This window comes from Muntiacus reevesi, chromosome 9 (assembly GCF_963930625.1).
Source record: "Muntiacus reevesi chromosome 9, mMunRee1.1, whole genome shotgun sequence".
NCBI classification, from domain to species: domain Eukaryota; kingdom Metazoa; phylum Chordata; class Mammalia; order Artiodactyla; family Cervidae; genus Muntiacus; species Muntiacus reevesi.
In genome coordinates, this window is record NC_089257.1 from 15,545,523 (window position 1) to 15,605,361 (window position 59,839).

The following is a 59,839-nucleotide window of genomic DNA, read 5'->3' on the forward strand; positions in this document are numbered from 1 at the left end:
ATGCTGGAGAGAGGCATAGGCCACAAAGCGAAGACAAGAGAGGAATTTACAACTTTATATACTAACCCCAAAGTTAAATATTGCTAGAAGGCTCTGGAGACTGGAGCTGGGAGGAGGCTGAGGTCTCTGAAAGGATACCACTGCAAGTAAAGACTTAACTTCCTTACCCCCTTCCTTCCTTGCCAGGATCAGAAAGTCAAAGAAGGTGAAGAGGCTAACCAAGCTGATTTACAAAGACAGCGAGGAGGAACTACGTCTGGGCCAATTCTGGACGTCTGAGCTGGGGCGACAGGACCCAGACAACCACCTCAGGAAATGAGTACATGAAAAGGGGAGGTCGTGGAATTATTTAGCCCTCGAACAACGCTGCCCAGACTGGGGGCCGAGGTCGGGGGGTGGGGGGAGGGAGGGACGGAGAGAAATCTCAGAAAAGGAATTTTGACAGTGAGAACGCTAGTGAAGACACAGCACTCCAGGCCCCCTGATGGCCCTTGTTTGATGTCCGTGAAGCCCGAGAGGATTATGCATTAGCAAGCCTTGCGTATCCTGAGACATCAATAAAGTCTGGACTCGGGGCCGGTAGGGGGGCCGGGGTCACGTCCAGGCGACTGGGGTCAGCTTGGGTGCACCACTCTGGCCCAGAACTAGAGTGAGCGGGGATCCGAGAGTTGCCGCTACGATGACACTTTTTTTAAGTTAAGGACTTTCGAGCAGTAGTAACGGGGACAGTGCGTGGGGTGGGCGGGGGGCTCTCTCGAGGGCTAGGAATGTGGGGGCGGCTTGCAGAGGAACTGGGCCAGCGCTGGAGGCGCCGGCGGGTGGGGTCCGGGGACCGGGGGGCGGGGGCCGAGGGCGGGAAGGGGCCGGGCCGGCGCGGGGGGCGGGACCAGGCGCGGTGGCGGCGGCGGGGGCTGCGGCGCTGGGGGCGGGGCGGCAGGGCCCGGGACACCCCTCTCCCGGTCCCCTGGCGGGGCGGCTTCGGCTCGGCCCGCACTGGAGGCAGCAGCAAGCCGGAGGGCGACTGGCGGGGCGCGCCCGCCGCCGTGGACCGGGACGCGGCCCCTGGGGGGGAGCCTCCGCCGACACCCTCCGGCGCGCCGTCCCGCGGGAGCCGGCGGGACCCCCGGGCCGGCAGGGAGCGCCGGCGGCGGCACCATGAGGCGGCCGTGCGGCGCGCTGCTGCTTGGAGCCCTGCTCTGCGCACACGGTAAGCGGCGCCGCGGCGCTCGCGCGCACTCGCCAGCCGGGAAAGTTTGTCCCCGGGCTCCGGCCGCTGCAGGACTCAACCTTCCCGAGAGCGGAACGGCGCGGGCTGGGGCCTGGGAGCCCCTCGCCCTCTCACTCCAAGCAGTTCGCCCGGAGATCGCGTGCCGGGGAAGGGGACCGGGAGCTCTCCACCCCACCCCCCCGCCCCCGACTCCTCCAGCCCGAGATGGGGCAGCGGCGACCGAGGAGCTCCTCGGGCTCGGGTCTGGGCCAGGCTGGGTGGAGGGGGGTGGGGGTCGGGGGGAGTCCCGAGGCGCTCGCCCCCTCCTTCCCTCGCTGCTCTTTGAAGAGCTGGGTGCTTCCCGTTTCGGGTTGACCCACGGCCTCTGTGTCCTTGGTGCGAATGAATGTGTGCGAAGAAAGGGAGGCGGGGAAGGATGGTCGCTAAAGCACAAGTTGTAAATAGTCCTCCTTCCAGGGTCCGGGGTGGAGGGGGTCTCGGGAGGATTGCAAAGGGAGGCTCCAGTGCAATCTGAATACTTGAGCTCAGGGGATTCCTCCCGACTCGGGGAGCAGTTGCGCGGACTCCGGACCACGCTCCCGCCGAGGGTCCTTGGGCACTGCTCGCTCGCAGCATCCCCACTTACTGGTGTTTTGGGTTCCCTCTCCTGGCTGTGACCAACCAGTTTCCTGCCCTGGGTCCTTCCCGGAGGAGGGGGAGGGGGAAAGGGGGGCAGAGGAGGGACAGAGGGAAGAAACTGCTGGAAGTCTCCCGCAGATCCGTCCTGGCTGGGACAGGGGGGCGGGTGTCGCCGAGCCTCACCAGGCAGCCCCCCACCCCACCCCCCGGCCCGCGCGGTGGCCCTCGGGGGAGCTTGGAGGGATGGCAAGAGGACTGCTGCTTCATCTGCTCCTTATTAATAACTTGTTTCGTGCTCGAACGCGACTGTTGTCTGCGTTGACGGCTCCGGTGGAATCTGTTTCTCGGCAGCCGGCTACGACCGTGGGTGCACCCCGAGATTTAGCAGCTGCCTCTAGTTGGTGCCCGAAGATCAAAGAACTTTGATCTTTGAACCCCAACCCTATTCACCCACCTCTGTTCAGCCGAGGTGTGGGGGGTGTGGGGGGGCGGTGGTGGTGGTGGAATCTGAGTCTTCCCATTCTCCCCCACCGCCGCCGGGATGAGGCGCTGGACGGGGTTTAGAGTGATGGGGATTGGAGACCACGGCCTCGTAGCCGATTCTTTCTTTAACCTAAAGGGAGCATGTGTGGAAATAGTGCAGATTTCGGAACTTGCCTGGCAGGGCGTGGAGATGCCTGAGCACTTGTTTTAAAGATTGGTTTACCTCCCAAATCCAAAACAGAGTTCTCTGTCTGTTATTTAGACAACCCGTGGGTTTTCAATGACTTTTTCCATGCCCACACTAACCCCACCGAGCACTCAACTCTTCCTCTCGGAGTGGTAGCCAGGCCGACCCACGTTCCTCTCCGGACTGTCCTCTCCCCCTCCCGGGCTCTCTCCTCGAAGGTTATTTGTAGCCTCTTTGGCGTGTCGGGACAGCGGCCCTACTAGGGTAGGAATGTAGCTGCTCTCCCCACCACATGGGCCCCTTAAAGGGACAGCTATGCTTTTGGGGGCTTTTCCCCTTCGGGCTGCAAGGCGAGGGGAGGGAGCTTTCCTCCCGGCCCCCTGGAGGAAGTTTTGAAAAAGATCAAGGGAAATGGCATGGCACTGAAGGGGAAAAAAAAGGAGGGGGGGGGAGCTAAAACGGATACCAACAAAGCTAGAGCGGAGATTGTCGCCTTCTGCCCTAGGGAAAGGGGAACTGGAAGGGTCCCGGCGGAGACTGGCCAAGAGGATTTTATTGCTCCAGAGCTGTCAAAACTGCACACACTACATCTGCATTGAGAACCGGGGTAGAAAATTGTGTATATTCTGTGCTTCACAGAAGAGGGATAGAGGATTCTTGGTCGCTCTTTGGGTGCTTTTCAAGGACAAGATATTTAATGGAAACTTCAAGGTGTGGGAGGCTCTCTGTGTATGTGCCTAAGGACCCTCAGTGGCACCAGGATCTAAACTTTGCCTAGCCTGCTGCTGAGCCATCCTCTGAGGCTTGGAAGGGACAGATTCATGGCTCACCAGTGAGACTGAGCAGTCACTCAACCAAAAATACCAGGAGGATCCCACACCATGTTCCAGGGGCTCAAGGAGAAGTCAGTGTATCATAGTCAATCAGTGAGACAGATCTGACCTCCACTCGGAATGAATTCAGGACACTAAAATTCAAGGCACTTATTTGGATGCTGCTAGTACTTGGGGCTTTTCCTAGAGCCCGTGGGATTGGCCTGAGCCTGTGAAAACACTCCTAAAGATTTTTGGAAGGAAACTTGATGACTGGTAATAGCCCTGGGTATCTTCCTGTTGAGGGTTGAGGTGAGGCCTCGGACAATTCACTACCATTTGAAGAGTGGCAACCCTATTTGTCTTGGAGATATCTTCCAGGTAAGCTTTGGTACATAGAGGGTTTATTTCTGAGACTGAGTGACAAAGAGTGGTGCTGAGACTGGATTCCTTTCCATCTGATGTTGTCACGGTGCTGGGTTGACCTTGTCCCTGATCTTACTGGACTTGTGAAAGAGGCCTGGCTTGTCACTGATTTTGGATTTCCTCTTCTGGCCCCTGTTGAGTATCAGATGACATCTTTGGGACTGGCACACGGATTTAAGAATGACAGGTGCAAGGGGACTCAGTGAGGCCATGTCTGACACTGAGCACATCGGACTTGCACATCTTCTGGGCCAGCAGAGAACACATGACGTTTTACAGGCCTTTCTCACTCTTTCTATGGGTTGACTGCTAATCTTGATCCCTAAGAAGAAGGAAGATGGGAGAGGCTGGCTATGTTGCTTCTCCTTTGAAGGGAGGATCAGTCCTAGGGGCTTCCAGAACAGGGCGGAATTTTGGAGACTAAGAAGCCGTCTTGTCTTTTTTTGTGTTTGGACACATCTCACAATTTCGTGACAGCTTCATGCCCGTGGCCAACTAGGTCTGTTAGCCTGTTCCAACCACGGTCTCTACATTCCTTGACACAGTTTAGCTGCGAGCTTTGTCACAGTTGCCTGGACATGGGGCACCTGACCCCAGACTGTGTCTGGATTACCATCTTATCTTCAGTTTTGGAAACCTTTCTCCCTTTCTCAGCCTGGTGGGATTCAGTGTCCCAGGAAAGACTTCATGCCGACTGGTTGACTGGCAGAGCCAGGGTTTGGCCCTATAAATAGCTCTGATGAATGCCTGTGCTTGCCACTCTCCTTCCAGCTTCAAGCTGACAGGGTCAGGTTCTTTTTCCCCCAGCACATTCAGGAGCATTCCCTGAACTGGGCTCTGCACCCATTCATTTGTTCATTCATTCCCCGGACACACATTTGTCAAGTGCTAATCTAATCCCTGCATGCACAGCTCCATGATCAAGAAGCTCAGGCTGTTTGAATCTTGACTTCACCACATCTTGGTGATCCTGTATAAAACACTTCATCACTTTGAACTTCAGGCTTCATATCTGTAAGGAAGGGGCTGGAATAGTAGTAATAAATTATCATGCAAGGATCCTGTAAAAATTAAATGAGATAATAGGACGTTCAAACCATTCAGCACAGAGTCCCACAGATAAATGTTAGTTGTTTGCTAGCGTGCTTGCATAAATAGATTAGAGATGGTTTTTGCCTTTGGACTATGGGAATCAGGCAAACAAGTAGTTAAACTTCAGTGTCATGTGCTAAAATGGAGGCTCAGCCCTTCATTCATTTCAGCTGGTTTTTGCTCTCTCTTTCTTTTTTTAAGGTCTTGCCCTTTCTTTCCCGCCTTGAACACATAATGAAACTTAAGCATTTTACTCTCCTATCCACACTTCAGAAAAGAAGTCTGTGGAGCTCTGCTGCGAGTCTAGCAGGCTCACTCTGCCTCAGTTCCCCTGGGTCAGGGCCTGGGAGGCGGGGCTTTCCTCTGAGAGCATCCCCGTGGTCGGGGTTATAGCCAGGCATCTCGCCCTAAGGTTGCTGTGACCCGGGGTGAGAGGTGCTGGCTGAGGTCTCCTGGAGCTGGAACCGTTTAGAATTCCAGGCTCTCCCTCCCACTGGCCTGGGAAAGGACAGGCCCCAGAGCTCATAAGGTAGTAATTGCCCCAATTGGGGGGCCGGGCCGCTGTGGGGCTGCCTTCCTTCACGACTACTGTCTTCAATCCGGAATCCTGTCGGCACGCAGGGAGAATAGATTGGAGCCTCAAGCCCACGACCCAGCCCCCAGCCTCTTCACCCGTCGAGTTTGACCCCTGTGGTCTCTTTGTTTTTTCCATTTAAGTCAGTGCCACTAATGTGATGGTTTGGGGGGCGGGGTGGGGGGGTTGTGGAAAGTTGACCGTAACCAAGAGCAGCCGTTCGAAAGAGCTGATTCTCGAGCTTTCCCGGCGGTCCTTTGACTCCATTTTCTGTCCTGCATTTTTGATTTAGCAAGAAGCAAACATCCTTGGTGCCCTTGGGCACCTTTTACGCCCTTCCGAGCAAACTTCATTCTTTCACGGCACGTAGGCATTCCCATCCTCGCTCACAGCTGAGTGGATCGCCCGCCAGCTGCCCTGACACCCTGCTCCCCTGCTTGTTCAGGTTAGAGTGAGGAGGGGAAGGGCGCTGCCCGAGCCCCAGCTGAAGAAAGCCTCACCGGGGACTTGCTGCAAGCCCAGACACAGCCCACCGGAGCTCCCCCCTCACCTCTGTGCAGAGCCAGGAGGATTGGAGTTGCGAGCAAAGCCGGAAACAAAAGCCTGGGAGCAAACCTCCCATCTGGCGGAGAGGCAGCACAAAGGTGCTGCTGCATAATTTATCACTGGAGGTTTTCTGGGGCTGGGGAACTCCTGGCAGAGCCTTTTGGTGGGGGAGAGGGTCCTCCACCGCCTCTCATCTGGGTGAAGGGCTGGGCAGGTAGAGGGTAGGGACACCTGATTAGCAGTGAAATAAAGACGCTTCGAGAGGTTGGAAGGAGCTGCAGTGATCTTTCCTCGCTGAGTTGCTCCACTTCCTGCCAGGCCTGCAGGGCAGGGGGTAGGGGAAATGCTCCAAATAGTCCCCTCCTTCGCCCCAGCCTGGAGAACTGTCACCATGGCCTGGATGAGGACAAGAGATATTTTCTCTGTTGGGTTGACTACAGCCTGCTGGAAATCAAATACAGATGCTGGGTTCTAATAGCCATACAGCTGGCAAGTAAGAAGGGCTTCCCAGGTGGCTGAATGGTAAGGAATCTGCCTGCCAAGCAGGAGACGTGGGTTCAATCCCTGGATTGGGAAGATCCCTGGGAGAAGGAAATGGCAACCCACTCCAGTATGCTTGCCAGGAAAATCCCGTGGACAGAGGAGCCTGGCAGACTACAGTCCTTGGGGTCGCAAAAGAGTCGGACACGACTTAGCAACTAAACAACAGCAACCAAGCAAATAAGAAAGGGGAGTTTCCTCGTCTTTCCACTCCCCCCCACCCCCCGCCAACCCCGTGGCCAACCCCACACTCACCTGCTGTTTAAACAAGAAATTTCAACCACAGGTTCAGAGAAGCAAAAAAAGTGAAAGTCTTTAAAATATGTCAACCACAGGTTCAGAGAAGCAAAAAAAGTGAAAGGCTTTAAAATATGCCTTCCCCAAGTGAAAATTTCTGCTCCTCTGGGAGTGATCTGTGGTGAGCATTTTTGCACAGCAAGCTGGGACATGTAGTCCAAAAATGACAAATGGACTTCTGGGACAGTTAACACTGGTGAATCTCTTTGCTGTATTGCTGGCATTGTGATAAGTGTTAGCATGTTTTATTACATGGCACTGTGATAATTGTTAGCATGTTTGATCACATTTACTCCTCACCGTATCCTTAGTAGGAAGATTCTGTTAGATTCCTGTCTTACAGACGGGAAAGTAAGTCTTGGGCCATTTGCTGTCACACAGCTAGTGAGTAACTGGCCCAGGATTGAACCCAGAGCCTGAGCTGTTAACCCTCTAATTCACACTGGCTCTTAGAACAGACTCTTTTTACATCTAAGCTATACCAGAAGACCCTGATCAGGACTGGTCTCTATTTTATCTCAGATTGACCTCTCCTCTCTGTTTCCAGTCTTCATCATCTCAGGGAATTCCAATGCATAAAGAATTACCTATTGGGTGCTTTTTTTTTTTTCCGATGGAGGGAGGCTTTAAAAAGTTCCCAGGAGATGTGGTTTGTAGCTCTTTGAAGCCCTGTGTTATCCTGTGGGCCTTGGGTTTTGAGATGTAGGGGGAGGGGAGAGCGATATTCTGAGCAGCCGCTCAGCACAGCCGCATCCAAGCCCTGCTGGATTTGTGGAGTCTTGTTGACTGAGCTCCTGGGCAGGGTGAGGAGACGTCTGAGGACCTGTAGGGAGACATCGCCACATTATTGGGTTGAGAGAGAGCACTCAGATGAAGATGGTGGTGGTAACAGCAACAACAACAAAATAATAGCTGCTGTGATGTACTTTGTATGTGTTATTTCATTTAAACCTCCTATCAACCCTATGAAACAGGTACTACCACTACCCCCATTTCACAGAAAAGGAAACTAACCCATGTCTAAGTTGCTCTGAGATTTAGGTTCTAAATGCTCTTTTCTATGCTTGCCTCCTAGAAATTGGTTGATGAGAGATTAGGTAAGGATAAAGGATGCCGTGTACTTCAAGCTCCCCCAGAGAAGGGCCGTAAAGCAGGACTGTGGTCACAGGACTGTCCCCTGTCGCTTCCTGAGGCCGCTCACACCACCGACTTAACACATGGGAGCAGCGCTGCAGCTTGGCACACAGTCAAGTTCTTAGACCTCTCAAGCCCTGAAATATTAGGGCTTAATCAAGGGGTGGCTGGATAAGACCGTCTGAGTGAGTCAGATTCTGTAAAAGTAATAGTAGGTGCTGTCACTTATTCAGAGCTTAGGCTATGCTAAGGGCTTTTTATGAACTAATTCAATTCTCATAACATCTGTGGGAGGTAGGGGCTCTTATCCCAGTTTTCTAGAAATTAAATAACATGCCCAGGTCCAATGGCCAGTAATTAGCTTAGTTTTGTTCCCATGTTCTTGACACTATGCTCTTCTGCCTCAAAACTTTGGAAGCTGACCTTTAAAGAATTCTTTTCTGTGTTTGAAACTAGCAAGAGAGGACTGAACTTGTTGGGACCGATAGTCATGTGTCTCATGGTGTCACTTTTGAGAGGGCCCTCTAGGAGAAGAGTTTATCAGATAGATTTTCAAACCAGGTAAGGTTGGCCTCTAGGGATCGAGAGACAGAGATAAGGAAAGTTATGGCATGTCAGTAACTCAGCCTGATAACACAGTGAATGAAAGGAGCTCTTGTTGGAGAAAGGAGTGAACTTAAACTTTACCTGGATACAAGTAGGTAGCCACCTTAAAAAGAAGATTCTTGTTTTCTTGAGTATGGGGTAAGTCGGAAATAACTGCTTTTATTTCTCATATTGTGGGCTTCCTTTTTCCCTCTGACTTCAGCTCTCACAGGATTCTCAAGAAATTTGTCATTTTTTCATTTTACAAACTTAGATGATCCACGCTACATGCAAGCATTGAGCGACGCACGGAATACAGATACAAAACTCTTTATCATATGATTCTACCTGCCAAGAGACTTCTGGTCCCTCAGCGGGCTAAGTGCTGCCGTGAAAGGAGACCCCAAGGGCCGCTGGGCACGGAGCAGAGACTTTCAGTTAAGTCAGGCTTCACGGACCCAGGTGGGGCAGCACGTCCTGGCCTCCTGCTGTCAACCATTTTCCGTGCTTGGTATTGGTTCCAGAGCTTTTTTGTGCAAGCTCTGTCCTCTCAAACCATGGCTGTATAGAAACCCGGGTCTCTCCTGACTCCAGGTATCTCTTGGGTGAGATCAGATCCATTTTCATGCGGCTTTTGGCTGCTACCCCTTTCAATTATACCAGTTTTGTCTTGCTGCATGGGCCTCCCTTTCAGTGGGAGATACTTATTGAATAACCTGCCCAAGGATTGGTCCCTTGATTGGCCTGGATGTAGATTAGGGTCATTTCAAACGACTTAACCTCATTAAATAAGGTTGTATCTTCATCATTGCTGCCAGTTGATAGAAAAGAAGACAGCATTGGAGAAAGGAACAGTGTTATAAGAAAAACATTCCTGGTGGCCCAGTGGCTAAGTCCTGTGTTCCCAAGGCAGGGGGCCTGGGTTTGATCCCTGGTAAGGGACCTAGATCCCGCATGTTGCAGCTAAAGAACCCGCATGCCGCAACAAAGATTGAAGGTCCCAAATGCTGCAACTAAGACCTGGTACAGCCAAACAAACAAATAAATATTTCTGAAAAAAATAAAAGTGTCCTTCACTCATATAAGTGATGATCTCTCTCTTCCCCATTGTAATCACTTCCATGCGGCGAGAGCTGTCATATACCTATACTCACAGGACACCCTTTAAGCCCTCTCATTTCTGGTTCAACTTGAAAAAGCTGCTCTGCAGCTGTGTATAGTCACTGGACACCTTGGGCCTCCGAGTGACAGGTGTGGTCCCTCCTGAGCTGAGCATTCTGTGAAGTGGTGAGGAGCAGCGCCTCTCTAACTTGAGCGTGCCTCAGGGAGAAGCTTTACTGAAAGTCCGGATTCTGAGACCATAGTAACAGAAGAATATTGGTCTAGGGATCAGAATGGGTCTGCCATCCTGGCTCTCCTACTTAACCTATGACCTTGGCCAAAGCAGATGACCTTACCCTTTAAAATGGTACAGCTGTAATGATTAAATGAGAACACAACTGTCTGTGCAAAAGGAGCTTGCAAAGTGCTAAGGGAAACTGCAGAACTTAGTCATTTGTTGTGTGAAGTCCTGTCCTTTTCCAGACCAACACCAACACTGAGGCGCTCATTTAAAGGACTAGGGTTCCATACTCTGCTTGCTTCTAAGGTCCATACTTGACCTTAGAGCAAGGGAAATGGGCCTTTAGCCTTGGCAGTAGCCAAAAGGAGAGGTCACTGCTTGAAATCCATAAAGTCACTGTGCGTTTGCTGAATGAGAATGCAGAAAGAAGGACCCGGAAGTCCCAGTGTTACCAATTCCCTTTTTGGATCTCAGAGGTTTGGAAACTCTCATAATAGCAATACCACGTATTGGGAGGCAGTATCAGGAGGGGATTAAGGGCAGAGGGTCTGGAATTGACCTGCCTTGCTCCAGCCCTTAGTATCTGTATGACTTATCAGCAGACTTCTCCTCCCTGGATCTCAGAGTCCTCTCCTGTAAAATGGTGATAATAATCACAGACACCTCCCAGGACTGTTGAGAGCCTTCAGTGATGTAGCGTGAGAAAAGTATTTTAGAAAAGTATTTAGAGACCACATGGTAAATATTCAGTGAGTGGTGGCTGTATTTTTATAAAGCTTTTGCTGTGTGCTGGCCCTGTGCTAAGAAGTCTACATGGATTTTTAAAGTTTAGAGCATTTTTTTAAAAAGCATTTATTTATATATTCGGCTGCACCGGACCTTAGTTGTGGCCCGTGGGCTCTTTAGTTGTGGCAGTGGGATCTAGTTTCCTGACCAGGGATCAAACCCAGGCTCCTGGCACTGGGACTGCAGATTCTGACCCACTGGACCCCCAGGGAAGTCCCAGATTATTTCATTTAACCTTTACAAAAGCCTTTGCAGTAAAGCTATTGTTATTCCCATTTTATGGATGAGGAAACAGACTCTGGCATGCACTAACTCTCTCAAAGTTGTAGAGTTAGCGGTACAACCAGGACTTGAACTCCAGCCTCTCTAACTCTGGAATCTATGTTCTCTAACATGTTCCACGGTATCTGGTAGTGTAAGCAGGTGGATGTCTCTTTTTTCCTGAAGAAAGCAGTGAGAAAGTGGTAGGTAACATGGCTGAGATTCGAATTAACCTCCTAGGAAGGCCCTATGAGCACATTAACATGTATCCTAAAAGCTGGATTATCGGATGATCAGGGATAGTGAACACTTTGGGAAGAGGTCTTTTCCTTGTTGAACGGCATTAAATCGAAGGTCCCATCCCCTTTACGGCCGAAGTAGACTTGCAGCGTGGCTGGGAAATAGTGTTCAAGGCCAGAAGCCCAGGGGAGTGCTCTAACTGAACACTTCTTGAAATGAAGACCGCGTCTTGCCACCCGCAGTCACTTGTTTCCTTTCTTCACTCACCATTCTTTTAGTTAAAAAGGGTTAAAAGCTGTCCTTTATGATCCCAGCCAGGACTCGAGTGAAAAGGCAGAATTCCACCTCCCAGAATCCCAGAGGGGCAACAGTTGTCCAGAAGAGCTGAGTCTTGGAGGATAATGTGTCTGTTTACTGTATGAACACCCAAGCCAAGACTTTGCCTGTCGCCGGCTGCCTGACCTTCACATGCCGACGTTCAGATGTTGCTCTGACAGGCAGGAAGTCCTGCCTTTTCAACAACCAACTTGATGCCCACCGGATGGAATGCTTTGTTTCGAAGTCTGCAGGGGGAACTCAGGACTTCTGCTATCACTCAGCCAAAGGGGGTTGGGGAGGCTTAAAAAAAAAAAAAATCCCCTGAAGGCTCTTCTTTACATACTGAATTCCCCTTTTTAAAAAAAAACAATTTATTTATTTATTTATTATTTTTGGCTGTGTGGGGGCTTTTCTCTAATAGTTGTGAGCGGGGGCTACTCTTCCTTGCGATGCGTGGGCCTCTTACCACGCTGGCTTCTCTTGCAGGGCACATGTTCTAGGCGCGTGGTCTCAGTGATTCTGCCACACAGGCCCAGCTGCTCCGCCTCATGGGAGAATCTTCCTGGACCAGGGATCGAACCCGTTCCCCTGCATTGGCAGGCAAATTCTTAACCACTAGCCTGGATTTCTTTTGACTTGCGGGTAGCCTAAGATGCTGCTGTGCTTGATCCTGGTACTCAGGTTCTTAGCATCAAGGCCTTTTAGGAAAAAAAAAGCTATCCCCCAAATCCTCATGTCCCCGCACCTCCAGCCTGCACTTCTGGAGCATCCTTGGCATGCCCAGGCATGGATCAGCCTCTCCACATTCATCCTCTCATACAAGTCTGTGGCTTTTTTATACACCAGGCTAAGGGGGCTGTGGTACTTAACACAAGATAGTGCAACTGGTCAGGGGGACCCAGCTCTGTCCGCTGCAGGTCCAGAGCTTTTTCCTCCTCCCCTCTCTCCCGTGTCTTCTCCTGTCCATTCTGGTCATCCCCTTACCCTGATCACCTCCGTGGTGTGGCCCTGCTCCCTGCTCTGTGGGGTTAGCAGTATTTCTCAACCTCCCGTTGACATTTTAGGCTGGATAACTTCTTTGTTTGGGGGCACCTGTCTTGTACATTGTGGAATATTTAGCAGCATCTGTGGCCTTTATTCTCTGAATTCTATCCGCGTCACCAGTTACAACCAAGAATGTCATCACACATTGCCAAATGCCCCCCAGGGAGAAAAAACATCCTTCACTGGGAACCACTGTGGCAGCCTATTCTTCCTCTTCACCATTCCTCCCCGCGAAGGGGGTCAGTGTCTTGGTGAGCCCCATGGCACGGAGTCCTCTGGAATACTCAGTTATTGCTCTTTCATCCCAGCCGGAGTCCCCGAAAGCAGTGCTTATAGCTGTGATGAGCTGATCACACTTAGAAAAGTTTCTCAGGCTCTCGTCCCCAGGGTCTGAGTGAAAAAAAACAAACCCAAAACCCATTCCTTCTCAGTGCTCTCAGAACAGGCCAGAGAGGAGGGGACTGGGGCTTCGGTGCTTGCCTGGGAAGAATCCTCCATCCTTTACTTGCAGGGAGACCTGGAGAGACAGGCGTGCTGGCCTTGGAGTAGAGATGCAGCTTCTCTCAGATGGATTCTTCTGGCTTCTGCAGGAAATCCTGCATTTTTTCTAGGGCAGCCAATTCCCTTAGCATGTGGAAGGCGAGGGCAAGGCCTCCGCTGAAGGTGGGGTGAGAGCTATGGTCCTTCACTCCAGAAACATACCTTTTGCCAGAGGTTCACAGATCACAAAGGCCGGCTGTTCCCCCCCCCCCCGCATCCGTCTGCAGGTTAGGGACCCCTACTTTCTGCTTATACTTGTCCTGGGGGGTGGACGTGGAGAGGGAGGGGTCTAGGGAACAGCTGTCGTTTGCTTTTGGTGGGAACAGCAATCCACCCTTTCATTCTGAACCCTGAACCCTAAAGCTGGCCCGAGGAATATAATGTGAAGTGAGGATGGATGTCAAGGAGATGAGCCAAGAGAGGGACGCTGGGCCCGGGAAATAGGAAAGGAAGCAGGGTGGCATTTGGGAGCTGACTCCTTCCCCATTCCAGCCCAGCCCGAGGGCAGCGCCCAGCGGAGGGGAGGACAAGGAGAAGAAAGCAAGTGGGGGAGATGAGCAAGGGAGAGTGGCCCCGTCCTTCCCAGCTGCAGCAGCCCAGCGGGTTAGATGAATGCTGGGGGGGCGGGGAAGAGTGACCCTGGCAGAGCCCTTTGTTCCAGCTGAGGCTGGAGCGGGGGCACCGAGCCATTCACACGCCATCCCAGGGCACCCTGCTGGGCATGCTGGGGAGGGGGCGCAGCGGCCGGTCATGGGACTTGGCCAGGCAGATAGCTGGATGCTCAATAGGGAAGCCCAGCTGCGTGCTGCGGAGGCTGGGGGCGGGGCGGCCCCTGCCATCCTTCCTCCAGGCCGCCGCCGGGCCCACAGACAGGAAGGCCCCACCACCACCCCGCAGTCGCTCTGCCCCAAGGCAGCCTGGTCCCCCCCATCCCCCACCCCGTCCCCCCTTCTCCTGGTCGCCCTTCTTAGAGGTGCGCTCTGACTGTAGGACTCCCAGAAGTGTCTGCTGCTTCCTGCTCCCCGGTGTGACTTCTTATCCCCAGAAGGGGCTCCAGCATTTTAACTCAGCGTCCCCCTCCTGAATAGAGGCGAGAGCATCCATAACGCCGCCTGGTTTTGGAGGGAAGGGCCTGGAAGCCTTTGTGCATCGTCCTCCTCTCCCTGGCTCCCTTTCCTCGGGACCACTAGCCCTGCAACTGGTGTCATTGTCTCTGGTCCTTTGCGGGTGTGCAGAAAACCCTGTCATAGAGGGGAGACCTGGGCCGTCTGTGAGCCCAAAGTCAGAGGGTATCTTCTGGACCATTTGTGCCTAGAGGAGGGGGAAGGCACCATGACGTCATCCACATCTCTCTGCAGTCGTCTCTCTGACCTCCTAGGTAACAGTGCCCCTAGACTTGGCGCCTCTACCTTGCCCCCCAACCCCGGAATGGATTTTGGAGGGCTGGGAGCTGAGCCCTCACTGGTTCCTCTTCTCTCTGCCCAGGACTGGCCAGCAGCCCCGAGTGTGCCTGTGGTCGGAGCCACTTCACGTGTGCGGTGAGCGCCCTCGGAGAGTGTACCTGCATCCCTGCGCAGTGGCAGTGTGATGGAGACAATGACTGTGGGGACCACAGCGATGAGGACGGATGTAGTAAGAACTCCTCCCCCCTGCCCCGGGCTCCTGGGAGGGTGACAGATATGCACAGGTGGGAGGTTTCTTCACAGTGTGTATGACTTTAACCCTCCTGTATTTCCCATATTTCCACACATATAGTCATTATACGGTAGCTCAGCTGGTAAAGAATCCGCCTGCAATGCAGGAGACCCCAGTTCGATTCCTGGGTTGGGAAGATCCCCTAGAGAAGGGATAGTTTACCCACTTCAGTATTCTTGGGCTTCCCTTGTGGCTCAGATGGTAAAGAACCCGTGTGCAATGTGGGAAACCTGGGTTCGATCCCTGGGTTCTTGGGAAGATCCCCTGGAGGAGGGCATGGCAACCCACTCCAGTATTCTTGCCTGGAGAATCCCCATGGACAAAGGAGCCTGGCCGACAGTCCATGGGGTCGCAAAGAGTCGGACATGACTAAACGCACCCACCATAGCTACTAAACCAGACTTTGAAACAAGCGTAGGAAAAAAACAGCCTAGAATAGATCTCTGTGTTTGTGTGCATGTGTATTTGTGTTGCATATTTCTACATTTTTAAATGTGCACGCTATACGTGGATGAAGTGTATTTGTTTCTTACGTTGGTATTCTGTGTAATCACACCTTTTTAAATAACGTAAACTTGGTGAGAAATTTTGCATTCTTGTTAAGTCTCCCATTTCCCCTAGTACAATAACATACACAACAGGCTAGGGTGTCCTGGATACATGACTTGGATATGTAGCAATATGGCTCCTGAGCCAGTTACTTTTCTGGGTTCCAGGGTGTGGCCCCCACCTCTGCAGCACCTACATCTGAGGGAGGCTAATTAGTCTCGTAAGAGTGAAGCTACAGCCTGGACCTTATTACCCCTAACCAGTTTAGCTAATTGCGATGATGGTAAATGGCTCACTTTTATGGAGCACTTTCATATGCATTATCTCAAAAGACCTCTCTGAGTCAATTATAATTATCCCCATTGTACAGTTGGAAGAACCCAGAGCTAAGAGAGGGTATCTGGCTTGTGTGATAAAAGTAATGAGTTCTAGAACTTGACATCGAGCCCAGGCGTGTCAGTCATCATTTAAATAGGAGCAAACGGGGGAAATACATTTGTTTCTCTTCATGTTTTCCTTCACTGCTTTGCTGGTAGTTCCTCGGACTCTTCTGTCCTGTGAACCCCTGACCACCGCTCCCCGAGGAAGCTCTCTCTTCTTGGCTGCTGTTTCTGCCTGCTTCTCTGTTAGTGGGGCCCGGGGGTAGTTGGAGTAGCCAGTGAGGAGGGACCGTAATTCAGACAGGGCCAGAGGGAAGGATGGGGCCTGCCTCTGAGTAAGTGCCCCGGACTGACCCCTGCTTCCCTCCCCTTCCCGGGGTCAGAGCTGCCCACCTGCTCCCCTCTCGACTTTCACTGTGACAACGGCAAGTGTATCCGCCGCTCCTGGGTGTGCGATGGGGACAACGACTGTGAGGATGACTCGGACGAGCAGGACTGTCGTGAGTGCTGGGCGGGGCTGGGCGGCTTCCATTGGGCTTGGCGGGGAAAGGCGTTTCAATCAGAAAATGAGGCCCCAATTTTTCACCATTGAGGATAATGTTTGCTGTGGGTTTGTCACATATAGCTTTTACTATGTTGAGGTGTGCTCCTTCTATTCCTGCTTTCTGGAGGGTTTTTATCATAAATGGATGTTGAATTTTGTCAAAGGCTTTCTCTGCATCTATTGAGATAATCATATGGTTTTTATCTTTCAATTTGTTAATGTGGTGTATTACATACACGCATAGCTGATTCATGTCAATGTATGGCAAAACCACTACAATACTGTAACGTAACTAGCCTCCAATTAAATAAATTAAAAATAAATAAATAAATAAAAAGAAAACGAGGCCCCAGCCCATGGTCTTTGGCGCTTGTCCTTCCACCTCCTCTCTCAGCTTATCTAAGCCCCCCCCCCGGGGGTAGGGGACAGCCAGCTCCCCGGCTCCCTAGGGCAGTGTCGGAGCTGCTCCGCTCCACCAGTCCGGGCGCTGGCCCCCCTCCCCGGCCGGCAGCAGCTGACCGCTCTGTGCCCACAGCCCCCCGGGAGTGTGAGGAGGACGAGTTCCCCTGCCAGAACGGCTACTGCATCCGCAGCCTGTGGCATTGCGATGGTGACAATGATTGTGGCGACAACAGCGATGAGCAGTGTGGTGAGCGGTGCTCCCGGGGGGCGGCCGGGGGCGAGCAGGGAGGCTGGTGGATGGCCTGGCCTTGGCAGGGGCAAGAGCCTCAGGGGCCCTAGCACTGCCCAATCCTTGAACTGCCTGGGGTGTCTGGAGCAGCTGGAGGAGAGCAGGACGGGGAGACGGGGCTGACACCCCAGGGACCATAGAACGGGAGCCTGAGGCCAGTCTCTCTGGGGCCTCTTCTTTCCCCTCAGGAGTCTATGCTGACCCTGCGGAGTCTTCCAGGGCCTGAGTCAGACTCCCAGGGGGGCAGCGAGGGTGGGAGTCAGGGAGGATGCCAGGAGGGTTCCCGGTGGGGCTCCTGCAGGATTGCTCTCCCATCGTGCCCCCCCCCCCCGCCCCGCCCCCAGACATGCGGAAGTGCTCGGACAAGGAGTTCCGCTGCAGCGATGGAAGCTGCATTGCTGAGCACTGGTACTGCGACGGAGACACGGACTGCAAAGACGGCTCTGACGAGGAGAGCTGTCGTGAGTGGCCCCAGGACGCAGGCTGCCGGGCTGGGCTGGGGGCAGAGGGCGCCGATCGGTGGGCTGAGGGCCAGGCCGAGGAGTGAAAGGACAGCGAGGGCCGGCCGGGAGGGTGGGTTCTTAAGCAACAGCTCCTCCTGGGCGGGGCCGGGAGGGAACAAGTGCCCCAGGTGAGAAGGGAGGCCTCCCTTTGGTCCTCTGGCATATGGCCGTGTATCAGGGCCATGCCCAAGGAAACTCGGCTTCTGTGTCTGAGTGCCTGGCCCCTTGGAGGAGTCCGGGCCCCTCTCCTCTGAGGGGGCCTGAGTGCGTGCCCCTCCCCGCCTTGCCCTCCTTGCAGCCTCAGCAGTGCCAGCACCCCCCTGCAACCTGGAGGAGTTCCAGTGTGCCTACGGCCGCTGTATCCTCGACATCTACCACTGCGATGGCGATGATGACTGCGGAGACTGGTCTGACGAGTCTGACTGCTGTGAGCACTCTGGCCAGCGGGGTGGAGGAGGGGAGGCCAGGCTGGGAGGAGCTCCTGGGGGAGGCGGGGGTGAGGCCCAGGTGCCAGCTGGGGCAGAAGCTCAGGAGAGGAGCTTCTAGAGCCCCTGGTTCCCTACGGGGTCAACATGGAGGAGCCGGGGCGCCGGGGCTGTGACTTCCTGGTCCACCGTGGGACACTGCGTGTGCGGACTGGCTAAAGACAGAAGCCTGGCATGTCTCCCCAGCCTCCCACCAGCCCTGCCGCTCTGGCGAGTTTATGTGTGACAGCGGCCTGTGCATCAATGCGGGCTGGCGCTGTGATGGCGACGCGGACTGTGATGACCAGTCTGATGAGCGCAACTGCAGTGAGTGGGGGGCAGTGCCAAGCTCTGGGCCGGAAGCAGAGAGAGGCCACCTCTGATAAAGCTCCAGGATAGTTAAGACAGGTCCACCATGTACAGTTGTGTAGGTTGGGCACTGCACAAAGGTACTAGGTCCAAAGAATGCCAGTCCCACAATAGACTTATATAATTCTCTAGATTTATATAGTCATCATGGCAGTTTTCCAGCAGATGGCAGTAAAATGTCAAGGAAAAGATACCTTCTGATTCCCACAGAGATGCCATAGAGACCAACTGTGACACTGGGGTCAAGAAGAGTGTCAAAGGGATTTCACGGCGGTCCAGTAGTTCAGATTTAGCTTCAAAGACAGGGGGTGCCGGTTTGATCCCTGTTCAGGGAGTTAAGATCCCTCTTGCCTCCTGGCCAAGAAATCCAAAAGTGTAACAGAAACAACATTGTAACAATTCAATATAGACTTTAAAAATGGTCCAAAAAAGAAAAATGGTTCACATAAAAAAAAAAAATTATGAAAAAAAAGAAAAGTGGCGTGGGTGCTGGCGTGAAGTGCAGCCTAGGGTGGCAGGGTGGGGCTTCGGGCTGAAGCGGGGTCAACCTTTCATCAGCCTGTGCTTTGCCCAGCCACCTCGGTGTGTACGGCAGAACAGTTCCGCTGCCGGTCAGGCCGCTGCGTCCGTCTGTCCTGGCGCTGCGATGGGGAGGACGACTGTGCGGACAACAGCGATGAAGAGAACTGTGAGAACACAGGTAGAGTGTCCCTGGAGAGCCCCAGGCCCCTTAACCCGTAGTTAGGCTGGAGGAAGGAGGTGGAAAGAGGGCGTTACTGCCGCCTCTCCAGTTGGGCCAGCGTGGTGCTTTCATCAGGTCTTGCCCGTGGCCTGGATTTTTCCTGCTCGTCTCGGTTACCAGTGTCAAATCAGGTGCATCTGTTGACCCGCAGCCTCACGGCCTGGAACACAGCATCAGGGCCGGGAGTTTCAATGGCCTCTCACATTCTTACTCACATGCAGCCCGTGCTCTGTTGCTCTGGCCTCACAAGCAAGGACTGGTCTCCAGCTGACAGCCCTACGCCCCCTCCCCTAGCCGCACAGGTGCCGGACACATGCGTGGGCTCCCTCACTCTGCCCCGCGTCCCGTCTCACCATGGCACTGTGCTGTCCTGGGGAGAACACGCACGCACACAGCCCAGTCTGAGCTGTTTCCTGCCCTGGGCCCCGACCCTCCGACCTTGAGTCTCCTCTGTCTCCAGCTCGCCCTAGACAATGACAGGCTCCCATCTTTTTTTGGTTGACCCAAGCCCCGTCAACCCTGCCCGACGCTGACCTGGCTCTCCTTCCCTCCCCATCTTCCCCTCTAGGAAGCCCCCAGTGTGCCTCGGACCAGTTCCTGTGTTGGAACGGGCGCTGCATCGGGCAGAGGAAGCTGTGTAACGGGGTCAACGACTGTGGGGACAACAGCGATGAGAGCCCACAGCAGAACTGCCGTGAGTGTCCCCACCCCGCTCCCCGGGTGTGCCCGCCCATGGTTTGTGGCCGCGCCCCACCCATCTGCTTCAAGAGAGTCCTCCCCAGGGACGCGTGCAGCCCTGGGAGCTGTTCTTCGTGGCCCAGGTGGAATGCCAAGTTGGCCGTCTGGGGGAGGATTCCGGGCTCAACTCCCATCTCTGGCTTGGCTGGCACAGGGCCCCGGACGGGTGAGGAGAACTGCAATGTTAACAACGGCGGCTGCGCCCAGAAGTGCCAGATGGCGCGGGGGGCCGTGCAGTGTACCTGCCACACGGGCTACCGGCTCACCGAGGACGGGCGCACCTGCCAGGGTGAGCTGGGGCCCCCCAGGCGGGAGCAGGGCCGGGGGGCTGGGTTAACCGGGGGTCAGGCCTCTGAGAGACGTGACCGTGTGTCCTCATCTCAATAGCCCCGGGAGCTGGGGATTGTTGTCCGTCTCGTTTCGAAGGCGGCGGGGGGGGGGGGGGTAGGGGTGGGGGTGGGGAATGAAAGCTCAGAGAGGTTATCACTTACTGAAGGTCGGAGAGCCGATGAATAGCAGAGTTGGGATCCCAGCCCAGCTCAAAGCCCTTAACCACTTGCTCTGTAGTCTTCCCGCTGGACCTGGGAAGTAGGAGGGTGTGTGGGCAGGAAAGAGCTAGTCAGCTTGGGAGCTGGGGCTGGAGGATGGTAGAACTGAGATCTCCTGCCCTTGCTCCGTCGTCATAGATGTGAACGAATGTGCCGAGGAGGGGTACTGCAGCCAGGGCTGCACCAACAGCGAGGGGGCTTTCCAGTGCTGGTGCGAAGCAGGCTACGAACTCCGGCCTGACCGGCGCAGCTGCAAGGCTCTGGGTAAGGCGGGGCGGGGCTTGGCATTTGGCTGGGTGGGCAGAGAGCTGAGCAGGGCAGCCAGGGGCTCTGGTGCTTGGAGATTGGTAGAGAGTTAGAGCGATGGTTCTTTTTTTTGCCTTTTAATTTTATATTGGGGTGTAGCCAATTAATGAGTTTGAGCAAACTCTGGGAGATGGTGAAGAACAGGGAAGCCTGGCGTGCTGCAGTCCATGGGTTCACAAAGAGTCAGACACGACTGAACGGCTGAACAACAAAATCGTCAATTAACAATGTTGTGATAGTTTCAGGTGCACAACAAAGGGACTCAGCCATACATGTACATGTATCCATTCCCCCCCAAACTCCCTCCCATCCAGGCTGCCACGTAATATTGAGCAGAGTTCCTCCTGCTATATAGCAGGTCCTTGTTGGTTATCCATTTTAAATATAGCAGCATGTACATATTCATCCCAAACTCCCTAACTATTCCCTCCCTATATCCTTCCTCCCTGGGGACCATAAGCTCCTTCCAGAGAGATGTTTCTCCATCGCAATAAAATGGAGCTGTGAGTTGAATCCTGGGCCCCAAGAATGGGATGAGATGTACGCTTTGCAGACTGCCAGTCTTCTCGTAGTGATGGATGCTGACGGCTTGGGACGTGCTCTAGTGGCCAGGGGGCCCCTTGGAGCTGGGGTGGGGGTGCATGCTGATGGCTGCCAGGGGGCAGCTCTGGAGCCCAGCGGGGGCCCCATTTCTATGCCACGTCCCAGGGCCGGAGCCTGTGCTACTGTTCGCCAATCGCATCGACATCCGGCAGGTGCTGCCGCACCGCTCCGAGTACACGCTGCTGCTCAACAACCTGGAGAACGCCATCGCCCTGGACTTCCACCACCGGCGCGAGCTTGTCTTCTGGTCCGACGTCACCCTGGACCGGATCCTCCGTGCCAACCTCAACGGCAGCAACGTGGAGGAGGTTGTGTCTACAGGGCTGGAGAGCCCAGGTAAGGAACAAGGCCCCGTGGGGAGGGGCAGGGCCGCACCACGTGCAAAACCACCAAGGAAGGAACACGTTAGTGCCCACAAACTTTAGGCAGCAGAACATCTCACGGTGAAACCTTGCATGGAACTCTAATGCAGACAATGTTCATTAGTCTACATTCATTTTATAGGCTCAGATTTGTAATATTTGCTCGGTATTGAGCTCGATCATTGAGAATACTGAGACAATTTCGTTGAATGGAACCATTTGAAACCAGAGATCTGTGGAAGACGGGTGCTAATTCTCTATCAGCCTGGCATCCCATCTAATTCTGACTTTCATTTTGATTACTTCGTATTAGGAATATTCTGATGGACCCAGATAGATAGCATCCAAATGTTTGCAGATTAGAAAACAGTAGCTCACTCTGCCATCTCAGGCCATCTGCGAAGCGGGTTAGAATTCGGTGTTGATTAAGCACTTTTGACTCGGGTGCTTATGGAACTGGTGATGTTCCTCTGTAAAACCCTGAGGCACAAATTACAAACCCCGGGGCCAGCGGGGGTCAGGGAGCTAGGATTCCGGAAGTGGAGTATGATTGGCTGAGAGGAGGAAATGCGCGACCTCGGACAGTTACTTGAGTTCTCTTTGCCTCAGTTTCTTCATCCTCATGGGGATTATTATAGCACCTAACTCACACAGTTGTTGTGACGATTTAAGGTAAAACGTGTGTTTGTAAAATGGTGAGAAGAGTGCCTGGCCCAAGAAACATCTTCGTGCGAGAGTTGCCGTTGTTTCTGTAGCACAGAGGGGCCGTGGCTGAAGCCCTGACACTCTTTCCATGGCCTCTTTCCACCAGGGGGCCTGGCTGTGGATTGGGTCCATGACAAACTCTACTGGACCGACTCGGGGACCTCAAGGATTGAGGTGGCCAACCTGGACGGGGCCCACCGGAAGGTGCTGCTTTGGCAGAACCTGGAGAAGCCCAGGGCCATCGCCTTGCACCCCATGGAGGGGTGAGCGAGCTGGGACTCCAGCTGCCACAATCCTCTTACAACCTCTAGGGACAGTTCCTCCGCCACCTGGGCCAGACTTTACTGGGGGGCGGAGGGACCTCATAGTGTGATGTTAATAGCCTTGGCTCTGCACCCAGACGCACCTGGGTTTCCAGCTCTTCGGTAACTGACTGTATGGCCTTGGGCTAGTTCATCTCTCTAGGCTTCCATTTTACTCGTTTCTAAACTGGTGATAAAAATATACCTACCTCACAGCTGTGTGGAGATGAAATGATGTGATGCATTTTAAATGGCTTGACACACATCATATAAGTGGTAGCTGTTTCGTATTTTTGTTATTAGTTTATAGGGTTGAGCTAATTAATAAAAATCAATCATTTTATTATTAGAAGAAAGTAGAAGAAAGGTCTTTAGCAGGGGAAGTTCTTTGCCTCTGGCTTTTAAAAATTAAGTGCAATCAATTGAGAGGGGTGTCTTCTAAGATCCTACAGTTATAGATTAGCTCTTTTAGAAACTGTGTGTGTGTGTGGTGTATGGCGTGTGTGTGTGTGTGCGTGTGTGAAAATTACAAAAGGCAGTGGTAGAGACTGTGAGCAAGAAGAAAATGCTTGTCCTAAGTAGTATCCCACTAGTATTTTTTTCAGTTTCACAAGGTCAGGATTTTTATCTGTTTTGTTCACTGCCATGCTCTCAATGCCAAAAGATAGATATGCTCATCTCACAGCAGATACTCCAAAATTTTTTTGTTAAATGAATACGTTCTTTGTCTAGAGACATTTAAATTCAAGCATTGAGGGACTTCCCTGGTGTTCTGTGGTTAAGATTCAGTACTTCCAATGCAGAGGGCATAGGTTGGATCCCTGGTCAGGGAACTAAGAACCCACATGCCACGCGATGTGGCCAAAAAAATTTTTTTAATAATAATAAAGAATTCAAACATTGAAAAACTCTCTGTAAACCCAGGAGAATGTATTTCCTACCAGTTGGAGTTCCCTGGGTGAAATCGATAAGAGCCCTGCCTGACGCTGGGTACCTTACCTGCCCTCTACTGCATGCCTCTCAATGTCCTTTTCTCTCTTCCCAGGACCATTTACTGGACAGATTGGGGCAACACCCCCCGCATCGAGGCCTCCAGCATGGATGGCTCTGGCCGCCGCATCATCGCTGATACCCATCTCTTCTGGCCCAACGGCCTCACCATCGATTATGCCGGGCGCCGTATGTACTGGGTGGACGCTAAGCACCACGTCATTGAGAGGGCCAATCTGGACGGGAGTCACCGCAAGGCTGTCATTAGCCAGGGTGAGGCCCTTCCTTCACTCTCCTTCATCTCTCGTCCTGCTTACCCTGTCCCAGCCCCCAGAAGCCTTTGGCAGAGGGTGAGATTTGTACTGTTGCCAGGCCTGGGCCCAGGGGCCGGCCGGACAGGCCATGTGTAGACTGAGGTCCTCCTGGACTTTCCCCAGGCCTCCCGCATCCCTTCGCCATCACGGTGTTTGAAGACAGCTTGTACTGGACAGACTGGCACACCAAGAGCATCAATAGTGCCAACAAATTTACTGGCAAGAACCAGGAGATCATTCGCAACAAACTCCACTTCCCCATGGACATCCACACCCTGCACCCCCAGCGCCAGCCTGCAGGTAAAAAAATCAATGCCCGCCTGGTGAGCCCCCAGTGCTTCTGAGAACCTTCCTTGCACCTGTCAACAGTTGCCAGGGTTTCCATCAAGGAAATTTAAGGTTGGCGCTGGTGTCGACTCATTCCGCCCTCTGCTGGACTTGTAGGGTACAACATGGAGACTTAGGAAAGACTCATTCTGCTTTGCTATCCCCATTGAATTCATGCAAACTTTTCCTGTGTATCAGGCATTCACTCTGCTCTTAGGTGGGGGCAGATATACAAGATAAGAAGACATAGTTTTTTCCTTCAGGAAGATCATGCCTTTGTTTGCTAAACCCCCACTCACTAGCCTTGGGACCCCTTCTGCCAACCTTTGGCCTTACCTGACCCTCTCGTTCTGGGCTTTTTGAGCAGGGAAAAACCGCTGTGGGGACAACAATGGAGGCTGCACCCACCTGTGTCTGCCCAGTGGCCAGAACTACACCTGTGCCTGCCCCACCGGCTTCCGCAAGATCAGCAGCCACGCCTGTGCCCAGAGTAAGTGGGTCTGGGGCCCCCGCCTCAGTGGACCTGCCTTGTGAGGGTGGGTGGAGCAAACAAAGGGGGAGGAGTTTGGGAATTGCCTGGTTCAGGGAGGAGCCAGCTCCGCAGGTAGCCCCTGGAGAGGAAGAAGGTCAGGAGCTGAGGGCTCCGCGGTCAGAGCTGAGGGCCGAGGGCCCAGGGCTCATCCCTGAAGGTGCAGGGACACTACAGAGTCAAGCATGAAGCCCTACACACAGGCCTGTGGGTCGTTTCGCCCAGGGTGCTCTGTCTCTAGGCAGCAAGAGGGTTCCAGACCCTTCTACACAGCAAGGGAATGGTTTCCTAGCTCTTTACCTTTGGAGTTTCCCTGGTGGCTCAGACAGTGAAGTGTCTGCCTGCAGTGCCGGAGACCCGGGTTTGATCACTGGGTTGGGAAGACCCCCTGGAGAAGTAAACAGCAACCCACTCCAGTATTCTTGCCTGGAAAATTCTATGGACGGAGGAGCCTGGTGGGCTGTAGTCCATTGGGTCTCCAAGAGTTGGACCCGACTGGGCAGCTTCACTTTTACCTTTAGCATCACCCTAAAGACTGTCTCAGCCCCTAAACCAGAGAGTAAGATAAACACATCTGATGATGCTCTGTATACAGAGGCCCAGGATAAATAAGTGTCCAGTAAGTGAAAGCGTTCCCTGGGGGCTCCCTGAACTGCTCCTTTGGCTTTCTTTGAGCTCCTGAAGGTGTATTGCCTTGAGAGGGTGGCCTTGTCTAGCTCAGAGGCGCAGGTGACTTTTTTTCCTGAGAATAGTCCAGAGAGGAGTGATCCAGATGGGTGGCACCCCCAGCCAGGGGCTGGGGAGATGCCTCACACATCACGACTCTTCTGTTCCTGCTGTGTGCCCGCCGCCCCACTTCTCTCTGGCAAAAATAAAATTTCTCTCAGGACCTCGGTCCTTTCCAGAGAGTGGAATCAGGGAAACTATTCCAGGGAACAGAGGGGGAGTCATTCAGCACACTTTGACTGAGAACCTTGTTTCCTTGCATCCTCCTGTGCCCAGCTCTTCCCATGTGGTCTTGATGAGATGCAAGGAACTTCCCCTGAAAGAAGTTCAGTTGATAAAGTGACGCAGGAAGTGCCTTTCAAAGCAGAATAGTAACTGGGAAATATTCAGACAGACCAGAATAGGGGCAGGGGATGGAGAAGAGCTGGGAAAATGCTGAATGGGAATGTGGCCAGAACTCCACTTTTGCAGTCAGACCTGAGTTCAAGTCCCCCTGCTCCGGTGCTTGGTAGCTGTGGGACCCTGGGCCGGTTTCTGGGCCCCTGTTAGCCGCTGGGTCGTTGATCCAGACAATGAGAATAAGAATAGCGTGAACCACAAAAGACTGTTAGGAGGGTAAAGGAGACAAGGGAAGAAAAACAGGAAGCTCAGTGCCTGGCAAGGAGTAGGGTGCAACAGTCATTTTTGGCCCAAATCACAAAGAGCGTAGAGGAAGGGGTCTTAGACCATGGAGTGGAGCAGAAGTCCTGAAGCAGACGTAGAAGGCAGAGAGGTGGGGTGGGGGCTTGACAGGGATCTAGCCCAGCCCACTAGGTGAGGCTGAGCAAAGTCAGAGCAGAGGAGAGTTGAGATGCAGCTGACAGACACTTAAACAGGATGCCCATCTGGGCCCTGGTGGCGTCTATTCCATTGGCTCCTCAAGTCTGATGATGCCAGCACAGGCTGCCCAGTGCTCAGAGGGGGTCTGAGGTGTGAAGCATAGGGGACAAAGGGCAGCAGACCCCAGGAAGTGTGGCTGAACCAGATGTCCCGCAGGCGAGCGTCTGTGTCTGTCACTGTTACTGGATTTAGAGCATTAAAAGAAGACCCCTTTCGGCCTTTGATCAGGTCTTGACAAGTTCCTGCTTTTTGCCCGAAGGATGGACATCCGTCGGATCAGCTTCGACACGGAGGACCTGTCCGACGATGTCATCCCGCTGGCTGACGTGCGCAGCGCTGTGGCCCTTGACTGGGACTCCCGGGATGACCGCGTGTACTGGACAGACGTCAGCACTGACACCATCAGCAGGGCCAAGTGGGATGGAACAGGGCAGGAGGTAGGGCCGGACGCGGGGCGCGGGCCCGCGGGGAGGGCAGGGCGGGTGGTGCGGGATTCACCCTCTCCCAGGAAGGGCCTCCCAGACCTTTGCCAGCCCGCCAGTTGCTGGCGTTTGGGCCCCAGAGCCGGGGCGCAAGTCCAGCTGGTGATACAGTCTTGCTTCCTGCCTAGGTGGTGGTGGATACCAGTTTGGAGAGCCCGGCAGGCCTGGCCATTGACTGGGTCACCAACAAGCTCTACTGGACAGATGCAGGTATATAGACAGATGCATGTGTGGCCTGACACTCTGGGATCTTCTTATTTAAAACCCTGGCCTCAGCTCGAAAGGACCTGGTGCCCCTCCTAGACCATTTCCGTCTTGACCTGAAGTTCCTTGGTCGGTCAGGAGTGGTTGGGCTGCTGCAGAACTAAAGTTAGAATCTCACATCTGAGGGTTTGGCATTTGCCATTCAAGTGGCGGCTACTTCGGCTGTGCAGCTGATGCTTGAGAATGTTTTGAGGCGTTTCAGACAAGATACCTACACCCTGTGGTTTTCCTTCCATCACTATCTTGGTGAAAGAAGCATTTTCTATTAGGCAGGTAAGTGTGGGAGGCAGAGGGAGTGCCTTAAATGAGAGCTACTCAAAGTGGTGGTCCCTGGACCAGCAGCGTCAGCATCACCTTGGAACTTGTTAGAAATGCAGATTCCTGAGCCCCACCCCAGACCTGCTCAATAAGAATCTTTGGGGCTTAGGAATCTGTATTTTCACAAGCTCTTCTGGTTCTTAGACACAGTAAAGTTTGAGAAGCATGGCCTTAAATTATAGAATAGAATGAGTTACTTGGGTTGAAGAAGCCTTAATCTTCCAAGAAAGGGAGCTAATCAGTTCCTTGAATTTCTTCTTGAAATTCAGGTCCCTCCATATTCATTGCTTTTATCACAAAGTATTTCTTGAGGATTTATGGCACACCAAGCTCTCTGCTGGGCATGGAAGGTAAGAGGGTGAATGACCCAGACGAGAGTTGATATCTTTGCCCGCACCTACTTCTTGGCAGGGACAGACCGGATTGAAGTGGCCAACACGGACGGCAGCATGAGGACAGTTCTCATCTGGGAGAACCTTGATCGTCCCCGGGACATTGTGGTGGAGCCCATGGGCGGGTGAGCACCTGCCCCTTGGAACAAGCTCCCCCCACCCCCAGATCTGAGGACTGGAGTGGAGTCTGCAGGGATACGTATGGTGGTGGTGGTGGTTTTTGTTTGACAACATGCTGTGCCTGTAACTTGGTTTTTTTACTTGGCTATATATCTTGGATATCCTCCCATTTGATCAGTAGATTTTTTTTTTTTCTTGATGGTTATATAGAACTCTGTTAAGTTGACGTACCATAATTCTTTAACCCATCCAGTCAAGGAAACACTTAAGACCCTTGCTGGTTTTTGGTAGTGATATAAGATGTAAGACCTTCAGAGACAGCTCTGAACCCAGGAGGGAGCTGGAAACTGAGGCAAGAGGCTGGGGCAGCCACTGCATGTAGAAACCCTCGAGCCCTGGGAACCCTGAATCCCCACTGGGTAGTAACTAGAAGGCTTGTAAGACTTCCCTTCCCTTGCCCAGGTACATGTATTGGACGGACTGGGGTGCAAGTCCCAAGATTGAGCGAGCTGGCATGGATGCCTCAGGCCGGCGGGTCATCATCTCTTCCAATCTGACCTGGCCTAATGGATTAGCCATCGACTATGGGTCCCAGCGGCTCTACTGGGCTGATGCCGGCATGAAGACGATTGAGTTTGCCGGACTCGATGGCAGCAAGAGGAAGGTAAGCGTGGCACGGAGGCATCCTCCCACAGCCCTGACTTCCTCCCCGACAGGGCTTCCTGGCTGGGTGCTGACGGGACCCGGGGAGGCCTAAGGGAGATCCAGTGTGGGGTGAATGCTATTTCTCTGAGACTGTGGCTGCACTCCCGAGCCTGGGGTCCCTGCTCCTTGAACTGGGGACCGTGTGGCTTGTGGGCTGGGGTATAAGTACTTTCCTAATAACCATCACCATGAATGCTAATTTATCACCAGTAGCATACTGGGCCCATGACCTCTCTCTCTCTTTCTCTCTTTGTTAATTTTGGTATAATTTTCAACTTAACAAACTGCAGGAATAGTCAAAAGAACCAATAACTGACATTTTGCCACATGGTTATACCATTCTTATTCTCTCTACACATGCACACACACACATTATTTTTCCAAACCATCTGAGATTCCATTGGAGACATCCTGCCCTGAACCCCAGATAGTCCAATGTGTATTTCCTAAGAACAAGAACTCAGTCTTACATAATCACAGTTCAGTGATCAATATCAGGAAATTTAATGTTGATACAATATTACTGTCTAATCCGCGGCCTGTGTTCAGTGTCACCACCAATTGCCCCAATAATGTCCTTTATAACTTTGTTTTCTTTTTCAGTCTAGGGTCCAGCTCCACATTACAGTTGTTTTTAGTCATGATGTCTCTTTAATCTGGAACATTTCCTCAGCTTTTCTTTATCTTTCTTGATCTTTGCATCTTTAAAGAGTAAATGCCAGTTATTCTGTAGAATGTCCCTCAATTTGTCTGACGTATCTTTATGATCAGATTCAGATTATACATCTGGGGCAGGAATACCACATTAAGTCCTGTCCTGAGTTCTCAGTATGTCTTATTAGTAGCCACAGATGTCAGCTCATCTCATCATTGCAATACCAATTTTTTCTTCTAAGATTTTTTTTTAATGTGGACAATTTTAAAAGTCTTTATTGAATTTGTTGCCGTATTGCTTCTGTTTTATGTTTTGGTTTTTTGGCCATGAGGCATGTGGGATCTTAGTTCCCTGGCCAGGGATGGAACCCATGCCCTCTGCATTGGAAGGTAAAGTCTTAACCACTGAACCACCAGGGAAGTCACCAGCTTTAATTGTGTGGTAAATTGTGTGGTAAAGATGGTGTCCCCTGTGAAGTTGCTGTTTCTCGTTTTGTAATTAGTAAGTCACTTGTACAGAGATTCTTCGAGATTATGTAAATAATACATGATCTCTTAGAATCATCACACAACCCTTGGAGCCAGGTGCTGTCACGATGCTATCGCAGATTGGCAGACCAAGGCTTGAGAGATTTTATAACCAGCTCTAACCCAAGGTCAGCAGGTGGTACTGGCAGAGTGCGCCCTTGACGCCTGCTCTGTACTGTCAGACCTGATTGGGGTCATGACGTAAGCGCGGGGACCCTGGCAGGTCCTGATCGGAAGCCAGCTGCCCCACCCGTTTGGACTGACCCTCTATGGGGAGCGCATCTACTGGACCGACTGGCAGACCAAGAGTATCCAGAGTGCCGACCGGCTGACGGGGCTGGACCGGGAGACCCTGCAGGAGAACCTGGAGAACCTGATGGACATCCACGTCTTCCACCGCCGGCGGCCCCCAGGTGACCAGCCCTTGGCCCACACTGGCTTCTCCTTGGCTTCCCTCGGCCACGGCCCTTCTCATTGACCCCCTCCTCCCCACCCAGTGTCCACGCCGTGCGCGACGGAGAACGGCGGCTGCAGCCACCTGTGTCTTCGGTCCCCAGACCCAAGCGGCTTCAGCTGTACCTGCCCCACAGGCATTAACGTGATGCCTGATGGCAAGACCTGCTCACCAGGTGGGTCTAGGCATCACAGACCTGGCTAGAGCCTCTCTGGGAAGGGGCAGTGACTCTCTTCCTTCCTCGCAAGTGGATTCCAGTGTGGCCTGAGGAACCTAAGCTTCTAGAGGCTTAGGGGCAAGACAAAGCTTTCTTTTTTTTAAAAAAAGAAGAGATGCAGGGGAACAGGCAGGCAGGATGAGAAGCAGGGTCCAACTAGGTTTCATGGCATCTTCATGCACATTAGAAAAAGATGCTTCTTTCTCAGACACTTAATTTTTCTCTGTTGGGAAACTGTCATAATATACTGATTCGGTTAGAATAAATCACTTTAGTTCCATCTACCCCAAATTGGTATAATAAATACTAGAACATGTGATAAACTACAAGGTAATGGTACCTCCTTTGGAAATGGCACTTGGGTGCATAGGCACGATCAGCACAACCTTCTTGATAACCTGAACTGAAAGGTCTCAGAAGCAGGAGCTGGCTGCCCAAGTGTTGGAAGCTGATGTTTCTCCCTAGGAGATGCTACACGGTAGGCTACATTTGAACCCTAACTTCCTAGGGAACTTGAGTGAGAAAGGAGCTCTGAATTGTCCCAGGCTGCGGACAAAGCCCTCTTTCACTTAGCATGAAGTTTTTTAAACTTCAAAGAGATTCACTTTTGCGATACTAATAAAGAACTGTGTCTATGAATCAGACCCAACGCTAAGGGTTTTTCTGTACTGATCTTTTATCCCTACAGCACCCCCTGTTATTGCCCCCATTTTACAGATGATGAAACTGAGGCTTAAACAATTTAAATAATGTGCTCAGGATCACACAACTAGAAACTAATGGAGACGGAAAGCTTGAACTTCAGCTTGCCTTGCTCCAGATCCTCTCATGGCTGTGCTAGGATGACTGTCCTCTTTCCTTCTCTCCGCACCTGGGCAGGCATGAACAGTTTCCTCATCTTCGCCAGGAGGATAGACATCCGCATGGTCTCCTTGGACATCCCTTATTTTGCCGACGTGGTGGTACCCATCAACATCACCATGAAGAACACCATTGCCATTGGAGTGGATCCCCAGGAAGGTCTGCGTGGTCCTCCCTGCTCTCCTGGCCCCCATAGCAACGGATGCCTCTCTTTGCTGCCGCCTTTGCCTCCTGCTGAGAGCCTAGGGGCATCCCGTTCGCTCTGGCACAACCCCTGCCCATCTCTGTAGCACTTTCTCTTTCATTATGAGGGCATGGGGTTGGGGGCCACATTCTTCATCTCTGCCAAGGGCTATCCTGTTATAATATTTCTGTATTCCCCTTGATTTCCTCTCCTTGGGGATGGAGGGCTCTCTGACGTGCCCAGGCGTCTCAGAACACGAGTCAGCGGTGTGTGTTCCTTTGGAGGCGGGGAGGGATGAAGGTCTGGGCTGAGCCATGCCTTCCTTTTCCAGGAAAAGTGTACTGGTCCGACAGCACGCTGCACAGGATCAGCCGTGCCCGTCTGGATGGCTCGCAGCAGGAGGACCTCATCACCACAGGTGGGCCTGGCTGCCAGCCTTGGGCCCGCCTGTCTGCCTGCAGAGCTGGGGAGAGAGCCCGTCTGTCTTAAGGCAGGAGCCAGTGTGCCCTGTTGACTTCCCACAGGTCTGCAGACCACAGACGGGCTCGCGGTGGATGCCATCGGCCGGAAGGTGTACTGGACAGACACGGGAACCAACCGGATCGAAGTGGGCAACCTGGACGGGTCCATGCGGAAGGTGCTGGTGTGGCAGAACCTTGACAGCCCGCGCGCCATCGTACTGTACCACGAGATGGGGTGAGAGCGGCTCCGGGGCCCCAGGCGGCAGGATGAGCACGCCCGCCTCGCAGGAGCACAGGGTCTGACCTCCCGGGGGCGCTTCCTCTCCCTTGTGATGTCCCTCAGGGTGGCAGTGTAGCGTAGAGGTTCAAAGTATGAACCCTGGAATCAGAAATCCAGAATTCAAACTTTTTCACCATTTATTAGCTGCGTCTGTCACTTTGGGTTCAATGTTTAACCTCCCTGGTCCTCCAATGGTGACCCACTCCAACCTTCCTTCTTGCCTGGAGAATCCCACGATCAGAGGAGTCTGGCTTCTGCAGCCCATAGGGTCCCAAAGAGTCGGACACGACAGATGCAACTTAGCACACGTGCCTGGTCCTCAGATTCCTTACCTGTAGAATGGAGGTGATAATGAAAATGCATGCCTTGTGGACCTTGTGAGAATTAAGTGAGATAATGCTGCGAAGTACTTAAATTTTTTTTTTATTTTAGTTTTTTAAATATTTTAATTATTTTAAAAAAATATTTATTTGGCTGTGCAGGGTCTTAATTGTGGCATGTGGGGTCTAGTTCCCTGAGCAGGGATTGAAGCTAGACCCCCTTGCATTGGGAACACTGAGTCTTAGCCACTGACCACCGGGGAAGTCCTGGAAGTATTGTATTTCTAATCATGAAAAGCATAACATTAAATTTACCATCTTAACCGTCTTCAAGTGTACAGTTCAGTAGTGTTAATACGTTCACATTATTGCGAAACTGGTCTCTGGAACTTTGTCGTCTGGCAAATATGAAACCCTGTAAAGGCCTGTCTGTGCATGTAAATATTTTTCATAGTGTCTGGCGTATTGTGAGGCCTCCCAGGGTATGGGAACTGTGGGAGTAACCAGCTATTACCGTTTCTTGCCCAGGTTCATGTACTGGACGGACTGGGGGGAGCATGCCAAGCTGGAGCGGTCGGGAATGGACGGCTCCGACCGCGCCGTGCTCATCAACAGCAACCTCGGGTGGCCCAACGGACTGACTGTGGACAAGGCCAGCTCCCAGCTGCTCTGGGCTGATGCCCACACCGAGGTGGGGTCCCGCTCCTGCTCCTTTGCAGAGCCTGAGAGTCTAGGAGGGCCGTGGAGTCTCCGCTGAGGGCTCCCGGCCTCCCAACAGCTCCGGTACCCTGTGCTTCCTCCGCAGCGAATCGAGGCTGCGGATCTGAACGGGGCCAATCGGCACACGCTGGTGTCACCTGTCCAGCACCCGTATGGCCTCACCCTGCTCGGCGCCTACATCTACTGGACTGACTGGCAGACCCGTAGCATCCACCGTGCCGACAAGGGGACTGGCAGCAACGTCATCCTGGTGAGGTCCAACCTGCCAGGCCTCATGGACATCCAGGCTGTGGATCGGGCACAGCCCCTGGGTGAGAAGACCCCTAGGGCTGTGAGCCACAGGCCTCTGACTTTCTGGGGCCGTCTCAGCATCAGAGATCTATCCAGAGCAGAGAGATGCCTTTACAACCAGAGGGACAGGGACCTGCCTAAGCCCCTCCTCCAGGATCAGGCTGCGTTTCCTTCTGGGTACAGTGGGTACTGCGTACGCCCACGGCAGGGTGCTGTGCCCTTTAAAGGGCTCCCGGAGATACCCCTGCTCCTTCCAGCTCATCCCTGCCGGGCACCAAATCCTGTCATGCAGAACAGTAGACCGTCAGGCACAAGAAATCCCGTGCCTTGGTTAAGATTCAGACCGTATTCCAGGCTGGGTGTCAAAACTCGCACCTTTCTTTCTTTCGTCACCAGGTGTGAACAAGTGCGGACCCAAGAACGGTGGCTGTTCTCACCTGTGCCTGCCCCGGCCCTCGGGCTTTTCCTGTGCCTGCCCCACCGGCATCCAGCTGAAGGGAGATGGGAAGACCTGTGATCCCTCTCCTGAGACGTACCTGCTCTTCTCCAGCCGCGGCTCCATCCGGCGTATCTCCCTGGACACCAGCGACCACACAGATGTGCACGTACCAGTCCCCGAGCTCAACAATGTCATCTCCCTGGACTACGACAGCGTGGATGGCAAGGTCTATTACACGGATGTGTTCCTGGATGTTATCAGGTATGAGTGTCCCCGAAAACCTCCAGAGGACACAGACCTGCTTCCCATCTCTGATGGCTGAGGTCATGGTCTGGGTTCACCTCTAAACGGATTGAATGATTTGGCAACTTGGATAGTGATTTCTGACCTGAATTTGTTCGCTTTGCAGTGTTTTCCCAGAAGAGTTTCAAACTTTTTTGTTTGTTTGCTTGTTTTGTTTGTTTGTTTGAAGGTTCTGATGTGCTTTGCCAGGCTTCCCAGGTGGTGCACTGATAAAAGAATCCGCCTGCCAGTGCAGGAGACTCAAGAGACCTGGGTCTGATCCCTGGGTTGAGAAGGTCCCCTGGAGGAGGAAATGGCAATCCACTCCAGTAGGCTTGCCTGGAAAATCCCATGGACAGAGGAGCCTGGCGGGCTACAGTCCACAGGGTCGTACAGAGCTGGACACGACTGAGCACACACACATGACCCATCTTGTGTTTCATGAATTCATATTTTTGGTCGCACCATGCAGCTTGCAGGATTCCCCGACCAGGGATCAAACCCATGCTCCCTGCAGTGGAAACAGTGTCTTACCCACTGAACCACCAGGGAATTTCCCTATTTAGAGAGGACTAGGGTCGGACACGACTGAAGCGACTTAGCAGCAGCAGCAGCAGAAGTCCAGTATGTAAAACAGACAGATAAAGTCAGGCTAGGGACCTGGAGCCTTCTACCCCGACTACTGGACCCTACAGGAGTACCACGAATCCTCTGAGACTCAGTAATTAGTTGACCACATCGCCAAACTGAGTGTATTGTAATACAGAAATACCAGCCAAATGCAAGGTGTGTGGTGGTTTGCGAGGTTGTGCTTGTTTTTGTTTTTAAAATATTTTTTGTTTTATTTAAGTTTTTATTCTTTCAATTTTTCTCCCCAACACAGTCAAGGAACGTGGTACCCTGCATTCATGTACATTCACGTACCGTTAGAGGGGTTTACCATGGCAGAGATTCTCATGAGGAAGAACAGGAGCGTTCCCTTTTTTCTCCCTGAGAGGTGTATTAGACTCTTGTCCTGAGAGCTGGTGGGCATGTGGAGTTTAGAGAAGGCCCCCATGTGTTGGTGACACACCCCCTCCCCCATCCTGAGTTCCCTACTATAGGTCAGATTATTATAAAAAATGCACAGGTAGATTTTAAAAAATCTTCCCTTTCTTCTAATCACTACCTAGCAATCCTTGTCTCCTCCTGAAGGTGTATGGGGCTTATTAACCTGTCTTCTGGCAAGACGTGGGCCCAAATGCCACCTACTTAGAGCAGGAAACACTCTGTCCTCCCAATACCTTATTCATTAGGTCTGCAAGTATTTTGAATACCTACTGTGCTAGATGCTGAGGAATGTACTTATAAATGGGCTTCCCAGGTGGCGCTAGTGGTAAAGAACCCGCCTGCCAACACAGGTTAGACTTAAGAGACGTGGGTTTGCTCCCTGGGTCAGGAAGATCCCTTGGAGGAGGGCATGGCGACCCACTCCAGTATTCTTGCCTGGAGAATCCCAAGGACAGAGGAGCTTGGCAGGCTACAATCCACAGGGTGGCAGAGAGTCAGACACAACTGAAGCTCCTTAGCATGCACACATGCATGCATGTACTTATAAATACTTGGTCCCTGCCCCTACGGAACTTCCAGTGTAGTGGAAATCCAACTCTGGTACTGTGGATTAAAGGGGTATCAGCCTGTTGCTGATCTGATCAGTCATCTAACCCTGGGCTGTTCCTCAAGGCGAGCAGATCTGAACGGCAGCAACATGGAGACAGTGATCGGGCGTGGGCTGAAGACCACTGACGGCCTGGCAGTGGACTGGGTGGCCCGGAATCTGTATTGGACAGATACGGGCCGCAACACCATCGAAGCATCGAGGCTGGACGGTTCCTGCCGCAGAGTGCTGATCAACAACAGCCTGGATGAGCCTCGGGCCATCGCTGTTTTCCCCAGGAAGGGGTAAGTTTTGGCCAGCAGGAAAGAGACCCAGGGGAGAAGGGCCTGGGGAGGAGGCACTTGAATATGCCTCGATATTAATGGTATTCTCTCGACCTCTGGGTGCCGTCTTCCCATGCCTTGCTAATGGCACCATCGTGTTCCAGGTACCTCTTCTGGACAGACTGGGGCCACATTGCCAAGATCGAACGGGCGAACTTGGATGGCTCTGAGCGGAAGGTCCTCATCAACACAGACCTGGGTTGGCCCAATGGACTTACCCTGGACTATGATACCCGCAGGTGGGAATCCTATCCCAGACAGCATCCTGGAAATCGGGTGGGCAGAGGAGAGGAAGACCGAGATTGAAGTAGTGAAAACAAAAAAGTAGAAAGCTCCTTGGTGGGTGGGGAAGAGCAAGCAGTGAGAAGGATGAGGTAACATATTCTCGGGGCAGAGTCGCTGAACCCAGCACTCAACCCTCAGGTGGGCTTTGTTTATCTGGTTTACGTGTTTTTATTTTTTAATTTATTTTGTTGTTGTTGTTCAGTTGCTAAGTCGTATCTGACTCTTTGCAACCCTATGGATTGCAGCATGCCAGGCTTCCCTGTCCTTCACTATCTCCCAGAGTTTACTCAAACCCATGTCCATTGAGTTGATGATGCCATCCAAACGTCTCTTCCTCTGTCGTCCCCTTCTCCTCCTGCCCTCAATCTTTCCCAGAATTAGAGTCTTTTCCCCTGATGCAGCTGCTCTCATCAGGTGGCCAAAGTACTGGAGCTTTAGCATCAGTCCTTCCAATGAATATTCAGGACTGATTTCCTTTAGGATGGACTGGTTGGATCTCCATGCAGTCCAAGGGACTCTCAAGAGTCTTCTCCAACACCAGTTTGAAAAAGCATCACTTCAGTGCTCAGCTTTCTTTATAGTCCAACTCTCACATCCATACGTGACTACTGGAAAAACCATAGCTTTGACTAGATGGACCTTTTTCAGCCAAGTGATGTCTCTGTAGGAGTCAAAGGGTGATCGAGTTGCTGAAGATGAGATGGGGGGCTGGCTTCCCTGAAGTCACTTGATTTCTACCCCTCTCCAGAACCGCCCTGGCCTCCCCACTTATGAGTCACCATCCAAATTCCACTCCTCAGCTTAGGGACTCCCAGTGACCCCCCTCATCAAGTCACCACGACTGCTCACAGCACCCACCAGCTCCGCTCAGGAGGGGACAGCCAGCTCCCCGAGGGCAGGGCTGGGCTCCTTGGCTCATGTCGTCAGCGGCCACCTTTTCTCCTTCACAGGATCTACTGGGTGGATGCCCACCTGGATCGGATTGAGAGCGCTGACCTCAGCGGGAAGCTCCGACAGGTGCTGGTCAGCCACGTGTCGCACCCCTTTGCTCTCACCCAGGTACTGACTCGGAGAACGGGCCTCACCCTCCTTGATGGGGGGTACTTCCTTGGGGCTCTGTGTCTGCCCCAGATGCCGCTGAACAGGTGCGCGACGGAAGCCCATTTTAGGAGTGATTCTTGTACACAGAAGCCTTGCCACCCTGCGCCCTGCTGCTCCCACTCGCCCACATTCTAGCATTCAGAGGGGTGGCTCTCCCACAGCTGCGCGCGGAGTCAGCCGTGGGACCTGAGTGAATGAACATTCCTGGGCATCGGATGTAAAGGACCTGCCTCCTGAGGGTCGGGCTGGGAATATTCATTTTTAACAAGTTCCTTAGTTGATCCCAGTGCCGTGGTCCCAGCACGCAAACTCAGGCAGCTCACTTAACAGCCAGAAAGTGGAGTGGCTAAGAGCCAGCGTTTTGAGGCAACGAGCCAGTCAGTAAGTTTATTGGGTGAGTGCCTCCAACAAGCCAGCTCTGTGGGTTCAAGTTCTGCCTGGGTCATGAATTGACTGGGCAATTTGCATAAGATACTGAACTCTCTAAGCTTCACTTACTTATAAAAGAAACGAGTTTAATAATAGTGTCCTCCTGAAGTCATATCTGACTCTTCGTGACCCCATGGACTGTAGCCTGCCAGGCTTTTCTGTCCATGGAATTCTCCAGGTAAGAATCCTAGAGTGGGTAGCCATTCCCTTCTCCAGGGAATCTTCTCAACCCAGAGATGGAACCTGGGTCTCCCGCGTTGCAGGCAGATTCTTTACAATCTGAGCCACCAGGGAAGCCCGAAATATACACAAAGCATTAACACAGTGCCTGCCACTCGGGGTGTGTTATTTGTGATCATTTTAGTTAGTATTGGCTGACATTATTTTTTAAGAGTTCTAACCTTGTAAAACAACGCAAGGAAGGAAAAAGGTATACCAAGGCAGGGGCCAAAACAGGGATGCTCAATTATTCAAAAACCTTTGTCCTTTTTTTGACAAAACATCCACTTTATCTGCATTCTGCATTATATCCTTCCAGCCAAAAGATTTTCTCTGACTTTACTTAATGATAGGCTTTCCCCCCCTCATACTCCACATGTAAAACTACAGGATTAGTCTGAGTTTAGTTTCCTAGTCTACAAGTTTCCCTGGGGTTTCTGATGCATACCCTAGGGATGGGAGGGGAACCGCCTACACTGCACTTCCTCCCCTGGTTGAGAATCTCAAGATCACTGAATTAGAAGGCCGCTGCCTGCAGAGGTAACCAGGGAACTCGGGCCGGGGCTGTGAGTGAAGGACCCCCCACCTCCAGAATTTACTCCTGTTTGCTAGGTATAGGAACTCAGTTATTCACTGAGCCACTCACTGAGCCCCCTGATTGAGGACAACGTGTTAGTTTTGGAAACTGAGAGATGAACAAAGCACATTCTTGTCCTTGAAGGACTTGATCTGGCAGGACAGATAGATATGTAAAACAATGACCACGGGTAGAAGTGAGAGCTCAGAACAGCATGGAGAGAAGGGTGACTTCTCTGTGGACTGGGGGCGATCTTCTGGGTAATGTCATATGTGGGGATGCATACGAGTTGACCTGGATATATGAAGAAGAGGACAGCAGGGCAGCGGGAACGAACGGGCTGAGGCACGGAAGCTGTTGTGGGGTCTGCCTATTAATAGTTACCCTTTTGGGGTCTCCCTGTTGAGTAGCAGGACAGGTGGATCTACTGGACAGACTGGCAGACCAAGTCCATCCAGCGTGTGGACAAGTACTCGGGCCGGAACAAGGAGACGGTGTTGGCGAATGTGGAGGGACTCATGGATATCATCGTGGTCTCCCCTCAGCGGCAGACAGGTGGGCTCCCGGTCCGGAGGCTGCTTCCGTACCACTGGTGGGGTTCGCTGGTCACCCTAAGGGCTGTTAATAACCGAGATGGTCAGAGCCACCGGAGAGCCGCGGGCTCGCACCTGAAGCTCTTAGGTCTTTTTGGCCCCCAGTTGTTATGCCCCTCCTTCCTGCCCCACTGTCCCTGGGAGTCAGGGAGCCCTGAATTTTCTCCATATGGAGAAGCATCAAACTGGGAGACTTGATTCTACCCCAGGCCAGACCTTCATCTGCTTTGCTCCCAGGGACCAACGCCTGTGGCGTGAACAACGGCGGCTGCACCCACCTCTGCTTTGCCAGAACCTCGGACTTTGTGTGTGCCTGTCCTGATGAGCCCGACGGCCGGCCCTGCTCCCTCGGTGAGTTAGACTGATGGGCGCCCCCCAGAACAGCGGAGCCCTTGCAAGGGCCGGGGATCAGCAGCTTTTTCCATCTGGGTGAGACTGTCCCTCAGGGGATCTTACAGCAGCGGGACTAGGAGCGATGAGCTTGAGGTTTGGAATGGCACAGGGCCGGGTTTGCCTGGCTTCTGGTGTGTACGTGTGTATGTATCTATGTATGTAGCTGTGCTGGGTCTTCCTGGCGTCACGTGGGGCCTTCTCTAGTTGCGGCGCACTGGCTGCTTGTTGTGGAATGTGGGCTTCGGGCTCTAGAGCCCGTGGGCTTAGTAGTTACCGTGCCCCGGCTTTCTCTAGTTGGGGCACATGGGCTCAGTTGTCCTGCCGCATGTAGGATCTTAGTTTCCCAACCAGGCCTCAAACCCACATCCCCTGCAATGGAAGGCAGGTTCTTAGCCACTGGACCACCAGGGAAGTCCCTGGCTTCTGGCATTTACTAGAATGGAAATCAGCTCTCCTGAGTCCCTGATCCCTGCTGTGACCTGAGCATGACTTTCTTCCTGTCCTTTGTGGGCCAGCTAGCCCATCCAGAGCTGTTACTATTGGAAACCAAATCCTTTTTATTAAGAAGGACACCTAACAGGGGTGCCTAGGATGAGGGCAGCTAAAAGGTTGCTCTATCAGGTTCTCTTGGAGCACAAGTAGATATTTGGGGCTCCAGTGGTCCACTCCAGCCCTTGTTTTCTCTCCAGTACCTGGCCTGGTGCCCCCAGCTCCCAGAGCTACCAGTATAAGTGAAAGAAGCCCTGTGCTACCCAACACATTACCGACTACCCTGCGTTCTTCTACCACCCGGACCCGTACATCTCTGGAGGAGGTGGAAGGGAGGTAAGTGCATTTAGTATGGGACTGAGGGCTCTTTGATCCAAATTTCATCCCCTGCCAGCAGACCACCATAGTCCCAGCTTGATAATTCTGACAGATGGGAAATGGATTACATCATTATCCACTAGTCCCTGCTGTTTGGGACTGGAGATGATATTTAGTCTTGTAGATTGTTGCAAGTGATTTTTTTTTATAGCTCTGGAAGCAAGAAGCTTTAAGAGCAGCTTTAGAGAGAAATCATTCAGGAAGAGTTTCCACCTGGCATTCCTCCTTCTTCCTTTCTGTGATTTCTGCTCTGGCAGAACAGGTTTAGCACATGGGCTTATCCTTCATTTTGCTTAGAAGTCACCAAGTCATAGTGGTTTCTGGGTTGGGGCTTTGTAATTTGAGACATTCCCGGGTATATGATGGCCTTAGCTTATAATGACCTGTAACATTAAAATAGGCATGTATCTGCACACACGCACACACACACACACACCCCATTATGAAATAAGCAAGCATAACCATGAACAGTTCTCAAATTAAGCATAAAACACTGTATTTCATTAAGTGAAAGTGCTGTCAATTTAAAATGCATCCTGATTTGAGAGATTAAACTGAAAAAATAACCAACAGCAATTGTGATATGCCATTAATTGTAAGACATAGCCCTATTTTAGAGATGTAAGAATATAGGGGAAAAAATGCTTATCTTAAAATTGATGAAATATGTTATATTCAACTTAGAGAAAGTCTAATAAATATGTTTTTTATTTATGCTTAGTAAAAAAATAATCTGGAAATATAAATAGGAGTAAAGATGAAAGAAATACCCATACACTCATATATAATTACCTTTAGTGGTTTTTTTTTGTTATATATGTATATTGCAAAATGATTACCACAATAGGTCTAGTTAGTTAACATCCATTACCACACATATCCAATTTTTTTTCTTATAACGATAACTTTTAAAATCTACTCTTTCAGCAGTCCTACTGCTAGGCATATACCCCGAGGAAACCAAAATTGAAAAAGTCACATGTACCCCAGTGTCCACTGAAGCACTATTACAATAGCTAGGAAATGGAAGCAAGCTGGATGTCCATCTACAAATGAATGGATAAAGAAGCTGTGGTACATATACACAATGGAATATTACTCAGGCATAAAAAGGAACACAGTTGAGTCAGTTCTAATGAGGTGGGTGAACCTGTACAGCCTATTATACAGAGTGAAGTAAGTCAGAAAGCGGAAAGCAAATGTCATATATCAATGGATATATGTGGCATGTAGAAAGCTGGTGCTAATGCCCCTTTGTGCAGGGCAGCAGTGGAGATGCGGACATAGAGAACAGAACAACGGACATGGGGTGGGTGGGGGGAAGGAGAGGGTGGGACAAACGGAGGGAGTAAGACGGAAACATATACACCCCATGTGTAAGACAGACAGCCAGTGAGAATCTGCTGCGTGACTCAGGACGCCCAGACCCGGGCTCTGTAAGAACCGAGAGGGGTGCGGTGGGGAGGCCAGAGGGTGGGAGGCTCAGGAGTGGGGGACATAGGTATACCTACGGCTGACTCGTGTTGGTGTTTGGCAGACCAACACAATACTGTAAAGCAATTATCCTTCAATTAAAAATAAGTAAATTCAATAAAAAAAATTTTAAGCTACTCTCTTAGCAACTTTCAAATATACAGTATTGTTAACTGTAGTCACTATGATGTACATTGCACCCCCAGGACTTATAACTGGAAGTCTGTGCCTTTTGACCATCTTCACTTATTTTATCTACCCCCAACCCCCCATCTCTGGCAACTACCAATCTGTATGATATTAATTGTATCTATTAATTTTTTTCCAGAGTCCACATATAAGTGATATCTCTGTCTGACTTATTTCACTTAGCATAATGCCCTTAAGGTCCATCCATGTTATTGCAAATGGCAGAATGTCACCCCTTTTTAATGGCTGAATAATGTTCCATTGTGTCCCTATACAAACATTTTCTTTATCCATTCATCCACTGATGGACATTTTGGTGGTTTCCATGTCTTGGCTATTATAAATAATGCTACATTGAATGTGGGGTGCAGACACCTTTTCAGATATTTATTTCATTTCCTATTTTTCCTATTTTGATGTGTATCTTCTCAGGCATTTTTCTATTAGGTCATTTTTCCTGTAAAGTATTTTTAATATCAATTGTAGCTTGAAAGGTAATTAATACGTGATTTCAATTCTGAAAACAGAAACATAGTAATAATCCCCAATGAGAACTCTAGACTCTTGTCCCTGAAATTAGATCAAGTTTATTCTATGTGCCCCATTTTCTCTTTTTTAAATTTACTTTTAATTGGAGGATAATTGCTTTCCAATGTTGTGTTGGCCTGTTTTCTCTTGTTAGAAGAGTTTATATAGAAATGTTATATGATATAAACATATATAAACACGTACCTTTCTCACTAACTTTTAAGCACTAAAAATCGTTATTAATCTGGTTTTATTTGGGTTTATTTAGAGAGCTTTTGAACCGACTCAGATATTTTCTTCCTCTCAGAGTTCTATTTGAAGACTCAGTACACCTTGGTTTCAAATGCTTTTGCAAAAGCAGCTTTTCTCTAACCTTTCAAGTGTCAGTCGCTCAGTCATGTTTGATTCTTTGTGACCCCATGGTCTGTAGCCTGCTGGGCTTCCCCGTCCATGAAATTTTCCAGGCAGGAGTACTGGTGTGGGTTGCCATTTCCCTCTCAGGGGGCTCTAACCTTTTAGGACATACCTTTAATTGCCAGCTCAGAATGTGCCCCAAAGGAGTTACCTTCTCAGCATTTCAAGTTAGCTATCTAAGCCCTCTCTCTGGATGTTTTGCATATTCCCATGTGAAAGAATGAAGGAGAGAAAAACAATATATATATTTTTTCAGGTCTTTCTAGACCTTGTGATTATCTTTACCCAATGAGAGGTTTGCTTGACTGGTAGCTTCTTCCCACTCATCCTGGTAGTTTAATAAAGCCTACTATTTGATGTCTTTAGTGTTCTTTCAGCAGACTTCCAGTTCACTCCCAGACCTGCTTCTTCTTTTTAAAGAATCCTATTTAAGGAGTACATATTTTGGGAATTCCCTGGCAGTCCAGTCAGTTGTGACTGTTTCACTGCCACGTGGATGCTAAGTCGCTTCAGTCGAGCCCGACTCTGTGCGACACTGTGGACTGCAGCCTGCCAGGCTCCTCTGTCCATGGGGTCTTCCAGGCAAGAATACTGGAGCGGGTTGCCATTTACTTCTCCAGGGGATCTTTCCGACCCAGGGATTGAACCCGGGTCTCTTACATCTACCTGCACTGGCAGGCAGGTTCTTTACCGCTAGTGCCGCCTGGGAAGCCCCTTCACTGCCAAGGGCCTGGCTTTAATCCCTGGTCGGGGATTCTGAGATCCTATAAGCCTCGCAGCCAAAAAACAACAAAAGACTATATATTTTAAAACATGTAAACGTGATATAGCATCTTTTAAAAAATAATTTATATTTATTTACTGGCCGTGCTGGGTCTTCGTTGCTGCATGGGCTTTTCTCTAGCTGTGGTGAATGGGGGCCACTCTCCAGCTGAGGTGCGTGGGCTTCTCATTACGGTAGCTTTTGTCACGGAGCATGGGCTCTGCTGCATGTGGAACCCTCCTGGACAAGGGATCAAACCCATATCTCCTGCATTGGCAGGCGGGTTCTTTACCTCTGAGCTACCAGGGAAGCGCAGGGTGTTTTTTTTAACAACTTGTTATTTTATATTGGGGTATGCCATGACCGATTCAATGGACAGGAGTTTGAGCAAGCTCGGGGAGATGGTGAAGGACAGGGAAGCCTGGTGTGCTGCAGTCCATGGAGTCACACACAGCTGAACAACAACAACAAATAGCTGATTAACGGTGTTGTGATAGTTTAAGGTGCACAGCAGAGGGACTCAGCCATACATGTACATGTATCCACTCTCCCCCAGATGCTCCTCCCATCCAGGCTGCCACAGAACATTGAGCAGAGTTCCATGTAGCATCTTGAAGACTCAGCTGATTTTTCTCTATTTCCTGGTCCTGCCCGCTCCTTGCTTCTAACCTCTCCTGTCTGGTACAGTCTCCTGTCTAAAAGCCCTGATCCCAGGCCTTTTGCCTGGTCCTCCCAGGACTTTCCCCTTCTCCTGGTGGAAGGCAAGATCGTTGTTGAATACAGGTAGCGTTCACATTCGGTTCTCTCTGCCCCACAGATGCTCTGAAAGGGATGCCCAGCTGGGCCTCTGTGCGCATTCCAATGAGGCCGTGCCTGCTGCCCCAGGTAAGCCCCCAGTGTCCATCTGTTTTGAAAAACAAAAGCTAAGAAATTGAAGTCTCCGTTGAGATCTTGAGGAACCTTCACGGGGACTCTGGGGTTGATGAACCCTTTCCTTAGACTAAATTCATAGAAAGAACAACCATAAATCGCTGCCACTTCTAGAGTGCTTTCTGTATGCCAGGCATTTATTTATTAAGCCATATTTGTGTGTGCATGGGCTTCCCTGGTGGCTTGGCGGTAAAGAACCTGCCTGACGATGCAGGAGCTGCAAGTTTGACCCCTGGGTCAGAAAGACCCCCTGGAGAAGGAAATGGCAACCCACTCCAGTATGCTTGCCTGGGAAATCCCAGAGACAGAGGAGCCTGGTGGGCTATAGTCCATGGGGTTGCAAACAGTCGGACGTGACTTAGTGACTAAACGACAAATGTGTGCACGTGTGTATGCATATGTATTTGTATATACACGCTCACTTTCAATCTCCAGATGTAATGCATTTATTATTTGATATTATATATTTATTGTTAAATATAAATAATAAATGAGGAATTTATTATTTACATTTAACTGATGAGAAAACTTGGGCTTAGAAGTTAAGCATCTTGCCGTAAGTCACACAGCTAGTAAGTGGTAGAACCGGGGTTAGAGATGCTGACAGAGTGGTAGATTTCTCCTCAGCCCCCTCTGCCCACCCCCTGTGGCCCACTCCCTGAGAAGGAGGCCTGTAATTGTCCTCAGATGGTGTGGGAGGCAAAAAGGAGCCGTCCATCCTCCCACCCCTCACACCAGCTGGAAGAGCATCCCTGGTCCCCACCTAGCATCCCTCTGCTCTTCCCAGGGGAAGGACTTCACGCCAGCTACGTCATCGGTGGACTCCTCAGCATCCTGCTGATTCTGGTGGTGATTGCGGCTTTGATACTGTACAGGTAACCTCAGTCCTACTGCAGGGGCCGCATGTTGGCTGAGGAGCCCCATTAGCACGTTTGGGACCTCCTTGAAGCTGACCACTTACTGATTCAGCTTCTGACCAGCCTCGTTTCAAAGCTGGGTCCCTGGGCAGAGCAGCAGAAGGGAAGGGCAGACACCTGACTGTGTACCCTTCTTCCCCAGGCACATCACAGGTCATTTCCTCATTTCATAACCCCAGCAACCCTCGGGATTTTCCTTATGGACTAGGATACTGAGGACAGGGGATGTCACCCAAGATCACAGAGTAAGAGGCAGAGCTGGCACTGATCTAGCATCTTTGCTTTTTGCCACCATCCCACACTGCCTCAAACCATTGAAGCTGGAAGTGATTTTCTCTTCACGCAAACACAGCCCTTTATGACAATGTTGGGTGATGTGTCATTGCTCAGTAGGAATCCTCCTAGGAATCCTAAATTTCAAGTTAGAATATGTTTTTATCACTCTCTCTCTATATATTTTCCCCTAAATGCTTTAAAGGCAACTCAGGGCAAAAACGTCTTTCTGCTAATAACAACAGTTACAAGAGTAATAGGCTTCCCTTATAGCTCAGTCGGTAAAGAATCTGCCTATAGTGCCGGAAACCCGGCTTCGAGCCCTGGGTTGGGAAGATTCCCCTGGAGAAGGAAATGGCAGCCCCCTCCAGTATACTTGCCTAGAGAATCCCACAGATAGTGGAGCCTGGCGGGCTACAGTCCATGGGGTCGCAAGAGTCAGACACGACTTAGCGACTAAACCACCTCTACCACAACAGTAATAATAGTAACAGCTACCATTTAATGAATATGTCTCAATGCCACAACCACCTTATAATACAGGTATTATTGTTCCTCACTTTACAGATGAGGATCTGAGGTTCAGAAAGTTTAGATTATGTCCACCAACATCCCTAACAGCTACTAAGTAACAGAAGTGGGATTGAAACATAGGTCTGTCTTAACACTAAAGCTTGGCATATTCGCTTTCTATTGCTGTACATCATTAACCACAAACTTAACCACTTAAAAGTGACAACCAGTGATCACCTCACAGTTTCTGTGGGTCAGAAATCTGGGTGCAGCTTAGCTGGTGCCTCTGCCTCAGGCTGTCTCACGAGGCAGCAATCCAGGCGTCAGCCAGGGTTCTAGTCTTATCTTGAGACTTGACTGGAAGAGGAAGGGCAAGGATTCCCTTCTGAGCACAGGATATAATTTCTTGCAGACTGTGGGCTGGAGGCCTCTCTCGTCCGTTCCTTGCCTTGTGGGCCTTTGCATAGAACAACTTGCAACATGGCAGCCTGCATCCCTCAGAACAGAAGTAGGAGAGAGAGAGGGAGGGAGGGCAAGCCGAGAGCGAAGCCAGTTTCCTTGTCAGGAGTTTCCTTGTAACCGAATCTAGTATCCCGCACTTTTTTACGTTCTGTTCACCAGAAGCAAGTCAGCAGGCTCAGCTCACGGGGCAGGGATTCAGAAGGTGTGAGAACCAGGAGACGGGGTCTACTGTGAGGCTGCCTGCCGCATGTGGGTGACAGCTTCCCCAGATATCCTCCCCATACAGATCTGAACTAATTACTCATCCCTTTTCCTTCCAAAGACACAAAAAGTCCAAGTTAACTGATCCTGCAATGGGGAACCTGACCTACAGCAACCCCTCCTACCGAACTTCCACTCAGGAAGTGAAGATTGAAGCGACCCCCAAACCGGCCATGTACAATCAACTGTGCTATAAGAAAGAGGTAAACGTGAAGTCTTGTATCTGAGAGTTTGTTTCTGGAGGGGCCGGGGGATTACGCCCAGTTGCCTGAGCAGGAAGGCCTCAGGGAGGGATGCTGGGTGGGCCTGGCATCTTGGGAGCGACAGTGAACAGAAGAATGGAGTGTGATTTGGGTTTCTGGAGAGGTCAGCAGCTTGTGAGGGACCAGCTTGAGGGGCCCTGGTGAGAGCAAGGTTAGAAAGCATATCCCAGGGACGTCCCTGGTGGTCCAGTGGTTGAGACCTCACCTTCCAACACAGGGGGTGTGGGTTTGATCCCTGGGCAGGGAACTAAGATCCCACATGCTTTGGGGTCAAAAACCTAAACCATAGAAACGGAAGCAATACTGTAACAAATTCAATTTAAAAAATAAAAAGAAAGAAAGAAAGCAGATCCCAGGAGGTTTAGGTCTGAAAGCATGTGGGTATGTACCTCCCTGCCCAAACATGTTTTCCCAGGCTCAGATGTTCCTTCCCTTCTAGAGTTGTCATTCCCCAGCAGTGAGGCTGTGCCCCTTTAAAGTGACCCCAAACTCCTAGAACTCCTGGACTCCCCCTTTCTAACCTCTGATCCAAGCTGTCGGCACCCAAGCTGTAGTTGGGAACGGCTGGTGTTTTGCTATTCTTTTATCACAGAATCTAAAGGAATTTCTCTAGAATTCTGAAAGTTTATGTGCTTTTGTTCTTTTAACTCTTTTGTTGTGAAAAATTATTTGCTGAATGTTTAGGCATGAAAAATAGTCCCTCGCCAGTTTCAATGAGGGACTATAACTGAGGACTTTTGATTTTCCTAGTCTGATATGACTTGTTTTTTTCCTAAAATCCTGCAGTCCTTCATTAGAAATTATCCTGTATGGGACCATAAGAGGTTCTCTTGGCCTGTCTAGCACAGTCAAAACCAGCCCTCACACCGACAGGGCTCCTCTGCATAACTAATATGCTGTACATAATAAGCATGTGATTTCAGGATCCACGAATTCCCCTATTAATAAACCTTCTACTACAAGCCAAAACAGAACCTGTAGGGATAGCTTGCAGCTTCAGGGATGACAGACCCCCTTCTCTATTAATATCTCCGAGAGCAAGACTCTTGAAGCTTCTTGGGCTCCTGGCGTGTCTGATGCCCCCAGAAAGGAACCCCAATGAGGGCCCTAGGTTAGACATTAAAGTCATGTGACCCTTCCTCCTGTTGTATGCTTTTTCCTCAGCAGCTCTTTCACCCCTCTGATAGTCTTTCACCCTTTCTCTTCTGATTTCCTCTTCATTTCAGGTACCTCTTGCTGTGTGTCTGTAGAGGGAGTGGTATCCCCCATTGCTAGTGCAATGTCAGCCACTTTTCCTGACTCACCCCCGTGCCTCTGTGATGAGGACGCAGTGCTCTGCATCTTATCTGACACTAATCCGGCGTGGAGCGTGTGCTTGGAGACTGGGCATGTGTGTGCGTGCCTGTGGGCTTGTGTGGTGTGTCTCTCTCTGCTTGACTGAGGGAGCTGTGACTCCCAGAGGGCAGGGACAATGTTGTGTAACCGTCAAAGCATCCTGCTTATTGTAGGGGCTCAATAAATATCTGTGGAATTGAATTGTTACTAAAATAAAGCAGCAGTTGCAGGGCTCTTGGCAGGAACACTATCCCAGGGACAGAACCCAAGCCATGGCCCATTTTTCTCTCTAGGCAGTGGTGGCATGTTGGTTCGTATCTCCCAGAAACCAAGAGTAAGGCTATCCTTTGAGGAATCCAAAAAGGGAGAAGCCTGAGCAGAACTTAAGGCTTCCTTGGAACGATCCCTGGTTGCTTGAGAATGGCCCCAAGACTCATGGGAGCAGAGTCAGAATAACCTCACACAAAAGCTTGTAGGTTACAGGACCCCAGTGGATTGACACTTAGAACCCAAATGAGAGGGTTTTCTGGAGCCTTTCTGCCTTAACTTCTGAAACTTTTCTTAAGAACATTAGAAAGAAGAGAATTAAGACTAAAACAGAACATGGAGCTATGTTCAATATCTTGTAATAAACTTTAGTGGAAAAGAATCTGAAAAGAATTTTAACTGAATCCCTTTGTTGTACACCAGAAACCAACACAACATTGTAAATCAACTCTACTTTAAAAACAAAAAAAGAATAAAATAGCACAAAAGTGGTTTAAAATCTTGAATAAATGAACATTTAACAGCCTCGGTCAATTGCTTCTGATCAGGTATCTTAGCATGCTGTCCCATTAATAAACCACATTAGCGATGTGACAATAGCTAACATGATTTAGTGCATGTTATGTGTTAGCTTTTATGTGTTAGGCACCTACTAATTGCATTTCATGGATCACCTCTTTTGACGCTCACAGCCATTGGTTATGAGGTATGAATACTGTTGCTCTAAAGAGGTGAGCCTGAGGTTGGGAGATGTTCAGTGATTCGCCCAGGTGACGCAGCCAGTGCGTGGCTCATGCAAGGCCGGGAAGTCACGGTTCTCCCGCCTCCCCATATGATAAATGGTAATGATCGTCAAAGCTGCTCCTTTCCTTTTAGGCTCAGCCTTATACATTGGCTCTGACTAAATGTCCCCGTTTGTGAGATCCTTGCACTCTTCACACCCACTCCTACTCCATCCACCCACTTCAGAGGGAGCTGATCAACTGACTGTGTCTCTCCGCTCTCCACCCCAGGGTGGACCTGACCATAACTACACCAAGGAGAAGGTCAAGATTGTAGAGGGCATCTGCCTCCTGTCTGGCGACGATGCCGAGTGGGATGACCTCAAGCAACTGCGCAGCTCCCGGGGGGGCCTTCTTCGGGATCACGTGTGCATGAAGACAGACACCGTGTCCATCCAGGCCAGCTCTGGCTCCCTGGACGACATGGAGACGGAGCAGCTGCTGCAGGAAGAGCAGTCCGAGTGCAGCAGCGTCCACACCGCAGCCACTCCTGAAAGACGGGGCTCCCTGCCTGACACAGGCTGGAGACACGAACGCAAGCTCTCCTCGGAGAGCCAGGTCTAAATGCCCACATTCCCCTCCCTGCCTCTTCCTTCTCCTTGGTGGACTCCCGGTCCTCGTGCTCGCTTGTACGGCAGGCCCCTTTCCTCTGTGCTGGTCCTGCTCCTCCTCCTCCCACCCCCATTAACTGCTCCCTGGGCCCTCTGCGCGAGCTGTTTCCATCCAAGTTCGTACCTACCTGTGCACCAGAAATGATGGGGCATCCTCAGAATTTAGACCTGGACTGTACCACGAACCTCACCTCCTGCGATCCATCCTGAGCCCCCCCCACCCCCACCCCGCTGCCCCGAAACCAGGTCTGGTAACGATTCCTCATCATTACAGAGCTCCACCTCCATCCCCTGGTACCCTCACTGCCTGCCCCGCCAGAGCTGATGACCCAGGACGGCACTCCCCCCATCAGAGCTGGCCTGACCGCTTCTCCAGGAGAACTTGCTGAATGGGGGCTGGAATCGGGGGCTGGGGTCATGTCCAGAGAGAGAGATGAAGGATAGAGGCTAAGAGGAGGAGGAGGAGTCAGCCCAGCTGGCATGGGCATCTGGGGAACCTCCAGCCTCGAGGGTGTTGGCAACATGAAAAAGCTTTCAAGGGTGATCGGGCCGGGTGACCTGTCCATTGCCGGCGGTGAATATTATTCTTGCCCTGAGAGTTGTTTTTCCAGCTGCAGGCATTGAAGAAATCTATCTGGGTCTGGCTCAAGCTGTTCTTCCTTCTGCCAGAATGCCTGGAGCCTCTTCTACCTTCAGATGACTGAGGGTGGGGGTGGGGGTGGGGGGGGTCCCTATCACAGGGCTGCTGGATAATACGAATCCCCTCCTGCTGCCTCCAGACTGTGAGCCGGTGGCTTGAGTAAGTGTGGGGGCCCTCAGCACGGGGTCTCTGCCATGTCTGAGAAGTGCTTCTTAGGCCAAACATAGCACATCTCCTGAACTTTTAACGTCCTGCCACTCTCTTTCCTCCTTATTCTCTGGGATTCTGAGTGAAGAGATCCTGGAGCAGCTTCTCAAAGGAGGGCCGTTATGGTCAACAAATGGCTGGGAAGAGCGATCAGGTCAGAGACTCGAGGCCCCCAGGGCCTAAAGTGAAGTGTCCATGAGGCTGAGCCTCCTGCGTTCTCTCAGGTGCTCGGGGATCTAAGCGAGTGGACAGGAGCCTGCAGCTGGGGGTGCCGAAGTTCCCACTCCAAGTCCTCCCAGCTAGGTGACTCCCTTCCCTGCTGAGATGCCGTCACTGGGTTCATGCTTATTCACAGAAGAGGCACACGTCACACAAATGGCGGAACTGAGACTTCTTACTGTCCTAAACTTCTACCTAGCTCTTCTGGGTTTTGTTTTTTTCAGTGCCTAATGTGCTTATTCTGATCTAGCCTTGTGGGCACCTGTGGCCAAGAGGCCTAAATAAAGATGCAAAGTGTGTGTGTCAGGGGGGCAAGGAGTAGAAAGGTAGAGAGAAACACCGAGGAGGCCCTTTCAGCCCAGGGCACATCCAGACCTCTTTCACCCAGGGATGAGAAGCCACAACAGGAGCTGAGGATGGATGGGGGTGCCTCGAGGGTGAGTTTCCAAATTTGAAACATGTCCTGGGGCTCCTGGCATTGAGAAATCAGCCGCCAAACATGTGAGTGAAAAGGGAAGACCAGAGCTAACCCTTTCCTGTCGGCTCTGAGATCGCTTGATACAGGTGCCAGGCTCTTAGCCCTGCTCTCAATAGCCAGCCCCAGGTCTGGACCCTCAAAGGACAGCCAGGCCAGGCCAAGCAGGATTTCCCAGAACACAAAGTAGGAAAAGAAAGGTCCCCCTCCTGGGAGGAAAGGGGGATATTTCACATTTGACGGGGCAGTAAAAGGAGGGGCACTTTGGGTCCTTGGATTTGCGGCTTGGGGATGGGGAGAGAAAGTAGCCAAACCGTATCTTCTCACATGGAAAGGGGGAAGGATCTTATTGCACTTGGGCTGTTCAGAATGTAGAAAGGACATATTTGAAGAAATATCTATTTGAGCACTGATTTACTATGTAAAAAGCAAAATCTCTCTGTCCTAAACTAATGGAAGTGATTCTCCCACGCTCACGTGTAATGGTTTTAACGTTACTCACTGGAGAGATTGGACTTTCTGGAGTTATTTAACCACTATGTTCAGTATTTTAGGACTTTATGATAATTTAATATAAATTTAGCTTTTCTTAATCACCTTGCCTGGCTTGGAGTCATGACTAGTAACTGCACCTGCTCTGTCTCTTGACTGAAACATGCTGTGGAGACCTGCTTGCAGACATCACCACTAAGCCCTCTGGGGATGTGCAGAGCGATAAAAGGTGGGAGGTTCCTGGCTGGAGGTTCAGCTCATCTTGAGGAGACAGGTTAAGACCAGAGTTCATTGACTTCTGAAATCCTGATGCCCTCTAGAGCAGGGTGGCTGGTAGGTTTCACTGTGAGTGCCAACTCTGGTCGGTCATGGCTGCCCGAGGTTCTATCCAGACCCAATGGAAAAAAGTGTCCTGATGGTTAGCGGAGCCTTCTTTGAGCACCGAAAGGAAGCGTCATGGCATGTATGGCCGTGACATACATTCTATTTCTGTCCTAGGTCTAAGACGACTTTGGTATCACAGAACTTGAATTCACCCCGTAGGGATGGTCACTGGCAAGACTGTTTGATGTCTTAAAAGAAAAGCACTGGGATGGGGACAAGGAGGGCTAATTCCGGTCCCAGGTCTACCACTAGCTCTGTTTGATCTTGGTTGTGTTTCACAGTTACTCTGAGAATGGGTCAAATGAACTAAAATTCCTTTTGTTTTTAAGAAGCTGTCTACTCATAGCCCATCCATTACATCTCGAGGCTAGAACAAGGCACTGGGGAATCCCATTTCAGTCTCTGGACATAATACCTTTCAATGAAGATTGGGAATCATGCAAGTCTTAATGTCAGATACAGAATTTGATGTCAGGGGTCAATAGTTGATTTTCTAAGCCACAAACCATTTATAGACTATTGTTCCCATTCATTCATCCATTTATTCATCTGCAAAGGGCTGGACACTGCCCAAGCATGACCAAGAAAGACAATATCACAGAGCTTAGAGTCCACCAATACCACCCCACCCCCTCAAAAAAGAAAAAGGAAGCAAGAAGGACCGAATCCTTTTGTATACAAGTGATGAGATCTGAGTATAAATTGTCATGTATATTTCTTCTAACTTTGGTGAGGGATTGGTGTGCTAGAACAAAAACAAGTAGAATAGCTCAAGGACAACCATCCACTATTCTGTTTTAGGGAAGAAAAAAAAAATCACAGCAGAGAGGAAAGGAGGACATTTGAAGAAATGAAATCCAGTCTAAGGCACAAGCCTATATACCTGTAGGAAGTGCCCCTTTCCAGAGCCTCAGAATTATAGGCCAAGGCTATGAACAGTGACCACTAGAGCTGGGAAGTCAGGAAGAACTTTTCAAATGGGGAGAAAAAAATGAATGCATTGAACACACACCATTTGCCTGGAAAACTGGATGTGTTTCTGGAAGAAGAAAATTTGGTGGATGCATTTTGCTAACCTGTGATTGTCCTGCTGCCTCAGCAGGAGGTGGCAGAGGAGAATGGGGTTGGCCTGATGGCCCAGGTCTTGACAAGAATTTGACCAGTGGCAAGTTAAGAATTCTGTAACAGCGTCAGGGACTAGCACCCTGTTTTCATGTATGCTCACTCTTAGCTTCCTGATCAGTAAAATGAAAAGGTTGAACTAGATGATTGCTGAGGTCCTTTCTGGCCTGAGACTTATATTTATGTTCCTTCCAGGAAATCTTGGGGCTGAAACAAGAGTTGAGAATTCCTTGTCTGGTTTTCTGGATATAAAATCTAGAACTGCTAAGTAGGGAGATAATGAGTCAAATTCTAACCAACTGGACACATTTTTGCCAACTATTAATAGTTATGTTCAAAATACAGTCACTGCCTTTCTTTCTATATTATTTGAGCAAACTGTGCAACCGAAGATGAATCAGTTCAGTTCAGTCGCTCAGTCCTGTCTGACTCTTTGCAACCCCACAAACTGCAGCACGCCAGGCCTCCCTGTCCATCACCAACTCCCGGAGTCCACCCAAACCCATGTCCATCGAGTCGGTGATGCCATCCAACCATCTCATCCTCTGTCGGCACCTTTTCCTTACTGGGTGTTACTTTTGTGCCAGGCACCGCTGTCACCTCTGGGATTAGAGCGAACAAAACCGACCAAGTCTCATGGAGCGAATCTGCTAAGATCAGTGGAGGAGGAGGGTGTGGCATGAAGACAGACAATAAACAAGCCAATGGATTCCCTTCAGGGCTTGACAAGCATTCTCTAGAGGAAAAAAGGGCAGGGTGATCCGACAGCGTGACCAGCTGGGGAGGGGAACATGAATGACAAGAGGAAATATTTGAGGTTGTTATATGAGGCCTCAGCCATGCAGGTGTTTGGGACAGGATATTTAGGCAAAGGAAGAGGAAACAGCACAGCACGTGCAAAGGTCCTGGGGTGGGAATGTTTAAGGTATTTTTGAGGGTTCAGTTCAGTCGCTCAGTCATGTCTGACTCTTTGCAAACCCACGAACTGCAGCACACCAGGCCTCCCTGTCCATCACCAACTCCCGGAGTCCACCCAGACCCATGTCCATCGAGTTGGTGATGCCATCCAGCCATCTCATCCTCTGTCGTCCCCTTCTCCTCCTGCCCTCAATCTTTCCCAGCATCAGGGTCTTTTCCAATGAGTCAGCTCTTCACATCAGGTGGCCAAAGTACTGGAGTTTCAGCTTCAACATCAGTCCTTTCAATGAACACCCAGGACTGATCTCCTTTAGGATGGACTGGTTGGATCTCCTTGCAGTCCAAGGGACTCTCAAGAGTCTTCTCCAACACCACAGTTCGAAAGCATCAATTCTTTGGCGCTCAGCTTTCTTTATAGTCCAATTCTCGCATCCATACATGGCCACTGGAAAAACCATAGCCTTGATTAGACAGACCTTTGTTGGCAAAGTAATGTCTCTGCTTTTTAATGTGCTGTCTAGGTTGGTCATAACTTTCCTTCCAAGGAGTAAGCATCTTTTAATTTTATGGCTGCAATCACCATTTGCAGTGATTTGGAGCCCAGAAAAATAAAGTCAGCCACTGTTTCCACTATTTCCCCATCTATTTGCCATGAAGTGTTGGGACCAGATGCCATGATCTTAGTTTTCTAAATGTTGAGCTTTAAGTCAACTTTTTCGCTCTCCTCTTTCACTTTCATCAAGAGGCTTTTTAGTTCTTCTTCACTTTCTGCCATAAGGGTGGTGTCATCTGTGTTTCTGAGGTTATTGATATTTCTCCCAGCAGTCTTGATTCCAGCCTGTGCTTCCTCTAGCCCAGCGTTTCTCATGATGTACTCTGCATATAAGTTAAGTAAGCAGGGTGACAATATACAGCCTTGACACACTCCTTTTCCTACTTGGAACCAGTCTGTTGTTCCACGTCCAGTTCTAACTGTTGCTTCCTGACCTGCATACAGGTTTCTCAAGAGGCAGGTCAGGTGGTCTGATATTCCCATCTCTTTCAGAATTTTCCAGTTTATTGTGATCCATACAGTCAAAGGCTTTGGCATAGTCAATAGAGCAGAATAAGATGAATAGATCTCTGTAAAACATAAAGAGGTCTCCAAGGCATGAATTGAAGCTTTCATCAAACCTAGGCCAGAAGAAAACAGTCAGTGGTGCATAGGAACCGGGAAAGAGCATCTATAAGAGCTGAGGGTGTAGGAGGTTCTAAGCATAATGCACTGACATTCAAGGGCACTTTAGTCATTTCTACTAATGGACATGATAAAAGAAATGTGGTTGAACCCTTTTTGTGGCTAAGAAACAGTCTATGCCTTTTCTTCATATATGAAGATGACTCAACTGATCCAGCTAGTAGGATATGTGCTGGGGGATGTTTTAGGCAGGCTTTGTTTTGAAACATTCCCTCACTCACCCATTTTTTCCCTCTCCAGATCATTCTCCCATTAACCAGGCGACAGAGGCTAAGTAGAGCTCTGCATAGGGGACAGAATTTTATTTCCTGTCAAGGCTCCACGTCACAACTTTAGACACCCTGATGTGATGTTAAAACAGATCCAGACAGCCTAATTAAGGGTCTGTGTTTAAACCCACGGCTGAAGTTAGCCCCAAGGCTATCCAATCTGCTTATTTCATTTTACAAGACACAAAGAGCCAAGAACTTTCTCTTATCCTGCCCTTCTCAGTGGTTTTTCCTTCAGCCCTTAAAAGCCTGCTGACAGCCTGCTAGAGAGGTCCCTAATCTCTCCTTTCTGCATACTTCCTCTTTGGTGGAGCTGATGCTTCTGTGGTCAAAGTTCTTGGACAGCCTGCATTTTGGGGCCTAAGGAGAAATGGACTATAAGAGAAAAAAAAGCTGTTCATCCCTTCATTCAACCAGCACCTATTAAATGCAACCAAGTACAAGATGGGATAGACTTTACCATCTTGGAGGCCAGTCAAGGCACTGAAACCCACAGCCACATAAGATCTGTGTTAATGTTGCCACTGCTGTCTCCAGGGAATAATGCAGGGGGTACCTGGACTGAGAGCTGAAGTTAATCACTGAAGCTGCTCCTTTTAGGCTGGATGGATCCATGTCCCATGGCACGGATGTTTCCACCAAAATGGCTTGTGATTGTGATGGAATGAGCACTGTCCTAAAGCTTACAGACTTTTCAGAAATGCTCAGCACAGTTACTCAGAAGCCACAATGTTTGGCATTTGTTTCCTGCTTCCGGTTGCAATAATACAGTGTTCACTTAGATATCTAATGTCCACAAGGGTTTCACTATTAACTTCCATGTGTAGAACTATGGAGAGATCCCAGGAATAAAGTATGTGCACATAAGTCTAATAAATACATAGATAAATGCCATTTGATGATAATCCTGGACTTGCTAAACACTGAGCATCTACTATGGGCAAGGTACTGTATTAGGTTTCTACAAGACTCTACAGAATCTGCTATTCCCTTCTCTCTATTATCAGTAGGACCGCAGCTGCTACTACCTTCCTGCTGCTAAATACTCTGCTCTTTCTCAAACCTGCCAGGTATGCACCCAACTTAGGGTCTTTGCATAGCTGTTCCCTCTGGCTAGCACTTTCTTCCTCTAGATACACTCATGGTGAACTGCTTTGCCTTTTTCAAGTGTTTGCTCAAATGTGATCTCAATGAAACTCTGACCACCCTTCATAAAATTATAGTCTTTCCAACTGCACTTCCCAGTTCCTTCTACTTTGTTTCATTCTTTTCCATTTTCCCATTGCACATATTGTCAATAACATACTATATGATTTTTTAAGTGTTGATTGTTTATGTTTCCCCATTATAATGTGAGCATCATAAGAGGAGGAGTTTTTTTTTGGGTGGGGAGGTATATTTTATTTATGGATAATCCCAAATGCCTAGTACAGTCACTGCACATACTAGGTGCTCAAAAATATTTGCTGAATGAATGAATAAATTAAGGGAATCAAGACATTTCATGCCCACCTTCTAGTGGGGTTGCATCTAAATCAAATAAGACAAAAAGGGATTTTGCCATCTGGTTCTAAGGTCTAAACCTCCAGGATCTAGACTCTGTACATTGTTTATTCACCAAATTCCAGGTTACTATCACTCTCTCCTTACATGTAATCTTCCATTTATTTCTGATAATATTTAAATAAAGTAAACATTTCAATGATCAATGACCGAAGAAGACTATTTCTATATACTGCTAGCCTGTTTCTCAAAGATTAGGGTGACCTTTTTGCTCAGATCGACTCCTGCCCGCTCCCTCTGCCGGTGGATCTGTCCTCATCGCTCATCTTTTCATTCCCTCCACTTTCCCACTCTGTGGTCTCATCCACAATTTCATCTTTTCACTCCATGGAGGTGATTCTTAAACCTATATCACTTGAGTCCAATCTCTTCTCACAACTCTCATCCTGGACTCCCTAGGCCTACTTACACGATTCCATTTGCATGTCTCATTGGTATGTAAAAGTAAATAGGTCTGAAACAAAACACCTTGTCTCCCCTTTGAGACTGGCTTCTCCTGACTTTCTACTTCCATTTGGGCAATCATTGCCTCCCATTCCCTAGGCTCAAATCCTAGCCACACTCTTTGACTCATCTCTCTAAATGGGCCTCACCCTCACCTTTATTCCTAACTCAGTCTGTTGTCAAAACTTTCCCTGTTTCTTGAATCTTTTCTCATCATTTCCACTGCTCATATCAGACTCCTAACTGGGCTCTCAACTCTAACCCATTTTAGAATTAGAGAATCAAGCTAGTTAGTTTTCCTAAAGTTCGCTTCTGATTTTGTCACTCCCTTGCTCAGGTATCTTCAGTAGCTCTTAACTGCCTACTTTAATAAGGCAGTTAATTTGTACTTACTTTAATAAAGTACAAATTCCTTACCCTAGTATTCAAGACTCTCCAAAAATTGTTCCTTTCTCAGCTACTCTTGTGTCCCAATAACTTCCTAATATGAACCCTGTTCTAAATCAACCCACAGGTTCAACCCCCAACATAAAATGTACTTTCTTATCTCTGTGCCATACTTTTCCCACTACTAGACAGTCTCCCTTCTCCTTCTATTAAGAAAAATTTTTTTAACGTGTCAGTGGTAAAAGATTCATTTCCCTCGCTAAAGAGTCCTATCCCCCTTAAGTTTTTTGAAATTCCAGTATTGTTCTAACCATTTTCGGGCATGCACACATATACACATACATTTATAACCATATATAATAAAATCATTCCATGTGCCAAGTCACTTTAGTCATGTCCAACTCTTTTGCGACCCAATGGACTATAACCCACCAGGCTCCTGTGTCCATGGGATTCCCCAGGCAAGAATACGGGAGTCTGTTGCCATGCCCTCCTCCACAGGATCTTCCCAAGTGAGGGATCGATCCTGTGTCTCCTATGGCCCCTGCATTGCAGGCGGATTCTTTACTGCTGAGGCACTTGGGGAAGCCCCCAAACCAGTCCATATATGTATGCTTTTCTGCAACTTGCCTTTTTTTCAATTAAATAAAATTTGTGCATTTTTCTAACCAGTGCATATAGATTAACTGTATTCTTTTTAACAGTTGCATAGTATTCTATTGAATGGATATACCATAATTATATAAGTTCCTTATAAATGAACATG

The 59,839-nt window shown here is 50.3% G+C and overlaps 1 protein-coding gene across 1 annotated transcript; it reads left to right on the plus strand.

The window, feature by feature from the left end:
* The first annotated feature begins 1,008 nt into the window (after positions 1-1,008).
* LRP4 (LDL receptor related protein 4) lies at positions 1,009-52,833 on the plus strand. Its single transcript, XM_065944668.1, has 38 exons — positions 1,009-1,207; positions 14,539-14,685; positions 16,061-16,177; positions 16,757-16,870; positions 17,257-17,373; positions 17,714-17,842; positions 18,087-18,206; positions 18,823-18,948; positions 19,559-19,684; positions 19,883-20,017; positions 20,415-20,540; positions 21,291-21,521; positions 22,359-22,515; positions 23,600-23,817; positions 23,982-24,158; positions 24,553-24,675; positions 26,548-26,756; positions 26,930-27,011; positions 27,795-27,900; positions 28,358-28,559; positions 30,006-30,195; positions 30,280-30,411; positions 31,333-31,473; positions 31,830-31,916; positions 32,023-32,194; positions 33,088-33,250; positions 33,365-33,590; positions 33,967-34,270; positions 36,014-36,232; positions 36,376-36,510; positions 37,507-37,615; positions 39,293-39,437; positions 39,713-39,826; positions 40,558-40,693; positions 44,920-44,987; positions 45,820-45,907; positions 47,520-47,661; positions 50,337-52,833. Exons 1-38 carry the CDS (start codon positions 1,156-1,158, stop codon positions 50,667-50,669), a joined length of 5,718 nt encoding a protein of 1,905 aa, XP_065800740.1. The 5' UTR covers positions 1,009-1,155; the 3' UTR covers positions 50,670-52,833.
* Positions 52,834-59,839: the final 7,006 nt, after the last annotated feature.

Coding starts and splice junctions, on each gene's coding strand:
- LRP4 (XM_065944668.1), top strand. CDS start 1,156: ATGAGGCGGCCGTGCGGCGCGCTGCTGCTTGGAGCCCTGCTCTGCGCA. Junction 24,159..24,552: donor CCCCCAGCGCCAGCCTGCAG/GTAAAAAAATCA, acceptor CTTTTTGAGCAG/GGAAAAACCGCTGTGGGGAC. Junction 27,901..28,357: donor GTGGTGGAGCCCATGGGCGG/GTGAGCACCTGC, acceptor TCCCTTGCCCAG/GTACATGTATTGGACGGACT.